Genomic DNA, 72,089 nt, shown 5'->3' on the forward strand with positions numbered 1-72,089 from the left:
TCTTTCCGATTTCTCTATAATGTTTAGTAAGCAAAAACTTTATCTTCCACTACTAAATATATATATATAAGAGAATGTCGACAGTGTAAAACTGATGCAAGAGAAGAGTCTTCTACCTCAAATCACTGAAGGTGAATTCAAGCACCCATCACCCAAATGCTTCAAGACCAGCTTCTCAGCGCATCAACCTGATCTGGGTGTCCGGTTCTTGTAGCCCGTACATGGATATGAGTGAGAGAAAGGACTCAGATTTGCTTCACTGGCAAAGTCTGTGCCAAGTCCATGGTGACCCAAAAGAAAAATAGGTTTAGAAATAAAGAAACAAGAGGAAGAAGAGAGAGACAGCAGCTTGCTAAGTCACATGGTGGGGTAATAAATACGAAGAAACGGCAATTACTGGGTATTTGCTGGATTTTGCTGGTCTTTTATGATGCTACGTTACACAAAAGAAAGGCTCCTAAATCTCTCCTCTCTCTCTCTCTCTCTCTCTCTCTCTCTCTCCCACACGAATAAATAATAATATATTCTCTCTCTCTCTGTTTCATTTGCGTGCTCTTTTTTCATTTTTTATTAATTATTTTCTTGTTCATAATTAAAAGAATGATGATGGGCCTCCCTTTAACTGACATTACACATGCATAAGAGCTGAAAAATCCAAAGCTTAAAAAGCCTAAAATTCCAACTTTTGAAACCTCCCTCACTGTGGAATTCTACTTTTGCATAATTTATGTCACCTTTGCCAAGCAAGACAAATATTAAGATAATGGTCAAACCAAGGAAGATTTCACGAAGGAAGAAAGGAGGCAATTCTCTAGTGTTTATGGGTATTTATTGTTCTACAGAGATTGATTTGAAGCTTTCCTTGTCTACCATCGATTGCACTGTTTTTACTTCAGCCAAATATGCACAATAATGATAATAATAATAATAATAATAATAATAGTCATATTTTTTTAATAATTAAAACTTAATATTGTTACAATTAACACTCTAAATAATATTATATTAATAAAAAAAATAATTTATTATTGTTTATTTGTTTAAATGTATAAAAAAGATGATGTAGTGTTAAACCTTTTTGCAAGGCAAACTATTCTAAAAGTTTTGTTATTTATTTTTTTTTTAAGGCGAGTTTGACGTTAAAAAGTAGTTGATGTTTTAAATTATTTATTCTTAAATCAGTTTAAGAACTTGAGGGGTTTCGAGGGGCATGCTTTTAATTAAGCATAACTGCAAAAGCATTGATGAATGATGGCTACGAGAACCATTCCTCTGTATTTATAGTGGCAGTCATCCTTGACCAACAAGACCTCTAGAGTGTGGCCAGATACCTACATCATTAAAGGGGCTAATTAATAAGCTATCCCTACGCTAATGTTTTTTTTTTTTTTTTTTTTTTTTTTTTTTTTTTTTCAGTAGAAAATTATAACAAATAAAAACATAGGGCCGAAGAATCCAACAAATAATTTTAAATTAACCTTGTCAGTGGTAAAAAATAGAAACTAAGAGACAATGTATCAAATAAATGATGCGGCTTTATGCATTCTTGATACGAAGATCAAGAACAGCGGTCACCAATTTAGGTGGTTTGAAAAGGCATACCACGAATGGCGTAGCCTAAATGAACAAGAAGGGTCACAAACTTTGAAAGATTCAATAATCCAATATGTAGCCCAACGAAACAACTACAGTAGCATACCCAAACGTAAATCACTGCATCAAATAAATCCCTTTGCTAATGTTAATACTTGATAAAGGGATAACAAAAAAAAAAAAAAATTGATAAAGGCAATAGAAACTCAAAAAATAGCACTAATTTGAGTGGAAATCTTATATTATTATTATTATTATTATTATTATTATTATTTTAAAGGATAATGAAACGTGCCCCATAATCAATACTCTGAGTCTCTTAGGCATGGTTAGGAACCTGATTATCTTTTGTTAAGAGGACCTTACGATAACCAAAAAAGGAAGGAGTTCATCGTGTGCGTGGTCGTGGTATGAGCAGGTGTAAAATGTAAGTTTTATGAGTGAATTTGACATCAAAGATCTAAGATTTTCCCATGCCCAATCAGCTTATGACCTCAGTGAGATTTGAACGTTTTTCCATCTATTTGAGGTGAAAATGAAACTGAGTTATCATGACAAATTGAGACCGTGTTTGTTTCAACGTAAAATATTTTTTAAAATTTGGCTCGTACGAAAAATGAACGACTGCAGAAAACGGCCAACGACTTCTGATAACCTCTAACAAAGGTTCAACGGTAGTCTGATAGAGGTCTAGCAGAGGTTTGGCATAGTCCAATGGTGGTCCGGCCAGCGACTTCCACTAACCTTTGGTAGAAGTTCGGTTATGATCCTACGAATTTTGGCGAAGGTCTGGTGAATTCCATTAATTTAAAAATGAGAAAGTCAAATTCGAAAAATTGTTTACGTGTTTAAAAAAGAAAAATCATTTTACGAAAATTAAAAAGACTTTTCTTTGATTATTATTTTTCTTCACATTAGATAGAAAAAAAGGTGCCTCATGTCTACCCACCAAAATAGTCCTACGTTGCTCTTTATACAGCTAATACCAGCTTTTTAGAGGCCCATAGCCAGCATTTTATGTCGTTTAAGCCTTTTTGGGTTCTCGGAGATGCAATTTTTCGTGAATTTCTTGTTAGAAACCAATGCGGAAAGAAGATATTGAGTTTGGGAAGAAATTAGGCCAAAGTAGGGTGAATATGCGGACGAATATTAACCGTTTGTGTCCATTGTCTGCAACTATTAACTATCCGCATATGCGAATGTAGTTAGTAAAAATCAATATCCACATATATGCATATAGCAGTTTTAGGGTATGCCGATACGGTTAATAACTGTACCACATTCCCTTTATATATATTATTTAATATATTTATCAAAACGACGTCGTATAGGTTATGTTTAGTGTGTAAGTTTTATATTTTTTTCTTCTCCTCATTTCAAAGTTCACATTCACACACCGCTAGAACCCAAAGCCATCTTCTTCCTCTCGCCTCTCATCTTCGATTCTCTCATATCTCAAATCTCATACTCTCATTATGTTTTTTATGTTTTGAATTTGTAATTATATATATATATATATATGCTGGATTTGTAATTTATATTTGCTGGATTGTTTCTATTAAGTGGCTGCAGGGTTAATGTTGGCATTGGTTAATTACCCATATATCGAATATGAGAAATATTGGGGTTGGCAGGCTACATTGTTTATTTAGACATTTTCATTACAAAATTTATTTGACAATTTTTGTTGGTTGCTGGCTTGATTGTATGCCCCATTGAATCATGGATAAAAAATATAAAAGTGTTTCTTGTGAGCATTGATTACTAAGGTTGTATCCATTCATTTCAAATTTTATTTTTTTTGGTTTTGCATATTTTTGGTATTGCCTTATATTTTTAAAACAAGATCAAAACACTAAAAATTGGTACAAATTATTTTCAAAATCGTTTAAAATTGTCAAATTACCTATTTGTGTATAGTGGATAATAACCACAATAACCGCACAGATGCGGATAATAAAAGTATGATGCGAATGCGAATATCTAAAAGTAATATTCACATTTTGTATATACGAATGCAGATATTGCAAATAACCACATCTGTATCTACATGTACACCAAGCCAAAGGTAGACATTTTCCTTGCTGCGGCCACTGCCATCTCATTGTTGCCTCAAAAAGCTTGAGCCACCCAAGCCTGTCGAAGGGGTCGCTGAATGACTCAACCACTTCTTTTTTAAAAGAAAATATGTGTCACTTTTTTATTAAGTATGATATAATAATATTGTTAAAAATTTTAACGGAATAGATCGACAGATGGATCTTTTTAACAATGACTCTAACCTTGAAAAGAAAATTGATAAAATTTAAATTTTATGAAACAACTTGATCAAAAAAAGTAATAGCTAGCTAGGAGGTTGAAACAAATTATGGTAATGATTATGACATTTGGGCTTTGATTTCCTCATCATGGTCCCCAACTGCATCCCCCATTTGGGATTAGGGTATTTTATAATTATTTGTCCTAATTTAAGAGAATTTAGATAAGTTATTAAGAGAGACCACTTTGGAGACCCACCTAGTCAAATAAAAATTGGGCTGTCCAATCATTTATTCGGTCAAGTCGGTCTTATAAATGGTCTCTCACAATCACTTATTCGAATTCTCTCAAATTCGAACATATAATTATAAATAATTCTGATCCGTCCCACCTGACCATCACATTCTACAATTAATTCGTTTACCCTAAAAACACGTTTTTCCTTGACAAATGGGAGATTGGCTCCCCTACTTGGGTATTCCAATTTATTGAACTCACACTAGGATATGGATGCCCCAACGGTCTCCAATTATGACACATGACTTTTTCTCCATTCAACCTCAACATATAAACGTTTATTTTTAGTTTTAACATACAAACAAGAGCAGCCCTACGAATTACATTTTTAGCTCATAATTATTTTATAATATTAATATTACCATTTGAACTAATTTTTGGTTTAAGATTTTTTTTTTTTTTTTTTCAAAAAGAAATTTCAACGGTCGATTAGGACTATCACATTAACATTGTGAAATAATTATATGATAAAAATGCTGTAAATAACATTTCTCTTACAAACAAAATCAGCCTTAATCAAAATATGGACGGCATGCATATTTCGGAATAAGATTCCTCTCTATTTCAACTTACATTTATGGTGATGCAATTCAATTTTTATTTAGTCAGGTGAGTTTTATAAGTGATATCTCTCGATCATCTTTTGAATTCTCTAAAATTCGAATAAATAATTTGAGAGAATCGTAATCCGATCGACGAGTAGAATATGAAAGTCGACACATGACAGCATATGGAAAACATCATTAAACATGGTGATGGGGCACAAGGAAAGTTATAAAAACCATAATTTGTGAATTTGAAGTGATAATGCAAATCTAATTAGGTAGATGCATCGGGGCTTACATACCCTACAATTAGGACAAAACAATATATGGGCCACCAATGACAATGAACCGCATAATATCAACCAAAATCTGTCCAACTTACTAAATGCCAAATTACACAACAATTTCTACTCTCTATCAACTTTCTCCAATGCCCAAAGATTTTTTATTTATTTATATTTTTTTTCTAAAAAAAAACTATTTATCTTCAAAGTAAAGACCAAGAAAGAAAAAAGAAAGCACATCTTAACATAACAAACTAGTACTAATAGTATTTTCAGCAATCCCTACGTATGGCTCATAATAGTTAAGTATAGTTATTATGAATTACTTTATTCTTCTAGCGATACTTTAAAATAGATCATCTTCATTCATTTTGCTACGGCAAACTTTCAGTGTAACACTTTTTTTTTTTTTTTTCTCATCTCTCTCTCACAATAAAACATACATTGAAGGACAATATTTAAAAAGAATAGAGAGTATGATAGATAATCTTTTGAAATTTGTATTAAAAAACTAATAGCTAAAATAGCTAGAAAAAAGAAAAAAGAAAAAAGAAAAGTGTATTTTGAATAGCTAAAATAATTATTACTGTTGGAGATGCTCTAACTCAGCGGTTCTACACCATTAAACATGTAAATATAATCTTATAATAATGCTGTGGCATGCAGTTATAACTCTGGCATTGATTTGTTTTTTAATAAGGACTGATTCAATGCCAGAGTTGATTGAAATTGCCACATTAATATTGTATGATACTTATGAGATAAAAATATAATTTATAACATTATATATATATATATTGGCAGCATATATGAGTGTGATGATAAGGGGTGAAAGAAGGGAAGCAACTTTAGGAGCCTTTTGTCTTGCTGGTTTGCTCCTCAATGAGCAACTATTATGCCTTGTCATTTCTTTTAACCACTGCAATAATTACGCAAACCGATTTTGTTGGGTGGAAGGTTGATATTCAAGCTTCTATTCTCCCACCCTTTGATCAACACACACGTCTTGCCACTCTACCTTGCTCCATGTGCTCAAAGCTCCAATTCGTGTAGGCCGGGTATACGTATGATGGTCCACATCTATGATCAGATCGAGTTCATGCTATGATGCGAACATCAACAACATGCATGTCATGGTCCATGCACATCTATGACACTTCATGCTATGATGCATGCTAACATCAATAACATGCATGTCATGATGTCAACTCCGATTTATTTTTTAGCCACCCACTTTCATCAAAATTACTAATCAAGCTTTCCCACTTGATCTTAACCCAATAGCACTGGCCGGCTTTATAGCGGCTGGTCATGAACCCGGCCAACCTCCTTTTCTTTTTTATTTTGTTTTTAATTTTTTATAAGAGGGATATAAGTGTATTTTTATTTTTTGTTATTTATTTGACAGATAAATGGATCGGATGAAGGCCTTGGATTTAAAATGATCATAAATTCGATTATTGGCCGGGTCTAAAAGTTAAAATCAGATAAAAAGTTGGGGAGTTCCGTCATAGTTTCTCTAATTAATCTCCTTTGCATTGTTTGCTATTTGGTCCGAGAAGTCTTCATTTCTGACAACTTTTTTGAATCAACCTGAAAATTAATTTTATATTCTTGACACATGTATTTAAATCAATTTTGTAGTGTATCTTAGAAAAGAAAAATTAGACATCACTCTTATCACAAGTGTGCTATATGGAAATGCCTATCGTTAAAGATACAGCTCACATCAGTAATGACATGCATCTCAATGAAGACAATGAAGAATCATTCATAGTTGAAGATAATAATAATTAGACAAACGAAGAGTACGTTCTCATGATACATTGAATACAAAACGTTAGAAGATGTATAGTGAGCTAGATATGAGGTGAATAGTTATAACCATTCATAATTGTAGTAGAAGTTGAATGGTTGTGTCGTTGCTATAAATATGAATACAATGATCCCACAATATATAGACCATAGTTATGGAGAGAAATATGTTATTCTAAAATTTTACATGCACCTATGCCATGCATGCACTTTGTCCTTGCTCTAAGAACCATTCATCCGTACTATATATGCATACAGTCTCCGTTCTAACTACAAAAGGGATCGTTATATATTATCAACACAACCATTAGTTTTGATATCAATTACTGAGAAGATTGACGCTTTGGAGGGTTTGCCAGTAAAACTACAATATATTGTATTGAGACACCATCTCAATTCAAAAGCGGTGTGTTTGGTTCGAATAAAAAGTTGAATAACATTCTAATTTTTTTTAAAAATAAATCATATTTTATTCAACTTTTTCAAATTTTATTTCACAAAGTCAAACTTCATAATTTGCGTAGTGAATTAGAATAATATTTGGATTCAACACCCAAACGGACCTTAGCCACTCACATTTGTAATATATTTTCAATGTAGAATTTAATTTTTTTTATTTTTTTATTTTTTTATTTTTTTGTACTCATACTAACAATATTCACCATTTTTGTTTATCATCAAAGATTCAAACATGTCAAATAGTGTCATGATTCTACGAAAACATCATTATATAGGTAGTGTCGGGTCGAATGCGGGCTACATAATTATCACATATATTTTAACAGCATCAAATAATAAAACAAATGTTAAACAAAATTTCAGGTGAATGCATGACAATACATATGCATGCACACGTAAGCTCATGTCATTCTCAAAGTATTTTAAGTGAAGTGATTTTGCCTTTTCAAGTAGGCCAGCTGTACAACCATGTGGATCGGGCTGAAGAGGCCCCGGTCCACGGCCCCACACACACCGCCCCGTTTCTCTTTCACCAATAGGGTCTCCCTCCCAAATCTTGTTTCAATCGATTATAATTGACTATATATGACAGCGCGCGCGCGATTACGCCAAAATACATTTACCCCTTTCAAATTATCACTCTTTTGGGAGTTAATCGATTAATTAAACTTTAAAATATGATAATTGATTTCCTTATACTATTATTTCGTTACAACTTATATCTTTAGTTAGTATTCGGATATAAATTAGCTATAAACTAATTCGTATCTAATTTATGCTAATTTAGTAAAATGATATATATTCTTAAAACATATGAGAAACATTCGGTGTTAAAAGGGGCATGCATGAAATGCCGTACGTGTGTCAAACGTGCATTTTTTTGACATGAACTTTTTGAAGTGTCTCTAAAATTATTAAAAAGTAAAAAAATAAAAATAAAAACAACAAACTCAAAACATTAAGTGGTGGTCGAACCACCCCTCAGCCATGAAGGGTGGTTTGGCCATCCCCTTGACCGGTTGGAAGATGGACGAACGACCTACACAAACTTTAGAGGTATTTTGGCTATTCGTCAATTTTATTCCAGGGGATCGTTTGAGCACCTCCTTGTTCCATATTGGGAGTAGTTCAGTCAAGGAGATGACATAACAACCCCTTAGAAAATGTTGCTTTTTGTTATTTTTTCTTTTGTTTTTAAAAAATAATAATTTTAAGGGCGTTTTGAGAAATTATAAAAAAAAAAAAAAGTGTTACGTGTGACACACGTGAGAGATTTTTCATCCATTTTAACATCAAATGTTAACGAAATGTGTGATTTGTAATAGATTACTAGTTGGAGGCAGTGATGGGTTTAAGGGGGCGCTGGGGGTGGCCATGGCCCCCCCTCAATTCCAAAAAAAAAAAAAAAAATTAGATAAAAAAAAAAAAAAAAAATTTAGCTTACTGACCCTATCAATTTTTTTTTTGACTCTTGGACCCTGCTCATAAAAACTTCTGACTCTGTCCGTGAAACTTAGAGGGCGGGTAAAGGACACATTTTGAAGTTTAATGGTTACGTTCCAGAGACCCAATAGTTTAGAGGTGAAAATTATATTTTCTCCGACAATTAACTTACTATTTTACGCTAAAGTACATAGGGAAATTTTCAGGCAAAAAATACTCTATTTTTACAGGAAAATGGATAGAAAATCCTCTATTTCTGTTTCTATTTAGGTGTTTTAATATTATGGAAAACATTTTCGGGATTCTCCAGCTTTTAATTATTTTTAAACTCTCAGGTTATCTTTTAATTGCAAGTTAGAGTTTGAGAATGTCATTATTGCCTTAGTGGACTCTTAGGGCCCAATAGCAATTTTACAAGGCTTTTCATTCTCTGTTGGGCCCATTTTGGCCCAAACTCCGGTGAATTGAACTAAAAATGCACCTTTTTTGTGCTCGTTAAGACCATTCAAGGTGTTACAAGTTATGTTTGCAATGACACAACTCCATACACTTAAATGTTCAAATTTCAACTTTCTTTTTTTAATAAATTGACGTGATAGTTTATAATTAAGTAAAAAATTAGACTTGTCAATCGAATTAGTTAATGTTGACTTTTCACCAATTATAAACTGTTACATCAGTTTGTAGGGAGATTATAATAAAAGTTGTACTATCAAAAACATTCTTTTAATTTTATAATGCTCCGATCGGATCGAACTTGATTTAGGAGCTCTATCATTCACTAGTTCTATAAGATTCTAATTCATTATAAGGTGGTATTATGAATATGGTTGTAAATAAACCGGTCTGTTCGACAACTCGCTCGATACCCGTTCAGTTTAGCCCGATTCGAACTTGAGCTTGATATTGTAGAAACTCCCTCGTTACTGTAGAAACCCGCTCGATTAGTAAGTGATACATACCCGACTTGCTCGACAGAACTCGATAGGGGTTCACGAGCTTAACTCGTTTAAAGCTCGATCGGATCATTTGCCCGGCTCGTTAGTCCGACTCGTTAGCTTGTTCATATCTCTTATATATTACTAAAAATGAGTTATATAAATTTAAACATGTATATTAGTAATTTCTTATGTAATATTTATATTTGTGTATTAGTTAACATACTAACTAGTTAGTTTATAAACTAACATATTATTTAGTTTATTAACATATACTAAGTAAATGTAATTAACTATAAATTACTTGATATGTATATATAAATGACCTATAGACTATAGTTAACTACTATATTATATATATATATATATATTACTAGTTAAGTAAATATTATATTACATACTAATTATAATACTTTGATAATAGTATTTAATATGTTAAACTAACATATTAAGTTATTAATAGTTAGTATGGAGGTTGTTCACAAACTCGGGCTTGAACTCTGCTTTGATCACACATTGAAAAATTTAATAGCCTACCTCGAACTATAGTTGAGTCGAGATTGTCGAGTAACCCGGCTCGACTTGGCTCGGCTCGAATGCCATTCTCAACGAGTTTGAGCTTAAGCTTTAGCTCACCAAAGTTTTAAATGAGCCGAGCTTGAACATACATTTTATAGATCAGCTCAAATTCGAGTTTGACTATTTAAGCTCGACTCATAAACAAGCCAGTCTTGAAATTTTAAAACTCGACTCGATTACATCCCTAATTGTGAAAGACCTAGTGAAGTCTATTTTGCTACTATGGTGGGCATAATCTAATGCTGTTCACCATTTATTGTCTCATAGTCAACTTTTATAGGGATTTGAATAATTTGTTGATCCCAACATTTCTTTTGAAGTAAGTAAATGGGATCTGGATCCCCTCCCCCCCCCCCCCCCCCCCCCCTTTTTTTTTTCTTTAACTTTTTATATCACATTAATATTTTTTTTTTTTTACTTTTCAAATTAAAAAAAAAAAAAAAAACTCAATACAAAACATTTTTTTTTCCCTTTTCCATAAAAAAAAAAATTCAAAACATTTTTTTTTTTACCTTATATCACATCAATCACTTCTTATTAATATTCAAACAAAAATTCCACTACTCACAAAACGATGCCTAGTTGGAGGTTTTTTTTTTTTTTTTTTTTTTTTTTTTTTTTTTTTTTTTCCTTTGCAATCACAATAAAACCTTCCCACTTAAACGAGAGTTTATATGTCCGAACATGTGTTTGAATTATTCAAATACTTGCTTAAACAAATGAGTCCTGCGAAACCTCTCACAATTACAGAAAATTTCCTATTGGAACTCCCTATATGTCGTTTTCCCTCAGTAGTAAAATGATGTATATTCCTAAAACATGTGAGAAGCATTCAGTGTTAAAAGGGACATGCATGAAATGTCGTATTTGTGTCAAACGTGTATTTTTTTTTACATGAACTTTTCGAAATGTCTCTAAAATTATTAAAAAAATAATAATAATAAAAACAATATAAAAAAAAAGGCTTTTTGAGCCGTTTCTATTGGAGCTGTTTTTTTAAAAGGACTCAACTGAGAGCTATTTTTAACTAAAACAGCTCCAATTAGTCGAGCCGCTTTGTTAAAACGGCTCCAATTAGAGCCCTTTTAACAAAAACGACTCCAATTAGAGTCGGGTTTTTTTTTTTTTTTTTTAATGGCTCTAAATCAATCAATTTTAAAAATACCTCCAAATGGAGCCATTTCAATCAAAATGGCTCAAATTGGAACCGTTTTAACAAAACGGCTCAAAATCGAGCCGTTTTGACTAGAATGGCTCCAATTGGAGCCATTTTATCTAAAATGGTTTTAGTTGCAGCCGTTTTAAAAAGGACTCCATTTGAAGCCATTTTAACAAAAACAATTCAAATTTGAGCCTTTTTTTAAAAGGGCTCTAATTGGAACCATTTCTTGTCAAAGTGTCTCCAATTTGAGCCGCTTGGTATGAAAACGATTCCAATTAGAGCCGCTTTGATTAAAACAGTTCTAACTGGAGTCATTTTTTAAAATTATATATATATATATATTGTATATTATACATGTATGTTTATAATATATATACAATAAATATATAGAGGTTGTTCACAAACTCGGGCTTGAACTCCGTGATCACTCATATTAAAATTTAATAACCTAACTCGAGCTTTAGTTGAGTTGAGCTTGTCGAGAAACCCGGTTCGGCTTGAGCTCTAGTCTGATTAACCATGATAAGATTAATTGATCGATCATATTGCATTAGTCAAATTGATTGTGAAACAATCAAATGATTGATCAAACTTGACACAATTGAAGGTTTGATCAAATATCTAATTCATCCTAGTGTATCAATTTGATCTATTGTGATACGAATGTTCGATCAATCAAACTTGACACAGTGAATGTTCGATCTAACGTGCGATTAATCCTAGTGCATTAGTTCGATTAATCATTATAAGATCAAAGGATCGATAGAATCATCCAAACAATCCCTAACCTTATATACTATATATAACACTAATTAATATATATATATAAGTTATAATTATATTTAGTATATATATTATGTATGAACTTTAAGATTTTAAGACTGGCTCGTTAATGAAATGCGTGTTCAAGCTCGGCTTGTTTACTTAGTATATGTTAATTAACTAGATAATATATTAGTTTATGAGCTAACCAGTCAGTATATATGTTAATTAGCTAATACACACACATATAAATATTAAGAAACATATGTAGCGTATATTATTTAATTACTAACATACATGCTTAAATTTGACTCATTTTTTAATAACAAATTAATTTATATATTTTTCTCTATATATAAGAGATGTGAACGAGCTAACAAGTCAGACTAACTAACCCTATATATATATATATATATATACTATTTAGGGTTCTAATAGTATATATATATATTCACAAGAATCATATCACCAGTTGAAAAACATTTTGTATGTTAGAGATTTATTTTTGGTGGTATTCTAATAGATAAATTTATTCTTGAATAGTAAAACATGTTCTTGTGTTGGGACTCTTGAGATGGTATGTTGGATATTGTTGCATGGTAAGGGGTCATTGGTGGATGGTGCGCTTGGGTCCAGCTGTTATAGGGTCTAACTGTTTATTGATGATTCTCATTTTTCATTAAGGTTACGTTATTATTTCTGTGTTTTTTCTTGGGCCTGGATTGCTGAAGTTTTTGGTGCTGTAGCAGTTTTATTTTCTTGTGAAGTGATTGTGGATATATATTGTAATAAGGTCTTATTGTTTATTTTACAAACTTGTGTGTCAGTGTAAAAAGTAAGACTATATAGAATTTCTTGTTGAATTCACGTTCTCACATGCATGACTAACTTTGATTAATTTATATTGTTTGCTTTCATAGGAGATATTAAAGTGGGCGCCATCCACCCGAGCTAAAGTTTTTGTGGCAACCCACACAAAAAGGGATGGGACGCCCAACACTCAAGCAGTTGGAGAGATGATTATACGTGCTTCACTTAATGATTTCATTTGTGTGTTGTTGAATATAATATATAATATATATTGAAATAATATAAGTATTTACCGAAGCAATATATATATATATATATATATATATATTTCAGGAAAAGATTAAGGAGCTGATGGTTGATGACATTGCGAGAACGAACCCTATACCTCCACAGGGTTCAATACTCTTAGCTGAAGATGATGCTCTTGCAAGTGCAATGGGGAAAGCAGAATACTCAGGCCGTGATAGTGGAATGGGGCTTGAGCCACTACCAGTTAGACCTACGTCTCGATCATCTGCATCATCAGTGTCACGCTTGAGTCATGAAGCTGCATTCAATGCTCAAAGGAATGAAATGATGACAAAATGGGAAGAAGAGAAGAGAAGAATGGCTGAACAATGGAGGGAAGAGCGGAGAAGATCAAATGAATGATGGGAGGAAGAGAGGAGAAGAACAGATGAAATAATTGCAACACAGAGTCAGATGATGGAGAAGATGCAGAAGATGATCGAAGATCTTGCTACCGCCAATGCAACACTTGTGGCCAACACTTTGGTTACGCTCGACACTAAATCACCTAACATCTTGAGGTGAGATCCTCAATAGCCAGTCGACCAGGTTAGCTTCCAACATGATTAACTGATTAACAAATGGTGATTTTTTGAGTCTATACGGTTGAAAATGTTACGTGTATCGTTACTAGTTTCTTATGTATATATATTAGTTGTGTAATACATTTCATCCAAATCACTAATGTAGGTGACGTGCCGTTGATGACCGAGGATGATGGACAACATTGAGTGATTGTCATGGAAAAAACATATCTTGAGTCGTGAATGTAGGCGAAGTATTTTATTTTTTAAATGATGTAAATATTATTTATATGACTTGATCGATTTGTGATTGTAGGTAACTTATGTATTATGTTTTCAAATTACTTTGAAAGTTTTGGAGTTTGTATTATATATGTTTAGGGTTGAGTGACATTATTTATGTTGATACGCCATTTTATTTGTTATTGTTTTGTTTTTATGGCTTGGTGTGTACATTAAGCCATAGTGATCGTTTGTGCGTGTATAAAGTTCGGATTTTATGAGTATGTGATTGTTTATGAGTTCATATATGAGAACAATATTTTTGGTATCAGGAATTTAAAAAAAAAAAATTAATAAAAAAAAATAATAATTTTTTTTAATTTATTTTTATTTAGAGTCATTTTTATGCCTTAAAATGACTCCAAATGGTTGAAGTCATTTTGGATAAAAACGGCTCCAACCGTTTTGAGCTGTTTTTGGCCTGAAACGACTCTAACCTATTGGAGCTGTTTTGGCCTAAAATGACTCCAACCTATTGGAGCCGTTTTGGCCCAGAACGACTCCAACCTATTTGAGCCATTTTTGTCCAAAAACGACTCAAAACGATTGGAACTGTTTTGAACGAAACGGCTCTAAACGGTTTGAGCCGTTTTAACCAAAACAGTTCGAGCCGTTTTAACCAAAACGGTTCAAACCATTTTGAGTCATTTTGTTTAAAACGGCTAATTTGAGTCGTTTCCGTATTAAAACGGCTCAAACCTTGTTTTAATACTCTATACCTTGAACCGTTTTCAAAACGGCCCAAAACGTTTTGAGCCTTTTTTAGGCCTTAAAATGACTAAAAAAAAATTGCTCAAAACAATGATTTTTTTGTAGTGTTGGGAGATGGACGAACGACCTGCACAAACTTTGGAGGTGTTTTGGCTACCCTTCAGTTCTATTCCAAGGGGTCATTTGAGCAACTCCTTGTTCCATATTGGGAGTAGCTTAAAATTTTAAGACAATTGATGATATAAGATTGATATCAAAGACCCAGATGGAACATTATTTCTCCATCTACTTCAAACCGATTTATGCTTCTCTAGGACAACCCTGGTTATAATTCTACACCTGGCAGTTAAAATTGCCACTTGCTATATATTCAAATGCTAGAAACATGTTTCCTGGCATTTTTGGAAGGGGGCCTTTTTTTTTTTTTTTTTTTTTTTTTAAAAAAAAAATTTGTGTAATGGATGAGCTCGAGCTCGAGCTCGCACAAGGTTTTTCCCCTTGGCGAGCCGAGCTGAGCCAAGGCTCCTAATTAAGCTCGAGCTTTTGTATATTGCAAACAAGCCAAGCTCGCAATGGCACTACTCGTCTGAGCTCGACTTGTTTGCAGCCTTTCAATTAAATCTGTAGGACCTAGTAGATCCCATATGTAGGTCCTACAGATCTAATAGTTGATTTTTTTTTTTTAAAAAAATGTATAAAAAATGTAAAAAAAAATCATTTATCTTTTTATATATGTATAGCAATGTTAATCTTATCAGTTTACAATGTTATCTACAATTCAAATATTACACTTGAATTCAAATATTCAACCAGACGGCTAATTAAAGGTTATCTTGGTCTTCTTGATCATTCTCTTTATCTGGTTGTTGTTTGAGATCAACAATATTATTTGCAAATTTTTCTCGAAGCCAGGGTCCATAACGTGGAAAGGCAACTGCATGTAATCATCTAGAAATGTATTAAAAGTTACGCTTACAATATTACAATGATAAATTGCTGTCATGCACAAGTAAAATCTCAACCAAGCGAGAAGATGCGTGGCCCCTTCTTTTTCAATCTCAGCGTACGTAGGCCATTCTTTTACTTGTTACTCGCAAATTTGATGATCTCTATGTTTATCTACCTTTGCTATCTTCATTCAAATCTTTAGAGAAACGCCAAAAGTACGTTGGAGATATACATACTTATTAATTAATTGTATTTGTGAGATTTATCTGAACTAATCTGGGATTTCCCGAGAAGGATCATGCATGCATGGTTAAAGTGTCAACCAGTATTGATGCGTCTTAGCCTTGTTCTTTCAGTCACTGTCCAGACAATTTTTGATTATGTATATACTCGGTAAGCACAACCTCATTTTGTAATCCGCATAATGGGCATCATGCAAATTGATCTAATTAAACCATTGCATGCTATGAACTATCAATTTCACTAGAAGACCCACGTAGACACTTCCAATATATATATATATATATATATATATATATATATATAAACAAAATAGGTCAGGTTATAGTTCCGTTTTACTGAGAACTATGTTTGCAGCTAATTTTTTATTGTAAATTTCAATTGTTTGATCAATACTGCTTTACCTGCTGACAATTAACATTGAACTTAGCTATTTCAACTTTGTTTGATTTGCTTATATATATTTTTAGGGAGAATCTTCAAGATGAAGACTAGTTGTTAGCACTAGCTTGGAGGCACTCGTAGCTTGTAATAATATATATGGATATTTTAGATGCACTGTTGACTGGTGACAACTACCTTATCCAGAAGGTAGAAATTTAACTTGTCAAAAATGAGAACAATAACTTTTCAGTAGAGACTTCATATTTTTCCACTCAAGAAATGGGCCAAAAGAGGAAATAAGAACCCCACAAATTAATAGAGTTTTAAAGAAAATGTGGCTTGAGGCACAAGAGTGACGATCTTTGTTAAAATGGAAACGGGAATTTTGAATAATGGTGACATTAAGAACGAATAAGAAAGGGGGTTTTAATAAACTAGTTAGTACTTTTGCAGGAAATTTTGGTTTAGATCCTTCTGTAAGGGAAGAGGGTATGATAAAGACATAGCACCAAGTGGGAATATTGCATTTCTTGTATGATTTTCCTGAAAGGGAATGGCGGATATGTGGAGGAATAGTGCTATTGAAGTCACCCTTGTCCAAGCAAACCTACTGTTTAAATCTCTCCTCCATTTCTTCCCAACGTCCTTTCACCTACCTTCGCCAAATGGGGTGGCTTAAGTCCCTCCTCTCCCCACTGAAGAAAATCTGGGAACGGCTACACTCCAGCAACCGAAAGCGTACGTAATTTCCTCTTCCTCTCGCAATTAATATCTTATATATATGCCTGTGATTTTTCTCTGTTACTCTTTGTTGCCCGATATCTGTCACGCTTTTGTTATCAAAAATACATTTTCTGCTCTTGTTTTGAAATCCACCTCATGACCAGCGGTTCTCTATTCATGCATCCTACGTTATGACCAACTGTTTCAATTGGATTTGCATGCGCTATATAATACCGATTTTATCTTCAAGTTCAGTGGCAAATACATGTTTTATTCAATCTCATGGTTCTACTCAAGCATTTCATTTTAATTTCCCGTCTTTTTTATCCCCTGGCCTCCCCAGTACTGAAACACCCCCCCCCCCCCCCACCCCCCCCCGCCCCGCCTTTTTTTTTTGGTTGTTATTATTTTTCTCAGCTAGGGGAATTTATATATTGTACAAGGACGTGAAGTCTTGCCCATGCGAAGATGTGCAAGTTCTGTGGTCTATACTGGTCGAGTCACGAACACCTTCTTTGCCATCAACGTGATGATCAAGTCTCTCTTGCCGGCCTTATAGCAAAACCATAAAACAGGATGATAATTTTCACTTCATGTACATAAATACTACATTGTACTTATGAGTAATCATATTTCTCTGCACTGTTTCCCTTTTGATTATGTGCCATATATAAATATGTATAGGCCGCTTCTAATAATTTAAAGCTTTCTTCTTTAATTTTCTGCCCCCCACCCAAAATCTTCTTCTTCTACATTCTGGGTAAGGGCCTCTAAGTCTCAGTCGTCATGCTTGTTATTAGTTAGTCATATATATTGATAATTTAAAGAAAAAAAATCAAGTATTTTCCACAAGTTCCAAACAACAATTTAGAGCAATTTTCAATTCATTTTTTTCTTTGGAGGGGGGGGGTGGGTGGTGGTGGTTAGTAATTCATGGCAGCAAGTTTCAAACTAACATGGATGGTAAACAGTAGCATCCATGTTTGTGTATTTGAGACCTTCTAACCACTTTCGGCCCTTTTGTCTATTTTCTTGTCCAATGTCTGTATGCCCAAACCCCAGCCCCACCACTTTTTTTTTTTTTTTTTTTGGAAAGCAATGAATAGATGAAACAAAGGAGCAATGCCACGTTGGATGGAGATGGCATGTGAAGAAAATCTTGAGCTCTTCCACACAACTACATCTTCCACATATTGCAAATCCAGTGGTTCGCCGGTGTCCACCGCGCGCCATGAGCCGCATGGTCTTGGACCATAAAAGAAAATATTCAGGACACATGCAGGCACAAATTAACTACCCATGCAAGAAAATATGCCAAACGAGGGTAAAATAAAGAGAGTTTAACGTGCTTCAATTCTTTCATACGAAGTTTTTTTAAAAATCAGCCATTAGTTTTGTAAGACACATACCTTCACCCATGTGAGTCCTACAAATCTAATGGCTGATTTTTAAAAAAGTTGTATGAGATAGGAAGGTTAGCAACTTTTTACATAACCCGCAAATCCAACACGAACCAAACACGAAATTCAAGGGTTAGGGTTGATGAATCTGACTGGCTCGTTTAATTAAATGGTTCAGGTTATGGTTAACTTGTATAATCTTATACGTGCTCATACAATTGCAGACAATTTTTTACATAACCCGCGAATTCGACACGAACCCAATACAAAATTTGAAAGTTAATAGACTTCTAATTAACTGTGTGTGTGAACAGTGTGCAATAAAATATTAAATGCGAAATTTAAAAGAGACAAATATTTTGTTGACGAAGTGAAAACTCAATTAAGAAAAAAAACCACTCTAGGGCAGCCGAACCTAGGATATCCATTATTTAGAAGACAAAGCTAGTTACAAAGTAGTAGCACTCACATACCCCTGATGCAGTGGTCGTACCTTGAACTCTGATGTGTAACCCAATACGAACGCCTTCTAACTAGGTCTTCTACCTGAAAGAGTCTTCAATGGAATCATTTACCTTAGGGCTAACCCCTAAGATAGACTTTACAGTTGATCAAATCACATACTGGCAATAGTTAGAGAGCTAGCAGATCTTCAATATCTCCCTAAGCACCCTCTCTAAGCTCACAAAGAATTCACTACCGAATTCTTACAATCAACATGCCTAGGGGCCTCTATTTATAGGTTACAGAAGACCTAAATCGCGTCTGATTAGGTTTTTCTAGGCGCCGTCCGGACGGTAGACATAAGTCATCCGGACATACAACTGTGCAACCGACTTTCCAAATTCGCACGATATTCTTTCCTGAATAGAGCCACGTCTGGACAGTGTTGCCCTAGCGTCCGGACGGTTGCACTTTAGCTGCACGCAATTTCCATATCAAGGCTTTGAGCGTCCGGACCATAAAGACTGACGTCTGGACGGTTGAACTTTGTATGTACGACTTGCCTTATCAAGGATAGTGTCTGGACGATAACACATATCGTCTCGACGGTTGCAGCTGTCTTCCTATAACTGTGTCTGAGACAATAACCCTATTACTTGTCGAACACTGAATGGCGTCCGGACGGTATTGCCACGTCATTCGGACGGATGCACTTGAACGCTGAATTCTTCTCGAACTTTGAAGAGCGGCCAAACGATTTGCCATTATGTCCAGACGGATGCAACCTTGAACAGTTCGAAGCTTCTAGACACTTATGGGGGTCCAGAAGGAAGGTTCTCATTGTTCGGACAAATGTTGTTGATTGATGAGCGTTTGGACGGTTTATAGGAACATCCGGACAGATTCTTGGGATTCGACTTCTCTGAGTTGGAATCTGCACAGAATCTTCTTGGAACTTCTGAAATAGCCTTCTTCATACTTGCGACATTGAACTTGTCATAATAAGGCTCCTTCCATCTTAGAGAAATAAACTCTAGATAATTTGAAGATTCTAGAATATACGGCATCTCTGTGAAAACAACAACATTAATTGATAGTGATTTTATCAACAGAATGCAGCCAATATAAATACTAACAAAATTAGATGGTTAGGGTTGAGAGGTTTGATTTGTTTAATTAAATAGATAAGGGTAGGGTTGACCTATATAGTCTTATACTTATGCTTCGACACAATCCGATACGCAAACACGAATTGTCACCCCTAATATGAGACGAAGACGGGAATACGCTAAATAGCAACACTCTAAAATAAATGAGATTCAACTTTCTAAACAATTTGCTTTGAACAGGATCCAGTCTAGAGTAATATAAGCTGGCATGTTCCATCATGATAAAGGAAGTTACTAATTAATTAGGAATGCGATATCAGAGCATGATTGATTGAGGGCCTAGTGATTGGCATGATTAATCATCCCCATATACAAATGTTCTCAATTGGCACACTGGATTCCTCTTCATTGCAACTATGATACTAAGATAAAGTTTGTTATTTTGTGAATAGCAAGGTAGCTTAGGCAGTGACGATTCGTACGACAAAGTTCATGACCAATTGGTTACAGCTTTTGATAGTAGTGTGGGCTACTAGAGGCTGAATTCGGCCAAACTGCTAGTATATGACAGTATGTATGCATATCCAAGGCATCAATGTTGTATTAAGGTCCTTCGAGATAGCTTTAACCTTGTTAGGAGGGGATTATTATCCTGGATAGACCATACTAAAGATAGCTATGACTTTTTTATATATATGTATAGCATATTTCTCCCGCATAAAAATATTAGTGTTTGTTATCAGAATTATGCCCTACAAACTCTTCAAACTAAACTACATTTTATTTGGTGCAATAACAGAGGCAATAAGCATCATTTTTGTGAAAACTCACATTTATGTTTCTGGAGTTATTAATGTCACTTAAGGCTTATTGCATTACCATTTTTCATAAGGATACATTTACTAAGTTATGAACTTACGCGGTTAAACACCTAGTGTAAACATGTAGACGGGTTTGAGATCGAGTTCACGACGTTTAGCTAACAAGGGATTAAGCAAGATTTGTAAGTAGAGTTTACACCCAAAGCTTGTGTGTCTTTCTTCAATGTTTAGAGGCCTATTTATAGGGATTAGGAGAATCCTAAAATCTCTAGTAATCTCAGAAAATTCAGAAGTCAGTCTCCTAGTCCAAGTAAGAGGTTGAAAATCCAATCCAATAAGGAAAAAGATTCTAAATTCGTCTAGATTTCCAGTCCAAAATTACGGGGCAATTTTGGCATAGTAAACGTCTAAATTAGGAAACACCCATTTCAGACATATTTGTAGACTTTGTATTAGCTTTCCAACGCCACTAATTTCACCGCAATCCGATACTTGAACAAAAAGTTATGATTACTAGATTTTGCCAACTTCTCTTTTCTTAAATTCAAAATTGATTTGGAGTTGAATCTTTCCAAAAGTGAGTTTTCCGACTTAGTTCTGATCTTGAAATTTGATGGATTTTCTTCTAAAACCTGTAAAATAAGATAAAGCACAAAAACAATACAAAACATCAAACTATAACAAAACTAAGAGATTAACATATGTGAATTAAGAAGCTTGAATGTGTAACATTCAGGACTTATCAATTCGCCAGAGTAATGAAGAATCCACCGGATGAATTGAATTTAGTCTCGGCACTTTGGCCCTTTGTGCAATAGTGCGTCGACATCATGGGCTCCGTGCCCACAGGTAAAGGGGGATGCAAGGTTTTGGTAGTGGCGGTAGATTACTTCATTAAATGGGTCAAAGGAGAAGCATTGGTGACAATCACAGCCAGGAATACCCAGAACTTTTTATGGAAGTCAATCGTGTGTCGGTACGGCACACTCCGTACACCTTTGTAACAGACAATGGCAAGCAATTTGACTGCAATTCATTTCGAAAATGGTGCGCGAAACTACATATCCGCAATTACTTTTCTATGCCAATGCATCCCCAAGCAAACAGGCAAGTCAAGGCATTCAACAAGACCTTGATGACAACATTGAAGAAAAAGCTAGAGGATAGGAAGGGAGCCTGGGTAGATTTCTTACCAAAGGTACTATGGTCATACAGAACAACGACCTGGACCCCTAGAGGAGAAACTTCGTTCTCCCTGACTTTTGGTACAGAGGCAGTAATACCGATGAAGTCGGGTCATTGAGTTACCGGGTCGAGCATTACAACCTAGGGCTAAACAATGAAGGGATGAAGCTGCAGTTGGACCTATTAGAAGAAAGAAGTGATAAGGCATAGGTCACGATGGCAGTGTACCAAAGGAGATCAGAATGGTACTTCAACAAAAAAGTTAGACATCGAAGCTTTGGGATCGGAGATTGGGTTTTGCAGAAAGTAACACTTGCTACCCGGAACCCGGATGATGGAAAACTAGGGCCGAAATGGGAAGGCCCCTATCAGGTGATTCGATCTCAAAGACAAGGCGCCTACTACCTCCGAGTAGCTGACAAACAACCCCTTCCTCAACCTTGGAACGCTAAGCACTTAAAGAGATACTACCAGTGGTACTAAGAAATGTTTAGACGATCAAGATCTAGGACTTGGAGAGCAAGAGCGTTGTGGGGGATCTCAAGATTGAGGTTGAGAAGGCCAATGACACCGCTACTAGTAGCGTCTCAACACTTGTTTTTCTTTTATGACTTTCCATCCGTATCAATAAAAACGAAAAAATTTATGAATTGTACGAGAGTCTAGGCAGCAAGGTAGGGAAAAAACCTTGGGAAAAATAAGGCAATGAGAAAAACCTAGGAAAAACAAGGTAAGGAGAAAACCCTCGGAAAAACACGGAAGGGAGAAAACCCTGGGGAAAAAAAAAAGGGCAGGGAGAAAACCATGGGAAAAACAAGACAGAGAGAAAACCCTATGTAACGACCCACTTTTTACAAAAAGGTGTAAGTAATTATATCTGGATAATTACGTGTCATTATTACTTCAGAGACGATAAATCTCGCAGCGGAAAAATACAAATATTTTTCTTTCTTTTCTTTTTTTTCTTTTCAAAAATCAAGGGACAATTCTCTTACAATACATTCAGAGCTTTGACTGAAATTCCTCTAGAAATACAATGAAAGTCCTTTAATGTTCTTTACACTAATTACAATGAAATACGTGTCACAAATGACACAAAAGCATACATGGAAACTTACTAAATACAAGTAAATTCCTAAACATATTACATACAAAATAGTACAAACATTTATAAGTACAAAGCACTAAAACCTAACTACATTAGCTTTAGAACTCTTAAGCTAACAGTTAATCAAATCCATAATCTTCAGAACCTGCGCAAACATCTATGAGATGATGGTTATCACCACAACCCCATAGTTCTATAAGTGAGCTAACTGTCATTGTGACGACCCATTTTTTTTTTTTTTTTTTTTTTTTTTTTTTTTAAAAAAAACATACAATGAATCATCACAGTGGCATGACTACGTGTCACCCAGCCAACTCATAATACACATTCCTTAACATGTATCTGATATATCAGAGTTACATAATATATACAGTGGAATACGAAATCTAACTGCGGAAGTCAACATTATAATCATAAGCTGTTCATTACACAAAAGAGCCTGTTAATGTCTATCTGCTTAAGGCTTAAGCATAAGTTATGCATACAAAAGAATGGCTACCTCTACATGTCACAAGTCACACTAGCCATATACAAAATACGCAAAGGGGACTTAAGCATAAAATTATGCATACAAAAGAATGGCTACATCTACGTGTTATAAGTCACACTAGCCATATACAAAATACACAAAAGGGACTATCCAAGTCCGACACTCCTACGACTCAAGCGACGTGCTTAGTCGTAGTACTCCACATAGTGTGCAACGGAGTCCTCCTCCGCATCATCAATACCTGCATCCAAAGAAGCTTCACCTATACGGTTGTGGTAGTAGCCACATCCGTATAGGTAAAAGTGTGAGTTCACCACCTCAGTAAGAAGTGTCGAGGCCTCAGTTGTATAAAACTCACTAAGTATACACTATACACAAACATAATTACATACAGGGTTCAACAGTGTCATTCACAAATCATTAAGTTCACACCACAACACATTATCACGGTTTCTACTAATAATATTCCACGCATACCATAAAAATATTTCACACATCTCACAAGTGCTAGCACTTCAATGCTAGGCTTACTATCAACACCGCCCGTAAAGCTATGATCCGTAGGGCACACATCTCACGTGAACTAGCTCTTCAATGCTAGGCTTACCACATATCTCACTAGTGCTAGCACTTCAATGCTAGGCTTACCACATATCTCACTAATGCTAGCACTTCAATGCTAGGCTTACCATCAACACCGCCCGTAAAGCTACGACCCGCAGGGCATTCATCTCACGTGAACTAGCACTTCAATGCTAGACTTACCACACATCTCAGCCAAGAGCTGCTACCCTCTGGCCTACCACTCATCTCAGCCAAGAGCTGCTACACTATGGCCTACCACTGTGCCAGACACTACAACACTGGACTTACCATCTATCAACTACCGAGTTCTCATAAATCCAAATTACCTTATCATACCCCTATTGTTACACATGTATATCCAAACAATTTTTCCATCTACACGCATCTACAATTCCACCCTATATATATATTCAACATCATGTCATTCAATCCCCAATAATTCCCGCATATTAATCTCAACCATCTCAACATAATTCTTAATTCAATACTTTACAACTCAATCATCAATACATATCTTCATCTAAATTCCATAACCATATACAACTAAGATTCGTCAACATCCATTTATCCGTACAATTACAATTCAATATATTTCAACTCAATCATGAATAATTTTCTCAATAAATTCCATAATCATAAACAACCAAGATTCATCAACATCCATTTATCCATACAATTACAAACCAATATATCTCATATCAATCATAAACAATTTTCTCAATAAGTTCCATAATCATAAACAACCAAGATTCACCAACATCCATTTATCCATACAATTACAAACCAATATATCCCATATCAATCATAAACAATTTTCTCAATAAGTTCCATAATCATAAATAACCAAGATTCCTCAATATCCATTTATCCACACAATTACAAATCAATATATCTCAAGCCAATCATAAACAATTTTCTCAATAAATTTCATAATCATAAATATAACCAATCATTATCAATATCAACTTATCATTTTAATTCTCAATCCAATAACTCACAATTCAATTACATATATCTTCACCAACAAATTCTATAATCATAAACGCAAACAAATGCAACAATACATAAATCTAAGTTCCTAGGATTCCTTAGTGAGTAGAATACTCACCTTCTTGCAAAATCCGTGGCTTCGCGGGATTATCCTCACTCAAAGCTGCGCAATGTGTAGCTGCATTAGACTGCACCTTACATTAGCACTCATACTCCTAAACTCGTGCTTCTCTTTGTACACGTTTAAAAGTTGAGCCCATAAAGTTTTAAGGTTCCATTCAACCTTTTATTATCTACAATTACTAACCCATAAAATTATAGGGTTTACTTTATTATCCATTAACTAACTAAACATGTACATAGAAATATTCTTAGGTTTACAATTAAAATATCCAATTTATACAAATTACTAACTTTAGGACCCAGCCCCACAAATACCTATTTTTTTTTTTTTTTTTCTTTTCTTTTTTTTGAAACCCATAGATAACTTAGGATTAGTTAACACCCTAAATGCGATTAATCGACTAATTAATAATCTAAGGTTTAAACACTTAAAAGTCTCAAATTTAACTCAACTCATCAAATTTAGGGTTTATGCCTACACCTCAACAATTAACAAAATTAGAGTTTTAAATCCTTTAATCCAACAACCCATGGCTTAAATAGTGTATAGGAATTCACTATACACAAAAGCCCCAAACTAATTTTAACAATTTAGTCTAACACTCAAAATTGACCTAACTTAGACAAAAATTAAGGATTACGAAATTACCTCAAAATAATCGGTCAAAACGTAGATCCACACGTGTAGATCACGTTTCCGAAATTAGACTTGAGATTTGAGGTCTAAATCTTCACAGATTTGAGAAAATCTTGGACTCTCCCCCTTTTCCCCCTTTTCTTTCTTTTCTCCCTGCTGGTTTACAGAGAAGGGCCTAGTGCCCTTCTCATTTCTTTTCTTTTTCTTTTAAGTGAGGCGCCTGGCGCCTCACTTTCTCTTTTTTTTTTTTTTTTAATATTATTTTTTTTTTCTTTTGAGGAGGGCCGAATGGCCCTCCTCTTATTCACGTGGGGCGCAGGTGCGCCCCACCTGAATCCAAATGAAGGGCCGTACGGCCCTTCATTTGTATATATATTTAAACATATATTTATATTTATATTTATTATATTTTATTTCCATTTATTTATTTTCCTTTTCTATTTCTTTATTTTCTATTTTATGTTTTTTTTGCATTATAATAACATTACATTAACTTCTATCAATTATTTACCTAAATTTTGTATTTTAATTTCTACAAAATATCTCGGACGTTACAGTCATTCAACAATATCATGGATTATGCGTTATTTAAGGAACAAAGATGACATAATAATGAGATGACAATTTTCTATGCAAAGTGTTAAATAGTTCAATATAGTCATTGCACTCCACTCGTTTAGAGCCGCCACTCGATTAGCATCTACCTCGGAGACGTACCTCCTACATTACGTTTTATTAGCATGGTTTCCGCACTAGCAGAGTACATTTCACTTTACTCTCCTAGCACTTTGAGAGACGTACCTCTCAATATTATTATTAGGGTTTTCGGTTCAGACACTATTCCCATCCTGAACCTTTGGAAAACGTAGCTCCCAATATTAATAGGTTGATTATTAACAGTATGCAATAATTAGTCACACGCATCCAATTGAAATAAAACATAAACACAACACTATTGAAATCCAGTACTACCCTCAGTAAGTAATTTATACTTACAGCCCTTTGTCGCAGTCTCAGTTCTTCATCTGCATCAAATACATATACATGTGCATAGAAGGTCAATAACATTTCTTTTAGAAATTCATGGCTAAACATGAGCCTTAATCATTTCTATATGCATACATAGAAGTAATTATCTTTGGAACATCATCTACATTAATTATTACTTAACATGACATGGTTAAGTTCTAATATTATTTTTCAACCATAACACCCAAATCAGTATACTCATCAAAACAACAATCGGAACACAATCCAGACCTACATACACCTATTCGGTCAAGCCTCTAGTCCAAAAACAGGGAAGACACAAGCAAAACCCACATCACAGTACACACATATACAGCTCAACCGAGACACACACACAGTAAATCACAAATCATTTCCAACCAAAATCATTCATTCATAAATACCATGCATAGCCAAAACACAATCAATTGAGAACCCCCAAAAAATCATCAAACCCTAATTTAACAATAAGCAAATCAATCCACAAAATTACAGGATTTATACCTTGGGGATGTTCTCAGAAAATCCTCTGAAATCCGCCTCTAATTTTGCCGGAAAACTTGCCAGAAAACGCACATGGAGGACTGGGTCTTCCTCTCGGGTTTAGCGGGTCTCACAGCTCCACCAGAAAATCGCACCCCTGGCTCACCGGTGATGACTTAGCACCACTACCGGAAATCGTGTCCTCTAGCTCCACCGGAGAATCGGTCTCCATCTCCCCCAGATCTCCCAATCTCTCTCTCTCTCTCTCTCTCTCTCTCTCTCTCTCTGTGTTTCTCTCCTCTCTCAATCTCTCGATGTCTCTCTCTCGATGGGTCTGTGTACTCGGGTGAGAAGAAGAAAGAAGAAAAAAGAAGAAAGAAGAAAGAAGAAGTAAAGAAAGAAGAGAGAAGGCAAATATGAAATAAGAAGAAAGAAGAGGGAATTTGTGAGCTATATACGTGAGTCATGACAATAATCATGACTGATGATGACTCATCAAATGTAATGATGACTTATCAAAATATCAACAGATATTTTGATTAATCTATAATTAAGTTTTATCTTAGTTAATTTAACCTGGATTAATCCATAAATATTTATTTAAAACTTACTAATTACATTTTTACCATAAATATTTCCACATTGGGTCTTTACCCATTTTAATCTAACTTATTAAAATATAATCTAAGTCCGTTTTGAGTCTAGTTCATTTCATTGTCAATATTATTATCTCAATAATAATATAACACCATAAATATATATATTAAATATATATGTATATAATTTACACAATAATATTACATACAGTAAATATTACATAATAATATTACTCATCGATATTATTATATCAATTAATCCACTGATTAATTTAGTCTGTCTGTTTATTAATCCTGTAATATTATTAGAGTCTAATAATATTATTCTTTATTTATAAAATTACAGTTTATAAATAATAAGACCAAGGAATATTTATTTTCATAAATATTCATGTATTCCTTATTATTTATCGGGATTAAAATATCGTGTTTAAAGCCATGTATTTTATTAACTACTGGATGTGAATATTGTTTCCTACAATATTAAGCCGTTCGAGTGTCAAGTCTTGAGAATCAAACGTCAATTCTAGACTTGTCTATTTTATTCAGTCTTAAATTCTAATTTAAGACATTTTATTTAATTACTTAAAATCTGAGGCGCTACACCCTAAGAAAAACAAGGCTGGGATAAAACCCTGGGAAAACAAGACAGGGAGAAAACCTTGGAAAAAACAAGGCAAGGAGAAAACCTGTGAAAAACCAGACAGGGAGCAAACCTTGACAACACGACTACAAGGAAGGGTCGGGTTTCACTCTAGTTACAGGGTTTCCCAACTCAAGGTCTAACTTTTCAAAACCAAGTTTACAAGGAAGGGCCGGGTTTCATCTTAGTTATAGGGTTTCCCATCTCAAGATCTAAAACTAGATTTTTTTCAAAACCAAGTCTACAAGAAAGGGTCGAGTTTCACCCTATTTACAGGGTTTCCCGGCTCAAGGTCTAAAACTTGGTTTTTCCCAAAACCAAGTCTAAAAGAAAGGGTGGAAGGGCCGAGTTTCACCTTAGTTACAGGATTTCCTGACTCAAGGTCTAAAACTTTGTTGTTGTTGTTGTTTTTTTTTTTTTTTTTTTTTCTTTTTCTTTTTCTTTTTCTTTTCAAAACCAAGTCTAAAAGGAAGGGTCGAGTTTCACCCTAGTCACAGGGTTTCCAGGCTCAAGGTCTAAAACTTTGTTTTTTCAAAATCAAGTCTAAAAGGAAGGCCGGGTTTCACCTTAATTATAGGATTTGTCGAGTCAAGGTCTAAAACTTGGTCTTTTCAAAACCAAGTCTAAAAGAAAGGGTCGGGTTTCACCCTAGTTACAAGGTGTCTCGGCTCAAGGTCTAAAACTTGGTTTTTTCAAAACCAAGTCTAAAAAGGAAGGGCCGGGTTTCACCCTAGTCACAGGGTTTCCCAGATCAAGGTCTAAAACTTGGTTTTTTTCAATAACCAAGTCTAATAAAAGGAAGGGTCAAGCAAAAACTTGTTGTGCAAATATCTACCTAAATAAATAGGTTAATAAATGTACATTTTAATCGCATGTGCACAAGATCAAAACGATAGTACGAGATCATTCCCACGAAAGTTGGTATAAATTATGCTTAAAGAGAATTTCCTAAATAAATATCTTAAATGAGATGAGATAAAAGATTGAATTGAAATAATAAGAAGAAAATGTAGGGTTTCAATATCTACCGCTAATCATACTGAATTAAGATTCACAATATGCATATTGCTACAATCATAACATTATACTCAATGTTTGTCAACCTAAGCGCATGCCATCTACTCCTTAGACTATTGATCTCCCTAAACAACGAATAAGGTATGGCATCTACTCTAAATTCTTTTATTTCTCAAAGGATTTAGCATGGCATCTTCTAAATTGTTCTTTAAGAAAGCATAAAGCTATGGAGATCGACAAACACATGGAGCCTAGAGCATGGCATCTACTTTCGGTTTTCCATGTTGATTAATCCAAGAACCTATGATGGGGTTATTTCATTACTTGCCTAGGACTCGGCCATCCAAATTAACATAAATAATAGATCCATACCATAAGCATATGATGATCAAGCACATACATGTGAGGAATTCAAGAAAATAGAAAATAATCAAGTTAAGCATCAAAATATGAATTCTAGCAACGATGGCAATTGAAACCTTAAAGAGACTGATTAGGGCTTCAATCGAGCACTAACTAAAGTGTTAGTTTCGTTGGCTACATTCTGTTGACAAAATCACTATCATGTAATGTTGCTGTCGTAAATAGGGATGCCGTATATTTTAGAACCTTCAAAGTATTTAGAGTTTATTTCTCTAATACAGAAAAAGCCTTATTATGACAAGTTTCAGTGTCACAAGCTTCAAGAAGGCTATTTTAATGTTCAAGGAAGATTTTGTGCAGATTCTAACTTAGCAGAAGTCGGATCCCTTGTTTCCGTCTGGACGACCCAGTGATGCGTCCAGACGCCTATCAGTGTCTAGAAGATTCTCAACACTCCAGCGTGCATCCGTTTGGACAGCAGGGCAACACCGTCCATACACCAGTGAGAGTTCGAGAAGTATTTGGATTTCCTTTGCAGACACGGATTGGCAAGACAGCTTGCATCCATCCGGACGACAGGGCAACACCGTCTAGACGCGGTCCTAGATAAGGAAATTACGCAGACAATTTGTAATCGTCCGGACTTTAGGGCAACACCGTCTAGACGCGGCCTTAATATGGAGAGCGTGAAGCGCATTATGGAAAGGTGGTTGCACAATTCACCATCCAGATGCTTTATGCTTCCACCTGGATGCGGCCTAGAAAAATTTGATTCAGTGTAGAATTAGGTTTACTAAATCCTATAAATTGAGGCCTCTAGACATGTATTATTTACATAATTCGGTATTGAGTTCTTTATAGCTTAAAGAGGGTGTTTAGGGAGATATTGTGAAGATCTGCTAGCTCTCTAGCTGTTGCCGATGTGCGATTACTTTGTTCGTGTGAAGTCTAGTTTAGGGAGGAGCCCTAAGTTAAAGGAATCCATTAAAAACCCCTTCAAGTAGGAGACTTGGTTGAGAGGCATTCACTTTGGGTTACGATTGCTGCATATGAGTATGTGAGTGTTACTGTCTTGGTACTAGCTTTGTCTTCTAAATAGTGGAATTCCTGGATTTGGCTGCCCCAGAGTGGCTTTTCTCTTAATTGAGTTTTCACTTCGTTAACAAAATATCTGTCTCATTTATATTCCGCACTTATGATATTTTGTTGCACATTGTTCACACATACACACACCGTAAATTAGAAGTCTTTTATTTTTCAATTGGTATCAAAGCTTGGTACACTCTGTTTAGATTAATTTCTTGAGTGTGATCTTTCTGACTTCTACTTTATTTTTACTATGTCTCAAACTCTTAATTATGTTCTTGCCTTTGATGGCACAAATTATGGCTATTGGAAAGCTCGTATGCGTTTCTTTTTAAAATCCATTGATGTTTGGCAGATTGTAGAATCTGGTTGGATTAAGCCAGAGCCTATAGTTGTCGAACCAATTACTCAAAAAAATGCACGACTTGCCAACAATAAAGCCCTCCATTCTCTATGTCAAGCTCTTTCACCTTCTGAATTTGCAAGAATTTCAAAGTGTGAATCCGCTCAAGAAGCATGGCAAATCTTAGAAACAACATATGAGGACACAAAACTTGTTAAATGTGCCAAGCTCTAGATGTTAATTTCTGGATTTGAAAAAATTAAGATGCTTGAAGAAGAGACATTCGGGGAGTTTTACACTAAGATCAGCAACCTGAGAAACTCGATGGTGAGTCTCAGAAAGTCAGTCTCTGATGTAAAACTCATCCAAAAAATTATAATATCTTTGCTTGAGCGTTTCAGAATAAAAGTGACTACCATTGAAGAAAGCAAGGATCTAGATGAGATGAAGATTGAAGATTGAAGAGTTGGTGGGATCTCTTAAAGCTTATGAGTATTCCCTGCCTCCAGTCAAGAAGGCAGAGACAATTGCCCTCAAGGCATCTAAGAAGAAGGCCAAAGTCTCATCTGAGGAAGACTTTGATAATGAAGAAAATGCAGTGGCAATGCTGGCCAAGAACTTTGAGAGACTGATGAAGAATGATAAATTCAAGAAGAAATTCACTGAAATACTAAAGAAGGCCCCTAGAGAATTTGAGCCAGAAGAAGCTGAGAAGAAGGATCCAAGAGGTCCCAGATGTTTTGAGTGTTCAGGTTTTGGGCATATCCGAGCTGACTATGGGAATCTCAAGTAGGTTAAAGGGAAGTCCTGCAATGTGACTCTCAGTGATGAGTCAGAAGAAGAAGAAGAAACTCCTGCTCAAGATCAGAAATTTCTAGCCTTTGTGGCTCCACATGAAGACTATGAGGATTCCCAATCCTACTACTCAGAGAGCAGCGATGAAGACGGGGAAGAACTCAATGAGGCCTATAAAGTCCTCTATGTAAAATACCTAAAGTTGAGGGAGACGCGCCAACAACACGTGCAGGAGCTGAACAGTCTGTAGACTGAGAAGAGTTCGTTACTGCTCAAGATTCATGATCTAGAGGAGAAGTTGTTGGAGACACAGCTACAGTTAGAGATGGTCACTGATGAGAAGCTCACTCATATGTTATCAATTCAGAAGAGCCTAATTGACAAGATCGAACTCGAGTATGTAGCTTCTACTTCTGATATCCCCTCTACTTCAAAGATTGTGTTCGTCAAGCCCACTGTCCCCGAGCCTCCAATCACCTGCATGGATAAAGGAAAGGAAGTCATTGGTGGAGAAGTTTCGGCTGTTGCAAAGGCCACTCAAAAGCCTCCTACCATTAGAAGGCCTCCTCTATGCCACCACGGTGGTTTAAGTGGTCACATCCGACCCCATTGTTCACTTCTCAAGGCTCAGAGATCAAAGGTCGAGAAGGAGCTACCAATGCAAGCTACATCTGACACTAGACCTCTGGCAGGGCATCAGGCTCCACAGCATCAGGGGCGACAACAGCGATTTGTTCCTATCAATTAGAATGGCAAACCCAAGACAAACAAATCAAGGCACTACAAGAAGAAGCCGCAAAAGCCTGAAAGCGACCAATTTTATAAGGAGTTGCCTATTTTGATGCGAAGCATGATAAGATGGACGAACAACCAGTTGAAGGCCTGTCAACAACCACCACCGGTAAAGCAGGTATGGGTCAGAAAGGATGAAGCCATTCACCTATTAAGGGGGAGTGGACTCACCTAGATGGTGAGGTTACACATGCCTAGGATTTGGTTCCTAATCCTAGAGCATATCAGGTACTATTTAGGGCTGACAGAAAAAGCATGCCGGGCAGATACTTTTCTGTCTTGGTAATTTGAACCTCTCTCCTTGAGAACAGGTTTGATCTTACTACACATGCTCGGTATAGATTCTGATTCTTTACCTTCATGCATGTTTTTGTCATTTTTTTAAATAATAATAAAATATTTGGGGGGAGAAGATGCATAAATTTTATTTTATTTTTTAATAGCTTTTCAAATATTGCATGTTTTTTTGCCTGATATCTCAGTTCATTGTGAATTACCTGAATATGTTTATATATGATTGGAAGTTTATACCTGACATCTGCTAAGTTTTCCTGTGCATCTTAATGCTAGATAGTTACTTTTCTCATGCGACAAAAATTTGTGCACTATCCAAAGCTCCCCTAAGGTACATTTTTTTTACTCTAATTTTTAGCTTTTGAAAATTCTGGTGAGAGAGATTTTTTTTTTTTTTTTTTTTTGCTAAGATGGTCAAATTGACCAACTCACTAGTTGAACCTAGAACCCATAAATTCTGGTATTCTTTTTAGGTTGCAGTACCAAGTGATAAAAAGCTTTTAACTTTCAATATATATGGATATTTGAAAAGATCCACTGCTTATTGTGCTATAAATCTGTTCTTAAACTTGTCCCTAAAGAAACAGTCAGTGACCAAATCATTGCGAAAATAGACACTCATTAAAGGACTAAGTAAAGGAAAAGTGTTGCATTTTAAGGGGAGTGTATCAAATGAGAGTGGCTAGGCCCTAGCAAAATAAGGTTTGACTTTTGATTGATCTATCATTAATTTTCTCTCTTGTTTAGAAAATTCATTTGCTTTAAATCATATCAACGAACTTCATACCTTATTGAGAAAGCTTTCACACACACACACACACATTGCATGAGTTGAGTCATCTATTTAAAATTTCTATCTGCAAGAAAATTTGTGCTTATTGAATACTTAACTTTCAATTATATCTTTGCATTTTTTTAAATTGCTATTCGACTGGCATATTAGTTAATTATACATGCGTGTTTTGAAGCTATTTTTAGGGAAAATTATTTCTCTGCAAATTTTTTTCCTATTTCAGATTTTTAGTGTGGAGCGTCTGGACTGACCTGTTCTGGCGTCCAGACACATGCGGCCTTGCCAAGTGCTGACATGGCAGTAGCCGTCCGAACGGTTAAGTGACACGTCCGGACGGGTACCCGACAGGTTTAGAATCACGTCTCTTTCTCTTTTGTGCCGCACAGCCCCTTGTATTTCACTTTTTCTCTTTTGTTTTTTGGCAATTTTTGTGTGGTTTTATCATGATCTTCTCACGAGTTCTCATCATATTTTGTCCTTTTATGCATATTGTCTTCATTCCTAGGTAATTTCTTGTTCCTATTATATTCTTTTCAGTTTTGTTTAACTATTTGAATATTGGGATTTATTTTGGAATGATGTTGAATACGGCATCAAAATAATTTATGTCATCTACTGCTGAGATTGGGTTATTTGTTCAATCAGTTATTTGAACAGTTTTGGGCTATTTGTTTTTACATGTGTAATTCTTGGGAAGTTCATTTTACTGCCGTTATAATGCCGATTTTTTTTTGAACTAACATGATTTAACTTCTTTGTGGCATTTTTGAAAATATTGTTTGTATTTTTTTAGGGAAAACTGTCTTCCGGCAATTTTCAGCGCAGGGTCAGATAAAGGACAAAAGAAGGATTGACTTCCACCATGGCTAAAGTGTAGAACAAGCAAGCGATCTCAAAAAGGAACTGATGAGTGCTAAATATTGTGTAGTTAGACCCCTTAATTTACATTTGTTAAACCTATAGTTTTGTTATTTTCTAATATTTTTGTTTAGTATTGTGTTTTACAGTTTTACAGGTCATTGATAAATGAATGATGATTTTTATGTGGAATTGTAAAGAAACAGAATTATCTTTCACAATCAGGTCAAATGTACACATAATTTGGAAGCTTCAGAGCAAAATTTGAGAGAATAATATTGTCTAAGTGAAGAGTAAGTGGTGCGGCTGTAATATTTTTCCCTTTGAACCACGTGTGGAAGATGCAGCAACGTGATACTGGGCAACAACCAAAGACACCTTGTTTCTTTCCATAAAGAGCACTGATTTCCTCTTTATTTCACACGTCTTTTTCCAAACTAGCACCGAATTACATGTAATATTTCCTTCCATAACAAGCAGCAGCTCGGCCTCCATGCATGCATCAAATCACTATGTGATTCTCTTCTAAGCTGGCAGCAGCTCTACACGTAATTGCAAGCAACGTGGAACCAAGACGCATGTGAGCTGGCAAGACACACTTTTTCCTCAAGAAGCTAGCATGCACAAACACATGATTTTTTTTTTTGTGGAACGAATAGAGACAACCATGCACAGATGTGATTCTTTCCATGTTAAGGCAGCACATGTCTTCATTCATCCAAACCTGGCCTTGAAAGCTACGTAACACTGCCAAGAAGAAGCAGCACCAAACTCATGCAACCCATGCACAAAGCAGCCAGGACCACACGATTTATTATTTCCTTGCACAAGCTAGGGAGCACCGACTCACGTTTTGTTTTCTTCCTGCATGTTATTTTGAAGTCCAGCAGCACCACGTTCTCACCAAACCGGGCAACACGTGATTCTCTAAGATCGAAGCACCAAATATACACTTGACTTTCCACTTTAAGGACCGAACACACACATGATGCGGTGCTTTTTTGAAATATTTTTCTGTACCTAGAGAAGTAGCCGGGTGTGAGTGATACAAGGTAATATTTCTTTCCAAAGCTGGGATTTACACAAGTTTTCTTTCCAAAAGTGCAGCAACCAAGCAGGACACGGACACTTCGTCCCAGCTTGTCTTAACCGACCCTTAGTAGTTAGTACTATATATAGGTCCTTCTCTTGTAAAAAACGGGTGTGAAGCAAGAGAGCAAATTTTAGTGTAGTTCGTGTGTCTCCGTTCTTCTTGTAACGTTTTCTTTTTATAAGTTTTTATTTTGATGTTTCTAATAGAAGTTAACATGTTATTTTTAGTCATGAGTGGCTAAACCCTCAACTAAGGTTGATGATGAAGCCTCACTTATGATTAGCAACATTGTTCTCATGTGATTTAATATTTTCTAATTTTCCAATTGTTTTACTTCAATTCAATTTTGTGGAATGATTATTGGATATCTTTTATGATTTAACGATACATTTGATGATTTAAGATAGTTTCATAAAATTGTTTGTGCTTGGTTTTCTTTGTTTAAAAAATTGGATATCCCTTGTGATTTATTCTACGGATACAATTGATGTTTTGATTTAAATTGGATATCTTGCTGTGATTTATGAATACACTTGATGATTTAATTTAAATTGATTTTTTTTTTTTTTTTTTTTTTTTAATGATTTGTGTAAAGAAGGGATACGTGGGATGGTTTTGATTAATTATTTGAAGTAAAGCAAAACATATTTAAGATTTTATTGTGAAAACTTCGGAAAATATTATTGATCATGGGAATATGTTGCTATGAATTTTTTGATTGCGGATTCCGATACCTTAGTGATTTTTTTACTTGATTACATTCATTTTAATTTTGTTTGATTTTATTCATAAAAACAATCTCTCAATTTTTTTGGAACTAAGTTAGAATTAGATTAGTTTAGATATAAATTTTGTTTTCAAAAACACAATTCCCTGTGGCAGTTTCTTTTTAGTTAAGTTTATTTTATTTTAGTTTTTGGTATTTTGTTTATGCTTGGACGAAGATCTTTAAATCTGAAAGTTACCACTTTTGATCCTGAGATCGAAAGAACAGCTAAAGAGAATCTAAGATTGCTGGGAAGTTTCGAGTTTGACTCGAAAAAGTCTGTTGAGATGGGAAAACCGCTTGGAAATGGGGATCCACCAAGGACCCTCAGGGAATTATTTGCACCCTTCACTACCAACACTCCATCCTGCATAGTGTTGCCTGCTACTAATGATTTTGATTTGAAGCCGAATGTGATTTAAATTCTTCCTACTTTCAATGGTTTAGAGAATGAAGATCCTTAGGCTCATGTAAAGGAATTTTTGGAGAGGTGCAATACTTTCAAGTTTCGAAATTTCTCAGATGAGTCGGTGCGTCTAAGGCTATTTTCTTTTTCCCTAAGTGGTAAGGCGAAAGCTTGGTTACATTCCAACATGCTTGGATCCATCACCTCTTGGGAAATTCTACTGACCAAGTTCTATAACAAATTCTTCCCAATCTCGAGGATTAATGAATTTCGTCGAAAGATCAGCAGTTTCAGTCAAGAGGAGGAGGACGAGAAATTTTGTGATAGCTGGGAGAGGTTTAAAGAGCTTACTATGAAGTGTCCGCCCCATAGTTTTGAGACTTAGAGGCTCATTCAATTTTTCTACAATGGGTTAACTCAACCGGAGCGTTCCATAATCAAGTCCATGAATGGTGGCGGTTTCTTGAATCTTACAAGGGAAGAAGCTTATAAGACTCTGGATGAATTGTTCGATAATTCACAATGGTGGGATTTTTCAAGTCGTAGGGGTAAATGTTCCACCAACACCACCAAGAAGGAAGGACTATATGAGGTGAAGGACAATGAAGATATCAAAGGGCAACTCAAGAATATCATGCATACGGTTGAAGCCATTGCTTTGAACAAGCCAGTAACTGCAACAAATATTTACCAAGCTGAAGAATGCTCTTTATGCGCCAGCCCGATGCACTTTACTAAAAACTACCAACCTCTGTCAATAGTGGCTGAATATCCGCTGGAGCAGGTCAATGCCTTCAATGATTGTAGGAAACCAACAAGTGGACCTTTTGCTGAGACTTACAATCCAGGATGGTGGAACCATCCCAATTTCTCTTGGAAGCAAAATCAACCTCTAAATCAAGGGGGAACCTCAAATTAAGCTCATAATCAATATCCTCATGGATTCCCTTCACAGGCTCAAAATCAATTCCGGTCATCTCACCAAACTCAACCTCCTACTTTCTAGTCTACCATTCAAATGCCACAGCCACAACAGGCACCACAATCATCATTTGAAGACACAGTCAAAGCATTCATAAAGGCAATTAGCCAAAATATTCAAGAGCTTAAGAGTGTCACCATAAGCAACAACCAGACCATACAAGAGCTTAAGGCCGCCACTATGAGCAATAGCTAGACTAAACAAGAACTTAAGAATGAGTTCAAGGATTCCAAGCAGTTCACGCACCAAGCTATTGCCAAGATGGAAGGGCAAATTGGCTAATTAGCTAATCAAGTGGGGGAAAGAGAAAGAGGAAAGTTCCATAGTCAACCAGTGCCCAACCCAAAAGGACAATTTGTTATTGGAAGTACATCTGCTCCTTCTCATGGGCAAGAGCATGTGCAAGCCATCACAACTTTGAGGTCAGGAAGACGCGTAGATAATCAAGTGGCCATGCCTGAAGAGGCCACTAAGGCAGCAAAAGAGGAAGAAAACCATGACAAGGCTGAAAGAAATCTTGTACCAGACACTGTCGTTCAAATTGCTAAGGAGAGTCCCCGAAAGTTTTTCCCAAAGCTCCATTTCCAGAAAGATTGACGGCTCCCAAGAAAGGCTCAAGGTTTGATGACATTTTGGAAGTGTTTAAACACGTGCAAATCAGCATTCCTTTCCTCGATGCCATTCAGCAAGTGCCTTCATATGCCAAATTTCTGAAGGATTTTGTAACTATCAAGAAAAGGACAAATGTTCCCAAGAAAGCTTTCCTAACTAAGCAGGTCAGCTCTATTCCCCAGTGCAAGATTCCTATCAAGTATAAAGACCCTGGTTGTCTTACAATTGTGTGCATGATAGGTGATAACAAGGTTGAAATAGCTCTGTTGGATTTGGGGGCTAGTGTGAATCTCTTGCCATATTCAGTTTATGTCTAATTGGAATTGGGAGAGCTGAAAGCCACATCAATGACACTTTAGCTGGCTGATAGATCTGTGAAAGTCCCGAGGGGAATCATTGAAGATGTTTTGATCAAAGTTGATAAGTTCTACTACCCTGTGGACTTTATCGTCTTAGACACAAAATCGGTTTGTGAATCTAGAGATTCAGATTCTAGTAATATTAGGGTGTCCCTTTTTAGCTACGGCTAATGCCCTAATCAAATGTAGGACTGGAGTCATGAAGTTATCCTTCGGGAACATGACAGTGGAGCTAAATATTTTTGATATCAGCAGGCAACCATTTGAATATGAAGAGGCCAAAAGTGCATGCACAATAGAAGATAGTGGAAGAGATTGTCAACAAGCCTAGTGTTGAAGACCAGTTGGGAACGTGCCTTATTACATTTGAAGGCGACATGGACTTGGATACATTACTTGAGCAAGCTGATGCCCTGTTGGACTCAACTCCTGAGACAAAAACTGACACTGGAGAAATCACTGAGACATCATCACCTAATCCATCTCCATCAGCAGTTGAGCCTGCCAAGCGGGAACTGAAGCCTTTATCGGACACTCTGAAATACAAATATCTTGACCCTACTGAATCTCTGCAGGTGATCATTGCTACTGACCTAAGTGAGGCTCAAAAACATAAATTGCTGGATGTGTTGAAAGCACATAAAGAAGCCATGGGGTGTTCAATTGGAGACATAAAGGGCATCAGCCCTGCAATGGTGATGCACAAGATTCATCTAGAAGAAAATGATAAACCCTCTCGTGAGCCACAAAGAGGGTTGAATCCAACCATGCAAGAGGTAGTTCGAGCTGAGGTGATCAAACTTCTGGATGCAGGAATCATATACCCAATCTCTGACAGCAAGTGGGTTAGTGCCATTCATGTGGTGCCCAAGAAGGTGGGGATTAGAGTGATTAAAAACAAGGAGAATGAGTTGGTCCCAACTTGTGTTCTGTTGGGATGGAGAGTGTGCATCGACTACAAAAAGCTAAATTATGCGACAAGGAAAGACCACTTTCCTCTACCTTTCATTGATCAGATATTGGAGAGATTGGCTAGCCATGCTTACTACTGTTTCCTTGATGGCTACTATGGTTACAATCAAGTTCTGGTGGACCCCGAAGATCAGGAGAAGACCACTTTCACTTGTCCTTTCTATGTGTTTGTCTATCACCGTATGCCTTTCGGGTTGTGCAATGCGCCTGCTACTTTTCAGTGGTGCATGATTAGCATATTCTCAGATATGGTTGAACGTCACCTGGAGATATTTATGGATGGCTTCTCAGTCTTTGGATCTTCATTTGAGGAGTGGCTGCACCATCTCACCTTGGTGTTGGTACGATGTAAGGAGAAGAACTTGGTTTTGAATTGGGAATAATGTCACTTCATGGTAAAACAGGGGATTATTTTGGGTCATGTCATTTCCCACAGAGGTATAGAGGTTGACAAAGCCAAGGTGGATCTTATCTCCAACCTTCTGCCCCCGCGGACAATGAAAGAGATTCGGTCTTTTCTAGAACATGCTTGGTTCTACAAAAGATTCATCAAGGACTTCAGTAAGATAGCGAGACCTTTGTGCAGCTTGCTTGCAAAAGATACTCCATTTGATTTCAATGACGAGTGCCATGCAGCCTTTGAAGTTCTGAAGAAGACCTTAACCTCCACACCAATCATTCAGCCACCTAATTGGGATTTGCCGTTCGAAATAATGTGTGACGCCTCTGATTATGCTGTGGGAGCAATGTTGGGGCAGAGAGTGGAGAAGTTTCCTCATGTCATCTACTATGCCAACAAGACCTTGAATGACGCACAACTCAACTACTCTGAAAATAAATAATGACTTCTAAACAACCAAGTATGTGTTTGTGTGCAACAAAATATCTCAAATACGGAAAAATAAAAGAAACAAGATATTTGTTGACGAAGTAGAAACTCTGTGAAAAGAAAAATGATTGCGGGGCAACCAAACCCAAGAAATTCACTATCCAAAGACAAAGCAAGTTACAAAGCACTCATACTCACAAAACCCATTACAGTAGTCATACCTTTAACTAGAACACAAAACCCATCGTGAACGCTTCCCAACCAAGTCTTCTACTTGAAGGGGTCTTTGATGAAATTATTTACCTTAGGGTCGACCCCTAAGATAGACTTCACACGAATAAGGAGCACACACCGGCAACGGCTAGAGAGCTAGCGGATCTTCAATTCTTCCTAAACACCCTTTATGCACTATGGAATTCGATACAGAATTCATACAAATTACAAGCCTAGAGCCATCTATTTATAGGCTTACAGAAATCCTAAATCTACTCAAATTCGAACTCTGACTATCGAGTGTCCGGACGGAAGTTAGCCTCGTCCGGACGGTCTTCTGCAACCGCCTTCCAGAATAGGGCAATTCTGAATTTTCACGTATCATTAAGACATCAACACTGACATCATCAGAGTATAAATTAGCAGCAGAATATAATTTTTCTTTTACAACTTCGGAATCATAACACATTAAGCTAACTGAATTACTTCTAGATATTCATTATGAAATCATTCAACTATACATTGAAATAAGTGTCACTGGTGACACTAAAAACATACATGGAAAATCTATCAAATACAAGTATTCCTCTAAGTATACTACTTTCCAAAAGAATACAAACTCTACAAGGAAATCATCAGCTACATTAATATCAGCTTTAACTCTTCAATACTAACAAAATCCAATCATTTAATTTAATAACCTTTTGTACCTGCATAATGAACTACTGCCCATATATATAAATATATGGGTCAGTCTACTGGTTCCAATATAATGAATATGCACTTATTTATGAAATGCAACACAATGAATATATAACTCTATGATTATATGTATATCAAATTCATGCTCTGCAAGCATGGAGAGAATAAAAACATAAGGATAAAGCAGTAACGTGGCAGTTTTAATGCAGTGTCTTAATTAATCATCTTTTGCACACCACTCGTTCGCGAAGCTATAGGTCCGGTATAGCATGTTAGCCCGGGATTACCGTCCCCTCACTTAACGTTAATTGGTTAGTTACTGGAAGTCAAAGGTCCCAGCGTCAAGTTACTTATTAGGTTCAGCCGGGATCTGATTGTCCCACCACTGGCCTATAACCCCCTCTGCCTACCAGCTCATTATTAAGCAGTTTAATTAGAAATAGAAAATATGTAAAAGCACATGCACAACCAAATAAACAGATCCATAATCATGACATTATAGAAAGTTACAAGTAAGTATTCTAGAAATACTTACTACCTTCCAGTGCAGTCTCTTAACTCATCACCTGCAATAAACATATTTATATACATAGAATATTAATATCATCACTCATGAACCTAATTGTATATACAAAGATACAATTATCCTTTTCATTTAGAAAATCAGAACATCAATTATCATATTGAGTTTATAAAAAACTCAATATGATAATTATTCTCCAAACTTTGCATAAATAATTACAACAACCAACTTAGCACACTTAACTATCATCAAACTTAAAACCAATACACAGCTAAACACCAAATGGTCTAGAATCAACAAGACTCAAAACACCTTATAAAAATACCCACTCATTAACACCACCAAACTTCTCTCAAATCCATTTTCTCTTAAAAAGGATCACTTTAGAAATACCAATTTCTTTACCCAAAACCACTTTAACAAACCAACCTACAAATAATAAAAACTCCAAACTAATTTAGTTACATAAACCAATTACCCGTACCCAAAATATCACATGACTACCGCCCAAAATCCACACATCCGGAACCCAGGGAATAAAAGCTACACACGCACAACTGGGCAGAGGAAGAACACCAAACAGGAAAATCACAAACAATCAACCGGAAAACAAAGCTTAAGAATCATCCCAATCAATCCTCAAATTAAACATTTTACTATGAATTCTTTTAGGAAATTTACCCAGAAAATCCACCAAGAAAAATGGTAGAACCGGTCGGAGCCACTCGCCGGAATTGCATCACAGGCCGCTGGAAATCGCTTCCGACAACGACCCACCCATGATTGGCCGGAAATCGCACCTCCGGCCTCCTGCTCTGTCGGTGCTGGCCCACCGTCGATCGGATCCTCTCTCTCTCCCGTCGATCTCTCTCTCTGTTCCACTCTCTCTCAGCATCTCTCTCTCTCAAACTCAGTCTCTCAACCTCTCGATCTCCCTCGGTCTCTCATCTCTGCTTCTCTCTCTCTCGTCTCTATACGTGTTTGGGGAAGACAGGAAGAAGAAATGAGGAAGAAGAAAATAAGAGGAAAGAAGGAAGAAAGAGTAAAAGAAGAAGTATGGGAGATTGTCGGTTAAAACAGAGAAACAACTTGATCAGCAAGTTGAAACATATTTTTCTTTAGAACTTGTTGATTAAGTTAATTTATTTGATAAGATTTTATTATTATTATATGATTTAATCTTCAAAAATTTCTTAAGTTAATCTTTTAATATTAATACTTTTATATATTTTCATACAAAACTTAAAAATTAAGTTTTGTAAGATATTTATCAAAACTTACTAATTATTTTTTTTACCACAAATATTTTTATCTCACATTTTTATTATTTTAATCTAATTGATTAAAATATCAATTTAAATCCGTTTAGAGTCCAGATCGTTTTATAGCAAAGATTATTATCTGAATAACATTATTACACTGATAATATTACTATATTGAATATTATCATCTCAAATAATATTTATGCAGCACAATAAATACTAATTAATATTATAACATTAATACAATAACAATTGAGTTTATAATATTATTATGCCAATAATATACTGATTTCATCATTGAATAATCAAACTTATCCATTTAATTATTCAGTAATATTATTAGAGTTTAAAAATATTCTTAGCTGCTCGATGTGAGTCATTGCATGAGTTTATAGCATGCAATGATTAATCACACAACCATTTAGGATAGGTGACGCATAAATATCAATTTATCAGAATAATGTCGATCGAGCGACATATAATGATTTTCAATTGACAGGTCGATTGAGCGACAGGTACTGTCGATCAAGCGATTGATTGAGTAATGAGTCGATCGATCGACAGAAGTAGTCCATCGAGCGACTAAAAATGTGGGTTGATCACCATGAGTCTTAAATTCTATTTAAGACATTATGTCTTAAAATCTAGGGCGTTACAACAGGTCCACGTCCGAACGACTTGACCGAGCGTTCGGATAGTCTTTGCTGTAATTCCTTTTTGCGCTCGAAAAGGAAGTTCAAAATATTCTGGAATGCTGGACAAAGTCTGGATGTGTTGCCACGTCGTTCGGACGTGTTGCAGAGACTTCTCAAACAGTGTCGACTGAAATCCAACTCCGTGTAGAAATTGGAGAAGCTTGACCTAGCATCCGGAGGGTGTAGCTTTGACGTCCGGACGTCTTCAACGCTGAAGCTTCTAGACACTGCGGGGCTACCGGACGCCTTCAAAGGCCCGTCTGGACTGTTGCACAGGAACCGGATGTTTTGACTTGGAAACTGCATGGAATCTTCATGGACATCTTCTTAGAAACTTGTGACCATACACATGGCATGAAATGAGATACTGTTCATATTACTTGAAGACTCTGAATAGAACCGATAAACCTTTTAAAAAGCAACCGTTACATAAAGTGTTTATGTCAACTAGAATATAGCCAACATAAAATACTAACATACTCTACCATTGAAAAAGAGTCGTTGGCTGTCGTTTTTGCTCTGGATAAGTTTAGATCGTATTTGCTAGGGTCTAAAGTATTGGTCTACTCGGATCATGCTACTTTGAAGTATCTCCAATCTAAGAAAGATGCTAAATCTCGTCTCATTCGATGGATCTTGTTGCTGCAAGAATTTGTCATTGAAATTCGAGATAAGAAAGGTTATGAGAATGTGGTAGTAGAACACTTATCCAGGTTGACTATAGACTTCACTAAAGATGTTGTGCCCAATGCTGAGATGTTCCTTGATGAACTCCCAGATTCCTGCACCTTGGTTCGCGGATATCGTGAACTACCTTGTCACCGGCTAAATGCCCTCCCATTGGACCAGGCACGACAGGTCAAAATTCTTGGCTGGGGTGGAACATTTTTTTTGGGATGATCCTTACCTATTCAAATACTGCCCAGATCAGATTATAAGGAGATGTATTCCTGAGAGTGACCAAAAAAATGTCCTTTCCTTCTGCCTTGATCATGCATGTGGAAGCCATTTCAGTTCTAAAAAGACCACTGCAAAGATTTTTCAAAGTGGATTCTATTGGCCCTCCATTTTTCGTGATGCCCATGCCTACTGTTCAGCTTGCGAGAGATGCCAGAAATTGGGGAGTATTGGAAGAAGAAACATGATGCCGTTGAACCCGATCCTGGTTGTAGAGCTTTTTGATGTTTGGGGCATCGACTTCGTGGGACCCTTCCCAAACTCTTATGGGTACATCTACATCCTAGTGGCTGTTGACTATGTTTCCAAGTAGGTAGAGGCCATTGCTTACAAACCAATGATCATAAAGTTATGCTACAATTTCTAAAGGACAATGTGTTTGCACGTTTTGGGACACCACATGCCATTATCAGTGATGGGGGAAAGCACTTCTGCAATATATTTTTTGAGCAACTCATGAAGAAGTATGGTATCACTCTTGAAGTTGCGGCTCCCTACCATCCTCAGACAAGCGGCCATGTTGAGATATCCAACAGAGAAATCAAGAGGATACTAGAGAATACGGTGAATCTTACAAGAAAGGATTGGGTTCTGCGGCTCAATGATGCACTGTGGGCATACCAGACAACATTCAAGACTCCGATTGGCATGTCTCCCTACAGACTTATGTATGTAAAGGCTTGTCATCTTCCTGTAGAATTGGAGCATCGAGTATATTGGGCTATCAAGCAGCTGAATTTCGATCTCACTAAAGCCGGCTCTCAAAGGAAGCTCCAACTAAATGAATTAGAGGAGTTGAGAAATGATGCTTATGACTCTGCCAAGCTGTACAAAGCTCAGATGAAGAAGGCTCACAACCAAACCATTTTGCGAAGATCTTTTGAAGTTGGTCAAAAAGTCCTCCTATACAATTCACGTCTACATCTATTCCCAGGCAAGCTTAAATCTTGATGCACTGGACCATTCATAGTTCGTACAGTTTCCACTCATGGAGCCATTGAGATAGAGGATCCAAAGAATGGAAATACTTCCAACGTAAATGGTCAACGGCTAAAACCGTTTTTGGAGTTGAAGATCCCTGAGATTGAAGAAATGCCCTTGGAGGACCCGACTTATCCGAACTGATCCTCATCTACTAAGTCTAGCTAAAGACGATAAACTTAGTGCTTGTGGGAGGCTACCCATCTTTCCCTTTATTTTCTTGTCACTTTATTTTGTTTGTTTTGTTTTTGTTGTGTTTTTCAGAACAGGTGTTTGCCATTCAAGTTTGGGGGAGCGTTCTTCTACGGTACACCCAACTTGCATCACCCATTCGGTATTGTATTTCTAGTCACATTAGGGACAATGTGTCATTTTAGTTTGGGGGTGGGGTAGACATTTTTGTCTGTTATCTTTATTATTATTGAAAATAATTTATTGACTTCTTAAATAAACCAAGTGTGTGTTTGTGTGCAAACAAATATCTTAGATGCGAAATTGAAATAAGACAAGATATTTGTTACGAAGTGGAAACTCTATGAAGAGAAAAAAACCATTCCGGGGTAGCCAAACCCAGAAAATCCACTATCCAAAAACAAAGCTAGTTACAAGACACTCGTACTCACATAACCCTATCCAGTAGTCATACCTTTAATTCTGACGTGTAGCCTAACACGAACGCTTTCCAACCAGATCTTCCACCTGAAGGGGTTTTTGATGGATTCCTTTACCCTAAGGCTGACCCCTAAGATAGACTTCACACAAACAACGAGCGCACGCAGGCAACGGCTTGAGAGTTAGCGGATCTTCGATTCTCCCTAAACACCCTTTCAAAGCACTATGGAATTCTCCACCGAATTCTGTACAAAACACAGACCTAGAGCCCCCTATTTATAGGCTTCAAGAGACCTTGAAAACTACTGAAAATCGGACTTTGTCTCTTGACCATCTGCACGGAAGTTTGCCCCGTCTGGACGGGTTTCTGCGATATCCTTCAGAAACAGCGCATATCTTATCCTTATCAGGTGTGCGTCCGGACGGCTTGACCGAGCGTCCGGATGGTCTTCACTGAAATCCTTTCTGCGTTCGAACGGAATTCTGGAGTTATCTGAATTATTGTATATCGTCCAGACGTGTTGCGGAGTCGTCCGGACGGCTTGCAGATAATGAACATCGTCCGGACGTGATGCTGAGTCGTCCGAACGGAATACTGAAACTTCCCAATCAATGTCGATTTCTAAAAACAAACTTCTTGAAAAATACTGATTGACCGAGCATCCAAACGGTGTGGCTCTGACGTCCTGACGTCGTCAATGTTTATCTGTAGGACACTGCGGGGCGTCCGGACGCCTTCAAAGGCCCGTCCGGATGGTTGCACAGGAACCGGTTCAATTGACTTGATTTTTGCTCAGGACTCTTCATGGATACCTTCTAGAAGCTTGTGAAAAGTAGATGTCTGAATATATGAAGATTCCAATTTGAAAACCGACTATCCTGTTAAAATGCAACCATTACAAAAAGTGTTTTTGTTTTAACCAGAATGTAGCCAATAAAAATACAAACAAACTCCCCCTTTGGCCATTCTGGGACAAAAACACTTGACCCATTTGGAAAATAAATTTCCGGTCTAAACACCAAATAAAACCAAAAAATACTCCCCCTTTTTGTCACACAATGACGAAGGGTAAACAGAGTATGAAATTAAAATCATAAGTGTTTAAGCAGGCACAAAGTGTCAACCAAAATATAAAATTGTGCTGAAACTAAGATAAGAACAATAACAAAAAAATTACACTCAATCATCATCATCATTCAGGTTGGGATGATGATATTTTAAGTACTCCTTTATGTCGATCTGGCTCTGCTCGACACGTTCTCCAATAAGATTGACTTCCCGCTGAAGAGTTGTCATGGAGGTCATAAGCTGTGCAAAGGCAGCCCCAATGTCAGAGGAGGGAGGTGCTGCCTACGAAGATGATGATGCAGCTGCTATGGGGAGATCTGTTGGAGGCTGAGGAACAACACCTTGAGCCTCGTGCCACAATTGGGCATTAGACTTCATGAGAGTCTGTATACCAAGAGGATCTGGAATTCGTGAGCAAGGCTCTGAGTCTGAAATGTCTGGCACGACCTGAAGGCAGATTTGAGTGATCAGGCACCCAAACGACAAACTCGTGTTCTTTTCATCACAAACCTCGAGCATCGTGTGCAAGGTATGCTTCCACAGGCAAAATGGAGTCCGCATCACAATGGCATATAGAAGGGTAGCCTTCTTGAGGGTCAGCGCACTCCATCGAGCTTAAGGCCAAAGATCTGTCACCACCACTTTTGCTAAAAAGCGATGCATAGGAGCAAAGGCACCGATGTTGATTTGGGAGTGGGACTTGTCCTCACACTGTGGCCTCGTCCCAAAGAAATCGTGGAGAAAATCAATGCTGGGAGCCTCATCGGGAAACGAAGTTCCGGAGACTGGCAGAACAGGGACCCCGATCACAGAACTGATAAGCTGAGGGTTTATCAGAATGGTCTGCCCTTTGACCATAGTCTGGATGATCAGTCCACGATCATCATCTTGAGTGACGATCATATGGCCATAAAATTCTCGCACTAGTCTGGGAAAGGCTTGGCATGCACAGTTGTAAAGGTACTCCCAATTGTTCTCCAAGAGCATCTAAGCAATAGGTAGCAGAACAGAGTCTCGCAGATCTGCACGGAGAAGATTCCGCTCAGATAGGACCTGTCGTGATTGCATACGATGCAACCGGTCAGCAACTGATTCCTCAATTCTTTGTCTAACTCGGGGAGGAGAACTGTCTGCAGAATTGATTTCTGGACAACAAAAAAAATCACAGACACAAATCCAAGAAAACATTAATTTCAGTTAGTCCAAAAAAAAATTGGGCATTATAATGGCTGTAAAATGGACTATCCAAAAATTTACATCATCAATAAAACACAACCCAGACATATCAATAATCAAATAGACAAAATCTCAACTCAATTAATAGTTTATTTTGAGAAAAACTACATATTAAACTCAAAATAGTAAACCTTAATAAAACAACCTATTTTAAGCAAGAAAACTTAAAAATAAGTTAGTAAAAGAGTAAGAATATACCTGGGGTGGAGACAAACTGCAGATTTGGCACGTGCACTAAAGAGTTTTGCATAAAAACACAGAGAAAAAAAAACACAAGACGACAAAATCTAACCAAAAGGAGCCCAACAAGAGAGCTGCGGCGCGGGGAGAAAAGGATTTAACGCTATAGGGTTCACCATCCGGACGTTGTGCCACGTAAACGGTTGTACACGGTCGTCCGGACGATAGCCAAAAACATCGGGATGAAGAACCCGTATCGTCCGTACAACCAGAATATATGTCCGGACGTTCAGGATAACCGTCCGGACGTCTCCAAACATACTGTCCGGACGCTTCACACAAAAGAAATCTGAAAGTGAGGAAAAAGAGCAGCAAAATATTTCCCGGATAATTTTCAGAACACGCATGTATATACCACTGATATCTTAGTTTAATTAACAGTTCAAACATATCCCAATATATAAGTGAGAGTTAAGTTTTAAAAATCATAAGAATTTCCTAGCAGAAGGATATTTCAATAGACAACTTAACTCAAGCAATGCGTGTGTGTGTGAAGGTTTTCTCAATAAGGTATGAAGGTCACTGATATGACTTAAAACACCTGGATTTTCTGAACAAGAGAGAAAATCAATGTTAGATCACTCAAAAGTCAAACCTTATATTACTAGGGCCTAGTCACCTTCATCCGATACACTCCCCCTAAGTTGCAGCACTTTTCTTTTTTCTATGTCCTTTAGTGAACGCCTATTTCTGCAATGATGTGATCACTGACTGTTTCTTTAGGGACAAGTTCAAGAACAGATTTAGCATAAGCAATGGATCTTTTAATTTATCCGTGTTTATTCATTTTTGAATGCCTTTTATCACTTGGTGCTGCTAGAAAGAATGCCAGAGTTTATGGGTTCTAGGTTCAACTAGCGAGTTGGTCAATTTGACTATCTTGGCAAAAAAAATCTCTCCCATAAAAAAATCCAGAAGCTACAAGTCAGAGGAGAGAAAAAAAAATATCTTAGGGAGCCTAAGAAAGTGCATATTTTGTATCGCAAGAGAAAAGCAACTACCTATTATGGATGCCAACTGGAAAACTTTGCAGAAAAAAACTCTCAGTTATATAAAGGCAAATGAATAAATGCATCAGAAATTGAGACATCAGTTAAACATACATAAGATATCTGAAAATTATAAAGCAATATACCTTTGCATCCTTTTAACCCTCCCTCCCCCCCCTTATTTTTTTTTAAACAAAAACACACATGCTTTCAAAATAAAGAGAATAATGTTGATCAAGCATGTACCATAAACACAAACCTGATCTCAGGGAGAGAGGTTTTAGAACAAACATGATAGAAAAATAGCCGCTTGACGTGCTTTTACTATCATCCCTTATTTAATATCTGGCAGAATTTCCTCAAGACAACCCAATAGGGAATATAGGGATAGAAAAAAAATGGTTCCACAACAACATGCAAAGTATTAGATGGTCAAATAAAGTAAACTATGCAAGTGTACCTATCATGCTCTAGGATTTAGGAACCAAAATCCTAGGCATGTGTGACCTTACCTACTAGGTGGGTCTGCTCCCCCTCGGGGAGTGAGTGTCCTCGTCCTTGTCCTGTCTTTCGTTTTTTCAGCTGTAGTGCCAAAAATCTGACCAAATCTTGCATGAAAGAACTGGCTGAAGGTGTTCCTTCACCGAAGATTTCCCTTACTACAGTTTTCTTGGGAATCCAAGTCTTTTTCGCCTGAGTAGGCTTCTACAGCTGTTGATGCTTTGGAACTTGATTTATGGGCGGTGATTTAGGATGCTTTAGAGGAGGATACCTAGATCTGACATGACTACTAACTCCACATTGTTGACACATGGGAGTTTTAGGAGCCTGCCATTTTTTCTTCCTTTGAACTTGCCGATGTGGGCAGTTAGGTCTGATGTGCCCTGGCTCATCACAGTGATGGCATGCGAGAGGCTTTTTCCTGATAGGAAGCTTGGCAAGAGGCTGAGGGATGAAAGAAACTTCCGCTTCCATTTTAGATTTTCCCTTATCCACTTTTGGGGGTGGAGTATCGGGAATAACTGGCTTCACAAAAATGGTCTTGGAAGTAGAAGGAGTATCAGAAGTAGGAACATATCCGAGTCCGGTCTTGTCAATTGGGTACTTCTGAATGGAGAGCATGTGAGTGAGCTTCTCGTCTGAGACTCTCTCTAGTTGTAACTGTGTCTCCAATAGCCTTTCTTCTAACTCATTGATCTTTATGAGCATATAGGTCTTTTCAATTCTGAGGCTGTTCAACTCTAGTATCTACTGCTTGTATTTCTCCCTCAGCTTTAGAAACTCTACATATTGAAGTTGATAGGCTGACTGCATATCTTCTTCTTCACTGTTCTCAGAGTAGTAGGACTGAGAATCCTCCTTATCTTCATATAGGGCCACGAAGGCCAGGAATTTTTCTTCCTCAGGAGCTTCTTCTTCTTTCTCAGACTCATCGCTGAGAGTTGCATTAAAGGCTTTCCCTATTTGTTTCTTCAGATTTGCACATTCAGTCCTGATGTGCCCAAAGCCTGAACATTCGAAGCACTGGGGACCCCTCGGATCTTTCTTTTCTGCTTCTTCTGTATCAGTTGTGTGAGGAGCCTTTCTTAATCTGTCAGAGAACTTCTTCTTGAATTTATTATTCTTCATAAAGCGCTCGAAGTTCTTGGCTAACATTGCCACTGCATCTTCATCAACATCCGAGTCTTCGTCAGATGGGACTACGGATTTCTTCTTGGACTCCTTAGATGTTTTGAGGGCAATTGTCTTTGCCTTTTTGATCAGAGGTAAGGAGTATTCGTATGTCTGAAGAGATCCTACCAGCTCTTCAACCTTCATCTCCTCCAGATCTTTGCTTTCTTCTATTGTTGTTCCTTTAATCCTGAAACGCTCAGACAAAGATCTTAGTTTCGGATGAGTTTTACATCCGAGATTTGCTTCCCAAGACTCACCATCGAGTTTCTTAGGTCGCTAATCTTAGTGCAGAACTCTCCGAATGTCTCATCTTCTAGCATCTTAATTTCTTCAAATTTAGAAATCAACATTTGAAATTTGGCGGATTTTATTAGTTTTGTGTCTTCATATGTTGTTTCTAGAATTTGCCATCCACCTTTAGCAATTTCACAATTTGAAATTCTTGCGAATTCAGATGGTGAAAGTGCATGACATATTGCATTGAGAGCTTTGTCATTGGACAGCCTTGCGCTTATTTGAACAACAGTAATTTCATCTGTTTCTTTTGGTTTAATCCAACCAATTTCAACAATTTTCCAGACGTCAATAGATTTTAAAAAGAAATGCATTCGGGCTTTCCAATAGCCATAGTTCGTTCCATCAAAGGACGGAACATAATTAAGATTTTGAGACATAATAAAAAATATAAGTCAAAAGGATACACTCAAGAAATAAATCTAAAAACAAAGTGTACCAGGGCTCTGATACCAATTGAAAATAATTTATTGACTTCTTAAACAAACCCAGTGTGTGTTTGTGTGCAAACAAATATCTTAGATGCAAAATTGAAATGAGACAAGATATTTGTTACGAAGTGGAAACTCTATGAAGAGAAAAAAACCACTCCGGGGCAGCCAAACCCAGGAAATCCACTATCCAAAAACAAAGCTAGTTATAAGACACTCATACTCACATAACCCTATGTAGTAGTCATACCTTTAACTTTAATATGTAGCCCAACACGAACGCTTCCCAACCAGATCTTCCACCTGAAGGGGTTTTTGATGGATTCCTTTACCCTAGGGCTAACCCTTAAGATAGACTTCACACAAACAACGAGCACACACCGGCAACGGCTTGAGAGCTAGCGGATCTTCGATTCTCCCTAAACACCCTCTCAAAGCACTATGGAATTCACCAACGAATTCTGTACAAAACACAGACCTAGAGCCCCCTATTTATAGGCTTCAAGAGACCTTGAAAACTGCTAAAAATCGGACTCTGTCTGTCGACAATCCGGAGGGAAGTTTGCCTCGTCCGGACGGGTTTCTACAATATCCTTCAGAAACAGCGCATATCTTATCCTTATCAGGTGTGCGTCCGGACGGCTTGACCGAGCGTCCGGACAGTCTTCACTAAAATCCTTTTTAGGTTCAAACAGAATTTTGGAGTTATCTGAATTACTGTATATCGTCCGGACGTGTTGCCGAGTTCTCTGGACGGCTTGCAGATAATGAACATCGTCCGGACGTGATGCCAAGTTGTCTAGACGGAATACTAAAACTTCCCAATCAGTGTCGATTTCTGAGAACAGAATTCTTGTAGAATACTGATTGACCGAGCGTCCGGACGGTGTGGCTCTGACGTCTGGACGTCATTAATGTTTATCTGTAGGACACTGCAGGACGTCCGGACGGTTGCACAGTAACCGGTTCAATTGACTTGATTTTTGCATAGGACTCTTCATGAATACCTTCTAGAAGCTTGTGAACAGTAGATGCCTGAATATATGAAGATTCCAATTTGAAAACCGACTATCCTGTTAAAATGCAACCATTACAAAAAGTGTTTTTGTTTTAACCAGAATGTAGCCAATAAAAATACTAACAATTATTATTATTATTATTATGTTGTTATATATATATATATATATATATATATATATATATATATATATATATATATATATTGTGTTATGATGTTGATTGAGCATGATTACATCGCAACTGTGGTTTACATATCATTGGTTTGTTTAACATGTTGAACACTGCACATCATTAGAATTGAGAGACATCTAAATCTCTTGACTCATCTGTTGGATTTGAGAGACATCACTTGTTTGAATTGATTATCACAAGCACATTAGCATTGATTTTGTGAGGTATGAGATTTGAATTGAGAAATATGTATCTTAAGATTTGTGGGATGATTTGTTAGTGAAACCTTGGCTTAAATTAAAACAAAAAAGAAAAAGAAAAAAACAATATTAATAATAATAATAATAATAATAATAATAATAATAATAATAATAATAATAATAATAATAATATCATCAGTTTGAATTCTCATTGAGTAACAGAGTCTCTTGCCTTACTAAGCATTGAGTGTTCGCGTTAAAGGATGAGAAAATTCAATTTGGTTGATTGTATGGCTAGTTTGATTTCGTAGCCTTTTTAACTCGAATAATTAAGCCCTTAGGGATGTTTCTACATCTAGTGCCCTAAAACCATTGGGTTTGGGAGTCACTGGCACAATACTCGTTACATAGGTCAATTAGAAAGCTTAAAGGATTCAAGCATTGCATAGCCTATACATAAAAAATAATAAATAAATAAAAGATATAATAGAAGAAAAAAAAATGCACCTTTTGATTTAAGCCATAGTTATTTTCATCTGATGAGATTCCTAGGAATTTTTGGGTACACAAGCTTTGAGAAAAATTGAAACCTTATGAGTCTATGCTAGTCTCAATATGCACTCATTTGAACATGAGTTGTCTTAATTTTTCAACTATGAGTTAAATGATTTTTGATGTCCTAATGATGTGATTGTGATGTTCATCTTGTTAATCTTGTTAATCTTGCTCATAATGTATGAACCATGTGTTTATGTGGAAGTCATTGTTTTATAATAACATAATGCTTTAAAATGTTTATGGGTATCATTCCTCGCAACCCTCACGAGACTTTACGCATCCTCTAGGGAGTCCTAGGGGTTTAAAAGACTTGTTGCATATGCTAAATGCAATCGTCTATCCCACAACAGCGGACTTATGTTTCATGCTTTGATTTTTATTTTTATTTTGTTTTGATAAGAGACTAGCAAAATGTAAGTTTGGAGGTATTTGATGAGTGCCCAATATTGTGTATTTAGACCCCTTAATTTACATTTGCTAAACCTTTAGTTTTGTTATTTTCTAATATTTTTGTTTAGTTTTGTGTTTTAGTGTTTTATAGGCCATTGATAAAAGAATGGTGATTTTTATGTGGAATTGTAAAGAAGCATAATTATCTTTCACAGTCGGGTCAAATTGTACACAAAATTTGGAAGCTTCATATTAAAATTTGAGAGAATAATATTGTCTAAGTGAAAAGCAAGTGGTGTGGCTGTAATATTTTTCCCTTAGAACCACATGTGGAAGACGTAGCAATGTGATACTGGGTAGCAACCAAAGACACCTTGTTTCTTTCCATAAAGAGCATTGATTTCCTCTTTATTTCACATGTCTTTTTCCAAGCTAGCACCAAATATACATGTAATATTTCATTCCATAACAAGCAGCAGCTCGGCCTCCATGCATCTACCGAATCACTATGTGATTCTCTCCTAAGCTGGCAGCAGCTCTACTCATATTTGCAAGCAACGTGGAACCAAGGCACATGTGAGCTGGCAAGACACTTTTTTCTCAAGAAGCTATCATGCACTGACACACGATTTATTTATTTTTTAGGAACGAATAGAGACATGCACAGACGTGATTCTTTCCATGTTAAGGTAGCACATGTCTTCATTCACCCAAACCTGGCCCTGAAAGCTACGTAACACAGCCAAGAAGAAGCAGCACCAAACTCAGGCAACCCATGCACAAAGCAGCCCAGACCACATGATTTATTATTTCCTTGCACAAGCTAGGGAGCACTGACTCACGTTTTTTTTTTTCTTCCTGCATGTTATTTTGAAGTCCAGCAGCACCACGTTCTCACCAAACTGGGCAACACGTGATTCTCTAAGATCGTAGCCCCAAATGTACACATGACTTTCCAGTTTAAGGACCGAACACACACATGAAATATTTTTCTGTACCTTGAGCAATAGCCGTGTGTGAGTGATACAAGACAATATTTCTTTCCAAAGTTGGGATTTACACAAGTCTTCTTTCCAAAAGTGCAGCAACCGAGTAGGACACGGACACTTCATCCCAGCTTGTCTTGACCGACCCTTAGTACTATATATAGGCCCTTCTTCTCTTGTAAACAAGGGGTGTGAAGCAAGAGAGCAAATTTTAGTATAGTCCGTCCGTCTTCGTTCTTCTTGCAATGTTTTCTTTTTGTAAGTTTTTATTTTGATGTTTCTAATAAAAGTTAGGATGTTATTTTTAGCCATGAGAGGCTAAACCCTCAACTAAGGTTGAGGATGAAGCCTCACTTATGATTAGCAACATTGTTCTCATGTGATTTAATATTTTCCAATTTAATGATTTAATTCTCCAATTGTTTTACTTCAACTCAATTTTGTGGAATAATTATTGGATATCTTTTGTGATTCAAGGATACATTTGATGATCATTTAAGATAGTTTCATAAAATTGTTTATGCTTGGTTTTCTTTGTTTAAAAAATCGGATATCCCTTGTGATTTATTCTACGGATACAATTGATGTTTTGATTTAAATTGGATATCTTGCTGTGATTTACGGATACAGTTGATGATTTAATTTAAATTGAATTTCTTTTGTGATTTGTGTAAAGAATGGATATGTGGGATGGTTTTGATTAATTATTTGAAGCAAAGTAAAACATACTTAAGATTTTATTGTGAGAACTTTGAAAAATATTATTAATCAAGGGAATATGTCGCTATGAATTTGTGAGTGTGAATTCCGATACCTTAGTGCTTTTTTTTACTTGATTACATTCACTTTAATTTATTTTATGCTTTTGATTTTCTTCACCAAAACAATCTCTCAATTTTCTTGGAACTAGGTTAGGATTAGATTACTTTAGACAAAAATTTTGTTTTCAAAAACACAATTTCCAATGGGATCGACCTCGCACTTGCAATCCATTAACTGCAAACGATTCGTGCACTTGCGAGTACAATTAAAATTCACATAAGTAACGTAGTCAAAGCAAACATTACGGTGGCTCCTCTGGATTTCATTGCTGAGATGATCTAGGCAAATCATTAGAATACCTTTACAAATGTGCATGCCCGGTATATCCCAGGCTCGTGCGTGATTTTTATGGGCACTTAGAGGTCGTTCAGGATGATGACAGTGGGATTATACTTCAAACTACTGTTCAAGGGCACACCATTCAGATTGATCCTTGGGTTATCAGTTCCATCATCGATGTTCCAGTGCTTCCCATTTCAGCCAATCCTTTTACAGAGGTTTTGGAGCCTCCTAGCTCGGAGCAACTTAGGAATTTCTTTGATGCTCATCCACAGGGCGATGAGCGAGCACATGCTCATTTCAAGATCGTTGCCTTCTCTCCCCTGCACCGGCTGCTCGCGAAGATTGTTTTGCACAATCTTTGGCCCACAGCTCCTATGAGATAAGATAAAAGATTGAATTGAAATAATAATAAGAAAATGTAGGGCTTCAATATCCAACGCTAATCATACTGAATTAAGATTCACAATATGCACATTGTTACAATCATAACATAATACTCATTGTTTGTCAACCTAAGAGCATGGCATCTATACCTTAGGCTATTGATCTACTTAAACAACAAATTAGGCATGGCATCTACTCTAATTCTTTTATTTCTCAAAGGATTTAGCATGGCATCTCCTAAGTTGTTCTTTAAGAAAGCATTAAACTATGGAGATCGACAAACACATGGAGCCTATAGCATGGCATCTACTTTCGGTTTTCCATGTTGATTAATCCAAGAACCTGTGATGGGGTTCTTTCTGATGCGGTCTTTTGTTTACCAAAATATATCAATAATAAAATTACCACTCGCAATAGTATGAATCCTTGTAAGATAGGGCTATGTTGAGGGTGTCGAACCTCAAGGACTGCGTAGGTATTATTATCAAGCTTTTCGAGATTAAATATAACTTAATTTAAAAGATGTTTGATTCTGTTTTCTAAATATAAATACATGAAAGTAAAAGACATAAAAATAAATAGAGTAGGGATGAGAGAAAGAATAGGAGATTGATTTCACCACTCACCGCATAACAATGGTCAATAACAAATTAACAAGGAAAATTAATACTATGCATGATAAAGGGCTCGTCTCACTCGAGTAGTCAAGAAATTACCTTTAAAGAATAAGTATAATCCATCTTCGGTTGGGCACGGACCGTCCACCTAACCACTAAGATGCGGTACGACCCGTCTTCCCTAAGCATGGAGTAGCTACGTCTTTAATAGGATACACACAATCAATGAAATAGTATAACCCATCTTCGGTTGGTACGAACTGTCTACCTAAATTACTCTAAACTAGGGTGTAGTACAATCCGTCTTTCCTAGGCATGGTCTATCTAATCCTCTTGATCATATATCAATTAAAACCGTTGTATAACAATTATTCACATAATCACAAAAAATATGAAGGATTGAGTTCAATCAATATAAAAGACTTTCTAAGACAAGATAAGAAATTCATAATGATTGAATATAAACATTAAAATCAATTCTCACAATTATACAACCATCATGCATATAGAAAATCCTAAATTAAAATACAATTAAACCATTGTTATTTGGAAATGGATACATCAACACCCTATTAGGAATTTAGCCGCTCATCGTAGTTCTGGGATGACCTCCTGTCGTGTTCTTCTCCTCTTCAACTTGTCAGGCCTCCAAGAAGAATTTTCTGTCTAAATCTAAGCACAAGCCCAAGCCCAAGCACTAGCACCAGCACACCTTCTCTTAAAGCTTAGAGGTCTATTTATAGAGACTAAGAGAGGCCTAGAAGCACTTGGAATTCTAGGTAAATCGTCTCTTGAGTCTTCTTGTCAAAGTAGGAGATTGAAACTTCAATCCAAGTAGGAAAATGATTCCAAATTCGTCCAGAATTGCGGTCTTTTATTTTGGGGCAATTTTGGCATAGTAAATGTCCGAATTAGGGAAAAGCTATTTCTGACATATTTGTTTAATTTTTTATTATCTTTCCAACGCCATCAATTGTATTGCAATCCGATATCTGAGAAAAAAGTTATGATCAAATACTATAACATTTGTAGAATCCAAATTTGAATCCAATCCGATTTTAACTCTTAGTGGAGAAATTCCGATTTAATCATTTTCTTGATTTGATTAAACTTAACCATATCATATAGATCTTCTATTATGATTGGTTAAGCTTAAACATATTTTTTAGGTCTTCTCAAAGTGTGTTTTAAGCTCAAAATCAATGGAATTAATTGCATCTTTATTTAAAACCTGAAAATAATAAAACAACACAAAATCAAACAAATAACAATGCTAAGGAATTAACATATATAAGTTAAGGGGCTTGAATGTGCAACATTCAACGCTTATCACACCCCCAAACTTACATATTGCTAGTCCCTTAGCAATACAAAACAAGAAATAAAACTTAAAAACAACAAGATAAATCATTCTTTCGTGGGATGTACGACTGCATTTAACGTATGCAACAAACCTTTTAAACCCCTAGGACTCCCTAGTGGACGACTAAAGTCTCGTGAGGGTTTGCCAGGAATGATACCCACAAACATTGTTCCTATCATATTATCCTCAAGAATGCAGCATCATAAAAATAATGGTTCTCATTCATTAGCAAGCTTAACAAACTAAACTCCATCTTCACAATTTTAGGGAATTAAAAATTAAGCTACTAACATGGCATTATGAGATATCACAAGATTCAACTAGTGTAAAGTGAACTTAACATATAGTCAAGAGGTTTCAAAACTAATCTCAATCATGAATGGTTCAACACTCAAAATTCGCTGGACTCCCCATTAGATAAAACAACCAAGGCATATATATTTATTATTATTATTATTATTATATATATGCAGGTTGTGCAATGCTTAGCTCCCTTAAGCTTTCTAATTGACCTATGTAACGAGTGTTAGGTCAATGACTCCCAAATCAGATGGTTTTAGGGCATTAGGTGTAAAACACCCTAAGGACTTGCTAACTCGAGTCAAAAAGGCTACGAAGCTAAACTTAACCATTTTATCAATCAAAACAAACTTCTACCTTTTGACGCAAATACTCAATGCTTAATGAGGCAAGAGATCCGGTTACTTAGCAAAAAGCTCAAAGTGATCAATATTATTCTTTCTATTTTTCTTTTTTTTTTCTCTTTTTTTTATTTTTTTATTTTTTTATTTTTTTTTTATGCCAAGGTTATTCCTCTAATAAGTTACCCAGTTGCATCCAAGATATTAATAACAGACATAACTGATTTCAAATTTCATACCCCACAGACTACGTGCTAGTGTGTTTGTGAGAATCAACTTAAAACAAGTAATATCTCATGCTGCCAAAGAAAATAACAAAACTTCTTAATTCCCTAGTCAAGTGATCATGTGTTCATCATTTTAAGCTCACCAATGACATATGAATCAGAATTCAAAATCAACAGCATGCTCAAGAATAATATAGCAAAATATTGGATAGTGTTTTGTTCTTCCATACCCCCAAACTTGAATCACACATTGTCCCTAATGTGTTTATAGAATTGAACATAACAATAAGAGGATAGAAATACCTGAATGAACAGATATGGGGCATATCATACCCCCAAACTTGATTGCAAAAACATATATCCTGAAAAAGAGAGTGATACTCCAACCAAATACCAGTAAAGTGCAACACATTGTTGTAAAAATATAATCTAAGAATGAAATAACAATGGAGAAGATAAACCTAGAAGGAGATCATGTACCCTGGCCTGATGGAGGACTCGAGCGCACAGGGCTTGTGCTCGAACCTATGAAGCTGACTCATTTAGTTAAAATATGTGGGATCCGTCAAGTCAATGGAATCCACATCCTTGATGCGCTCAATGCTCTCTGACCTTTAAATTTAAATTTGAAGTACCAATCTTTTCTTTTCTTGGACCAAAGAGAATAAATTTTACCTCCAGAAAGGTAATTCTGAATGGCCGCATATTGAGGTAGATTCTTCTGAGTATTCTCAAACAGTTTCTTATCCGGAAGGGAATCATGAATTGGAATAACATGAGGAGAATACACAAGGAAGTTTTCTACCTTGATGGTCTCTTTTTGCTCTTCTAACAGCCCTAGCAAACTACTCTCTTGACCTCTTGGTAAGCCATAAGCAATAGGGGCTTGGGGTTTATATGGCGTCTCGAGAATAAGAGTGGATGATGAAGGAGTCTCAGTGCTCACTTCCTCGCCTTTTACTCGATGTAGAGCTTGTGGGGCCTCAATTTGCTCCTCCTTCATCTCTTCCATGTGAGTTTCGACCACTTCTCCATTCTTCATTGTGGTGATGGCTTGCTCCTGATAAGAAGCACTCTCATCCACCATGTAGTGTCCATCAAGATTGGCCACCGACTGTCTTTGAAGCTCTTCTTCTTCTCTATTGAGATAGTTCATGATTTGTTCAAAGTGAGCATCCATCCTAGCTTCTATCTCGGCGAAGAATTGAGGGGTATATTTTTCCTGATGAGACTTCATAATCTGAGTTTGAGAGTCTCTTATTTGATCCATTTTGCTCAAAAATTTCATCATCTGATCTTGAAAGTTAGAACTCATCGGAGGAGGTGGTTCAGCCTGAGATTGCTGCTGTGGCGACCAGTAGATGGGAGATGGCTCCTCTTCATGAGCATCCATCTTGGCAATGGATTCAAAGTGAGAGTTCAATTTCTGACTGAGAGAGGTCACTATCTGAGTGAGTTTCTGATTGATCTCACCCATAAGTTTCAATATCTGAGCTTGAACGTCAGAATCTGATTGAGGTGATGGTGTAGCCTGAGAAGAAGGCTGCCAGTTATCTTCGAAGTCAGCACAATAGGGAGATGATTGCCATTGCTGGTGGGGAGGATGGAAGTTAGATGGTGGATAGGCCGCTTGATCATCGAACTATGGATATGCCTGATGGTACAGTTCATGAAATTGTGGAGCATAATTTTCAGGAGCTCGAGCTTGCCACGAGATATTAGGCTGGTTGCTCCATCCCGGGTCATAGGAGTCAGAGTAAGGATCATTCCTCGGTCTAAAGAACTATGTGTTCATATGCTCATAAGAATAGTTAGAAAATTGTCCTGCAGTAGGACAATCTTTAACATGGTGATAAGGATTATAGCAATATGAACATGGTCCATGGGGTGTTGGAATGCTTCCCCACATGAACTAAATTAACAAAAATAAAATAAAAAACAAAATAAAAACAAAATTTGACAAAAAATGAAATTAAAGAAACTAAAAATAAAAACAGAAAAGAATCAAGTTAATTTTTATCTTTAAAACTTAGTAACATAACCGTTTGTAGTCCCCGGCAACGGCGCCAAAAATTGATGTGGTCTTTTGTTTTCCAAAATATATCAATAATAAAATTACCACTCGCAATAGTACAAATCCTTGTAGGATAGGGCTATGTTGAGGGTGTAGAACCTCAAGGTCTGCGTAGGTGTTATTATCAAGCTTTTCGATATTAAATATAACTTAATTTAAAAGATGTTTGATTCTGTTTTCTAAATATAAATACATGAAAGTAAAAGACATAAAAATAAATAGAGTAGGGATGAGAGAAAGAATAGAGGATTGATTTCACCACTCACCGCATAACAATGGTCAATAACAAATTAACAAGGAAAATTCATACTATGCATGATAAAGGGCTCGTCTCACTCGAGTAGTTAAGAAATTACCTTTAAAGAATAAGTATAATCCATCTTCGGTTGGCTACAGACCGTCCACCTAACCACTAAGATGCGGTACGACCCGTCTTCCCTAAGCATAGATTAGCTACGTCTTTAATAGGATACACACAATCAATGAAATAGTATAACCCATCTTCGGTTGGTACAAACTGTCTACCTAAATTACACTAAACTAGGATGTAGTACAATCCGTCTTTCCTAGGCATGGTCTATCTAATCCTCTTGATCATATATCAATTAAAACCGTTGTATAATAATTATTCACATAATCACAGAAAATATAAAGGATTGAGTTCAATCAATATAAAAAACTTTCTAAGACAAGATAAAAAATTCATAATGATTGAATATAAACATTAAAATCAATTCTCACAGTTATACAACCATCATGCATATAGAAAATCCCAAATTAAAATACAATTAAACCATTGTTACTTGGAAAGGGCTACATCAACACCCTATTAGGAATTTAGCCGCTCATCGTAGTACTGGGATGGCCTCCTGCCATGTTCTTCTCCTCTTCAACTTGTCAGGCCTCCAAGAAGAATTTTCTGTCTAAATCTAAGCACAAGCTCAAGCACAAGCACCAGCACACCTTCTCTTGAAGCTTAGGTGTCTATTTATAGAGACTAGGAGAGGCCTAGAAGCTCTTAGAATTCCAGGAAAATCGTCTCTTGAGTCTTCTTGTCAAAGTAGGAGATTGAAACTTCAATCAAAGTAGGAAAAGGATTCCAAATTCGTCCAGAATTGCGGTCTTTTATTTTTGGTCGATTCTAGCATAGTAAACGTCCGAATTAGGGAAAAGCAATTTCTGACATATTTGTTTAATTTATTATTATCTTTCCAACGCCACCAATTTTATTGCAATCCAATATCTGAGCCAAAAGTTATGATGAAAATACTATAACATATGTAGAATCCAAATTTGAATCCAATCCAATTTTAACTCTTAGTGGAGAAATTCCGATTTAATCATTCTCTTGATTTGATTAAACTTAACCATATCATATAGATCTTCTATTATGATTGGTTAAGCTTAAACATATCTTCTAGGCCTTCTCAAAGTGTGCTTTAAGCCCAAAATCAATGGAATTAATTGCATCTTTATTTAAAACCTGAAAATAATAAAACAACACAAAATCAAACAAATAACAATGCTAAGGAATTAACATATATAAGTTAAGGGGCTTGAATGTGCAACATTCAACGCTTATCACTTTCGTTACTTGCCTAGGACTCGGTCATCCAAATTGACATAAATAATAGATCCATACCACAAGCATATGATGATCAAGCACATGCATGTGAGGAATTCAAGAATATATAAAATAATCAAGTTAAGCATCAAAATATGAATTCTCGCAATGATGGCAATTGAAACCTTAAAGAGACTGATTAGGGCTTCAATCGATCCCTAACTAAAGTGTTAGTTTTGTTGGCTGCATTCTATTGACAAAATCACTATCATGTAATGTTGCTGTCATAAACAGGGATGCCGTATATTTCAGAATCTTCAAAGTATTTATAGCTTATTTCTCTAATATGGAAAAAGCCTTATTATGACAAGTTTTAGTGTCACAAGCTTCAAGAAGGCTATTTCAATGTTCCAAGAAGATTCTGTGCAGATTCTAACTTAGCAGAAGTCGAATCCCTTGTTTTCGTCCGGACGGCCCAGTGATGCGTCTGGACGCCCATCAATGACAAGAAGATTCTCAGCACTTTAGCGTGCATCCGTCCAAAAAATAGGGCAACACCATCCGGACCCCAGTCAGAGTTCGAGAAGTATTTGGATTTCCGTTACAGACTTGGATTGGGAAGACAGCTTGCATCCATTCGGATGACAGGGCAACACCGTACGGACACGGTCCTTGATAAGGAAATTACATGCAGACAATTTGCAACCGTCCAGACTCTAAGGCAACTCCATCCGAATGCAACCTTAATATGAAGAGTGTGAAGCGCGTTATGGAAAGGCGGTTGCACAATTCACGGTCCGGACGCTCTATGCTTCCATCCGTACGAGGCCTAGAGAAATCCGATTTAGTGCAAAATTAGATTTTCTAAAGCCTATAAATAGAAGCCTCTAAGCATGTATTATTTATAGAATTCGATGTTGAATTCTCTATAGCTTAGAGAGGGTGTTTAGGGAGATATTGTGAAGATCTACTAGCTCTCTAGCTGTTGCCGGTGTGCGGTTACTTTGTTCGTGTGAGGTCTAGTTTAGGGAGGAGCCTTAAGCTAAAGGAATCTGTTGAAGACTCCTTCAAGTAGGAGACTTGGTTGGGAAGCATTCATGTTGGGTTATGTGTTAGAGTGCAAGATACGATCGCTGCATATGGGTATGTGAGTGTTACTGTTTTGTTACTAGCTTTGTCTTCTGAATAGTGGAATTCCTGGGTTTGGCTGCGCCGGAGTGGTTTTTCTCTTAATTGAGTTTCTACTTCATTAACAAAATATATGTCGCATTTAAATTCCACACTTATGATATTTTGTTACGCATTGTTCACATACACACACACACCATAAATTAAAAGTATTTTATTTTTCATTAAGTATTAGTAACACATAATTCGAATGAAAATCATCCTCATTAGAAAATAACAAAGGAAAATAGAGAAACTAGAGAAAATGCCATTTGAAGTAGCCTTTGATCCTTCTCAAAGCTTGTGTGTTTTTTTACAATGGTTAGAGGCCTATTTATAGGGATTAAAAGAACCCTAGAAGCCCTAGGAATCCTAGAAAAATCAAAACTAGTCCAAGTAGGAGAAGGACAACTCTTTCCTTTTCTTAATTAACAATCCAAGGTGGAAAAGGACTGTTGTCGTGTACTACACGCCCGCATGCGCTTGAGCTTAGGTAACAATGCGCACGAGGCTTGTAATGCCCCGCCTTTTACAAAAAAGCGTAAGTGAAAATTTCAATTTTCACGTGACATTACCACATCATCAGAGTTATAAATTGGTAGCGGAATATATATATTTTTTTTTGAATGATAACATATCAGAGCTTCTAACAAAAATACTTCAAAAGATATAGAAAGAGTGTAATTGAATAATTACACATTAAAAATAGTATTTTTGTCATGTATGGCAAAGATAATTTACAATCAAATTACTTAGAGTATCATTATTACATATCAATAAATATATAGATATTGTTCTCCGAATATTATAATAATGAACTAAACATAGTAGTCCACAAAAATGGGAGGCATCTTAGCCTCAGATACTGCCATCAAGATTACCTAAGGGTCTGGACAATCCTGAAACTCCTCCTCCTCATAACCTATATTATTATATAATACAGAGGGAAACAATAATACAAAAAATACCTAGTGAGTCCACCGTTGTCAATAATAATATGATTCCTGATTATTAGAAATAAAGAACAAAATGCAATGACATAATAAAATGGTAGTTTTATGTGCACAGTCTTATTTATTTAAATAACAATTTTCTTCTTACATTCATCAAATGGAGACGTAACTCCAGTATATAAAATCTAGGAGACGTAACCCTTGTCTAACGTGTTATAGGAGATGTAACTCTCGTTTATTGAGTTATAGGAGACGTAACTCCCGTTTAGCGAGTTCTAAGGAGATGTCACTCTTCTAATAGTTTATTATCTTTTTGGCATAGGCAAACGTCACTCCCTGGTCCATTGGCAGACGTCACTCCCAACTCTTTTATAATTGAATTCATTAATTAAAATAACAAAATATGAAAATTTCAAATGCGCAACCAATTAAATAAAGCAGAAATCATAACATTATAAAAATTTAGTATCACCCTCAGTAAGTAATAAATACTTACAGTTATTTCCTGCTTCGGAAAGTGTTTACAAATAAATATTCACTGCAATAATTTAATACAAACAGTAGTGAATTAATATAATTCACTGACAATACATTTTAAAATTATTCTCATTTCTAACCTTTAAACCTTACTATAATCTCTAACATTATCTAGACATAGTAACGGCGTATAAATTAGTTTAATTATAATGCCACATATTTCATATGGGCATTATAACATCATTTATAAATAATGACCAAAATACTCTTTTGCATTTTAAAAATACTTATTTTCATAAGGATCGTTTTACCACTACTTTTAATCATAACGGCTATATATTTATATAACAGTTATGTATTTTGCCATTCACATAAATATCATAATAATATAATATTTCTTAATAGATATAATAATTAATATAAGTAATTGTTATATTTAAAATAACTTTGTTCCTTTATAAAATTAGACAAAATAAGGGCATTAATATATTAAATGTCTAATAGCATTTTAAAACAATTGGGTGGCATAACGGTACTTTGGAAAATATTTTCATTTCCCTTATTTTGAGTTGACGGAAAATCAGTTATATATAAAAATATATACATTATATATATAATAGCATAGCATAGCAGTTGATATATATATAAGAGACCCACAATACGAAATGTCTGGAACCATTGCTCTCCTTCCTTATTATATTTCCATTTTCTTTTATCTTTTTCCCCTTTTACCCTTTCTAGAGACTTCTTTCTTCCTATTTTCTTTTTTTTTTTTTTTCTTTTTTTGGTCCTATCTTCTTACTTCTTCTCTTTTCTTTTCTTGGACAGCCGTTCTTCACTTTGTTTCTTTTCTATTTTCTCTATTCTTTCTCTCTTTTGCTTTTCTTATTGATGCACACACCCACACTCAAAGAAAAAGAGAGAGACACGAGAGAACTTACTACTTCTTTTTATGTTACTTGTCTGTGTGGGGTAAGAGTTGAGTGTTTGAGAACTTTTTCTGTAGAAAACATAAACAGAGAAGAGAAGGGAGTTGTTGGGCCGTGTGGGTGTTCTTCTTGTTTCTTAGCTTTCTACTAGTTGCTGGAAATGGAGAGACAAAAACGGAGAAAGCGATGAGAGTTAAGAGATGGGGAGTTGCTGGATTTTTAGAGAAATAGAGAGTTTTTGCTGGGGAAAATGAGAGAAACCGAGAAGGGAAGAGAAGAGAAAATGTGAAGAAGAAGGTGGGCTGCTCTCCTCAATTTATACTTATTTGGATAGTCAAGATCGCTTGAGCAGATTGTGATCAATGGCTGGGGAAAGATTCATCTCACCAGGGCGTGAGCTAGGCGGTGACTCATCTCAGAGAAGAACGAAAATCAGAGAAAGAGAGAGAGAGAGAGAGAGAGAGAGAGAGGAACGTAGAAGGGGGGCTACACCTTACTTGGACGACTGGATTTCCACCAAGTGGCTCTTGATCAACGGTTGGGGTAATGGCAAGTGTCCTACGAGCTAGTTCGTAGGTAATATAAAGTCTACAATTGATAAGATTCTCATATCTACTTCTAACGAGTGTTTAGTTTCTAACTTTCCTGTAACTGAGTTATCTTTAGTTCTTGTTTTTCTTGTCTTCTCTATTGGGCCAGTTCTTGTGTGTATGGTACAATAGCAAGACCAAGCTTCAGTGCCTTAATGCATGTGGACTGGGTTGGGTATCAATTTTGTATGGGTTGGGCACTATCAACATGTGGGCTGAGTTTTATGGGCTGGGTTCTTAAAGAATTAAAATGGGCCCATAAACATTAATGTTAAATTTTTGCTCAAAACAAGAGCAGCATTTTTCGCGGGGGTTTTCTCGCTCGAAACGGAGTCCAAAAATTATGAAATTCAGAAGGTAACTAAAGAACTTCGAATAGAGTTCCTTAGTGTTTGAATCAACTAAAATAGAGTTCGTTTGTTCCTATTTCTGTTGTTCCAAAGTTTAAGGTTTGTTTGAACTTTTATTAAACTAAAACTATAAATGCTTCTTAATAAATGAATATTTATGTTCATAAATATTTGTATTTATTCTTTCGCCTTATTATTAGGTCATAAATCATATTTTAAGATATTTTATTCAATATCTTAAAATACAGGGTATTACATCCCTCCCCCCTTAACAGAATTTCATCCCCAAAATTCGTAAACGTTATATCGCATAAAGTTTACATTGAGAGAAGATTTAGATTACTAATCTTTATGTCTAGCTATACAAATATCAAGGATAACATTTTAATTACAAGTGTATTTTATCTTATCTTCTGAAAATCGAAATTGACTTCTAAAAATAAAGTGTGTGCAATCAAGTGTCAACAAAAATCAAGCATAGCGGAAAATAAAAGACACACAGTTTTTGTTGACGAAGTGGAAACTCAATCAAGAGAAAAACCACTCCGGGGCAGCCAAACCCAGGAATTCCACTATTTAGAAGACAAAGTTAGATACAAGATAGTAACACTCACATGTACCGATGCAGTGGTCGTACCTTGCTCTCTGACGTGTAACCCAACACGAATGCTTCCCAACCAGGTCTCTTACTTGAAGGGATCTTCAATGGAATTCCTTACCTTAAAGCCGACCTCTAAGATATACTTCAGTTGTAGCGCAACACACTTGAAACGGCTTCAGAGGGATCTTGAACTTCTATGAGCTCTTGCGGAATTCAATACAGAATTCTTGCAGTTCTCAATGCCCAGGGGCCTCTATTTATAGGCTGAGGTGCAGAATGGGCGACTGCTGTAATATGTACGGACGCCGTCCGGACGGTGAACTTGGGCCGTCTGGACGGACAACTGTGCGACAGGATTTTCTAAAAATTTCGCTGAAAATCTTTCATGTTTAAGAGCCGCGTCCGGACGGTGAGACACTGACGTCTGGACGGTCGCACGTCCGCTGCAAGTAATTTCCATATAAGGGTTAGCGCGTCCGGACCAATGGGGATGAACGTCCGGACGACAATTCTTCAACACGCAATTTCCATGTCTGCTATGCGTTCGTCCGGACCAAGAGAGGCAGACGTCCGAACGGTTGAAGTCGAATTGGCAATTTCCTTAACTGATGAGCGCATCCGGACCAAGGCTGACTGACGTCCGGATGATGATATTTGAATTGAGATTCTTGCCTTAAGGAGACGCGCGTCCAGACGGGATACCACATCATCCGGACGGTTGATCGATCTTCCCTTTATTGGAACTTGGAAAGAATCTGAGACTATTCGAGTACTGATAGGCGTCCGGACGGGCTGCTGCGATGTCCGGACGGATGCAAGCTGGAACAGAAGCTTCTTGATACAATGTAGGGTCCGGACGGAAAAGATACGTCGTCCGGACGGATGATGCTGGTCTGTCTGGCGTCTGGTCGGGATGAACACGTCGTTCGGACGGATGGAACTGGACAGATGGGCGTCTGGACGGGATGACACATCGTTCGGACGGCTGACAGGGAATCTGAAATCTTCTATCTTTTTTGCAGTGCAGAGTCTTCTGAAAATGTTCTGACAAGTGGAATCCTTTTTTACAGCATCTTTACACATAAGTGATTTTGTCCAAACACAAAATGATACCAAAATACTAACAAACTCCACCTTTGGCCATTCTGGGACAAAAATCACTTGACCGGTTTGGAAATACAATCCCGGTCCAAAAATTAAAAATTACTCCCCCTTTTTGTCACAAAGGGACAAAGGGTAAAACAGAGTAATGAGAAAACCCACACAACAATTACTCCCCCTCAATGTCTCAGAAGTATAAGGGTAAACAAAGTAATAATATCTACAGACAAAAACTTTCTAAAATCCAAAACGATAGGAAAATAAAGAAAAGTCTGCAAGTGGCCCAAAAGAGAGAAACTGAAATCCTCCAAGTATCAAATCCTGCTAATCCACTGACATCAACTAACGGAGAGAAATCCGTATAAAAAGCTAGATTTGTACTACTTCGGCTTCTAGCTCAGGAAGCCGGGAACCACGAACTGACAATCCTTCAATCTTTTGATTTTGCAAAGCCTAAAGCTGGTTATCGGCAGATTGACATCCTCTAAGCAACTGGTCTGCAAGATAACTGAGGAGAGTCACCACTGGACCTCAAACTAATGCAGATCTAAGGGAGTGCTACGGAAGGCTCTGCATGAGCTAGGGGGAAAAGCTCATCTTAATCCTGAGACCTTTGGAATTTGAACATGCCACTTCAACAACAGTCAGTTTTCCAAAGGATCCATCTGTCAAACATTGTGCTAGGAGCCGCTGGATGTATATTCTTGAATCAAAACAGAAAAATGAAATTGACTTCTAAAAATAAAGTGTGTGCATAAGTATCAACAAAAATTAAAGCACAGCGGAAAATAAATGACACACAGATTTTTGTTGACGAAGTGGAAACTCAATTGAGAGAAAAACCACTACGGGGCAGCCAAACTCAGGAATTCCACTATTCAGAAGACATAGCTAGATACAAGACAGTAACACTCACATATACCCGATCAATGGTCGTATCTTGATCTCTGACGTGTAACCCAACACGAACGCTTCCCAACCAAGTTCTCCTACCTGAAGGGGTCTTCAATGGAATCCTTTATCTTAGAGCCGACCTCTAAGATAGACTTCAGTTGTAGTACAACAACAGCACACTTGATAGGGCTTCAGAGGAAATATCACATCTCTGAGCAGTTGTGGAATTCAATACCGAATTCCTGCAGTTCTCAATGCCCAGGGGCCTCTATTTATAGGCTGGGGGCTCAAATGAGCGTCAGGCAAAATATACCTGGGAGCCGTCCGGACGGTGGACATGGGCCGTCCGGACGGACAACTGTGCGACAAGATTTTCTGAAAATTTCGCGAGGAAATATTTCCTGTTTAAGAGCCTCGTCCGGACGGGATGGCACATCGTCCGGACGGTCGCACATCCGCTGCAAGTAATTTCCTTATAAGACTTCCCGCGTCCGAACCATGGGGGATGAGCGTCCTGACGTCTATTCTTCAACATGCAATTTCCATATCTGCAATACGCGCGTCTGGACCATGATAGGCAGTCGTCTGGACGGTTGAAGTCGAATCAACAATTTCCTTCTTTGATGAACGCGCGTCCGGACCACAGTTGTCAGATGTCTGGACGGTGATATTTGAATTTCGATTCTTGCCTTAAGGAGACGCTCGTCCGGACGGGATACCACATCATCCGGACGGTGATCGATCTTCCCTTTCTTGGAACTTGGAAAGAAATTTGAAACTGATCAAGTACTGAGAGGCGTTCGGACGTGCTGCTGAAACGTC

The 72,089-nt window shown here is 36.6% G+C and overlaps 1 protein-coding gene and 3 long non-coding RNA genes across 4 annotated transcripts in view; 1 reads left to right on the forward strand and 3 right to left on the reverse strand.

Moving 5' to 3' along the window:
* The window catches only part of LOC133883141 (uncharacterized), a 1,567-nt gene extending 1,068 nt beyond the window's left edge, over positions 1-499 (reverse strand). The window contains exons 1-2 of the mRNA XM_062322361.1: positions 117-499; positions 1-14 (exon numbers count right to left, since the gene is read on the reverse strand). The exon at positions 1-14 is cut by the window's left edge and continues 1,068 nt beyond it. The gene's annotated coding sequence lies outside the window, so the exon portion shown is untranslated. The remainder of the gene's footprint in view (positions 15-116) is intronic.
* Positions 500-16,683: 16,184 nt separating this feature from the next.
* LOC133852762 (uncharacterized) lies at positions 16,684-17,700 on the forward strand. The gene is made up of 2 exons (XR_009895976.1): positions 16,684-17,061; positions 17,464-17,700. It is a non-coding gene; the product is annotated as an uncharacterized LOC133852762 (long non-coding RNA).
* Positions 17,701-23,617: 5,917 nt separating this feature from the next.
* On the reverse strand, positions 23,618-26,136 carry LOC133883032 (uncharacterized). Its single transcript, XR_009902807.1, has 3 exons — positions 25,951-26,136; positions 25,297-25,356; positions 23,618-23,865 (listed from the first exon to the last, which is right to left on the reverse strand). It is a non-coding gene; the product is annotated as an uncharacterized LOC133883032 (long non-coding RNA).
* Positions 26,137-41,117: 14,981 nt separating this feature from the next.
* LOC133852262 (uncharacterized) lies at positions 41,118-43,560 on the reverse strand. Its single transcript, XR_009895910.1, has 3 exons — positions 43,148-43,560; positions 42,482-42,509; positions 41,118-41,639 (listed from the first exon to the last, which is right to left on the reverse strand). It is a non-coding gene; the product is annotated as an uncharacterized LOC133852262 (long non-coding RNA).
* Positions 43,561-72,089: the final 28,529 nt, after the last annotated feature.

This window comes from Alnus glutinosa, chromosome 12 (assembly GCF_958979055.1).
Source record: "Alnus glutinosa chromosome 12, dhAlnGlut1.1, whole genome shotgun sequence".
Lineage (NCBI taxonomy): Eukaryota > Viridiplantae > Streptophyta > Magnoliopsida > Fagales > Betulaceae > Alnus > Alnus glutinosa.